The sequence below is a fragment of the Pollicipes pollicipes genome, unplaced genomic scaffold, assembly GCF_011947565.3.
Source record: "Pollicipes pollicipes isolate AB1234 unplaced genomic scaffold, Ppol_2.1 Scaffold_2555;HRSCAF=2994_pilon_pilon_pilon, whole genome shotgun sequence".
NCBI classification, from domain to species: Eukaryota; Metazoa; Arthropoda; class Thecostraca; order Pollicipedomorpha; family Pollicipedidae; genus Pollicipes; species Pollicipes pollicipes.
In genome coordinates this window covers 14098556-14170644 of record NW_023596136.1, presented here as the reverse complement: position 1 = coordinate 14170644, position 72089 = coordinate 14098556, and the positions used below count along the sequence as shown (strand labels likewise).

General features: G+C 50.3%; 2 protein-coding genes across 2 annotated transcripts in view; one reads left to right on the top strand and one right to left on the bottom strand.

Annotated features, from left to right (window-relative positions):
- Window positions 1-12653: 12653 nt before the first annotated feature.
- On the top strand, window positions 12654-55611 carry LOC119098379 (gamma-aminobutyric acid receptor subunit alpha-6). Its single transcript, XM_037221300.1, has 11 exons — window positions 12654-12782; window positions 36632-36699; window positions 37083-37190; window positions 38742-38857; window positions 39622-39704; window positions 40121-40258; window positions 42208-42222; window positions 43845-43997; window positions 52090-52177; window positions 52455-52590; window positions 55183-55611. Exons 1-11 carry the CDS (start codon window positions 12692-12694, stop codon window positions 55609-55611), a joined length of 1425 nt encoding a protein of 474 aa, XP_037077195.1. The 5' UTR covers window positions 12654-12691.
- Window positions 55612-57475: 1864 nt separating this feature from the next.
- LOC119098368 (protein expanded) overlaps window positions 57476-72089 on the bottom strand; it is a 61816-nt gene continuing 47202 nt past the window's right edge. The window contains exon 17 of the mRNA XM_037221290.1: window positions 57476-57547. Within this exon, the coding sequence (XP_037077185.1) occupies window positions 57476-57547 (72 nt within the window). The remainder of the gene's footprint in view (window positions 57548-72089) is intronic.

The following is a 72089-nucleotide window of genomic DNA, read 5'->3' as shown; positions in this document are numbered from 1 at the left end:
AGGTCGCAGCGCTCGGGGGACCGAGACAGCCTGCGTCAACCAAGAACTTTGAAACGTTTAATTTAAAGTCAAGAATGGTACGATCAGCGCTAGAAACCCAAACGCGCTCAGCTGGAGGGCTGATTTGCCGATAATCGACTCGACTTATCGATAAGTTATATTGGTTTATCTGAGAGATTATCTATGTCATATCACGCTACTTTAGATTTGTTAATGATGTCATGTCTTTTGCTGTGAATTTGCTTTGAAACGAGCCATTTAAGGTCAAGTAATTTTTGTACTTTAAGTGTTTTTTGTACTTTTACTTTTCATACATTACTTTTTGCATGGAGCCCTATGGCAAGCTAAATTTTCTGTAACGGATAACATCTGCGGCAAACCCTAATCCCAGCTAGTCGTACCGGGGTCTTGAGGGCTGATCAAAGTGGCGCAGACTTAAAACTAGCGCCACTAGTGCACGCTATTCTGCAGCCGTGTGCACCACTCGGCAGTACGGTGGCATTCACCAGTTTGCGCAGCTTGCGATGTATACAAAGAGTTTCACATATAGGCGATGTTTTGTTTCGCCTTTCTACGACTTCGTCGCGAGCCTATATGTTGTTAAACAGAGGTGTACGCAGGATTTTTGCAATTGGTGGATGGGGTAAACCAAACAAAAATATCGAGCGCCGCCGCAGTCGCGCGCAATTTTCTGCGTGTCGTGCTACAGCACTGCGTGCTATCAGTTTGTTCTGCGTATCTGCGTATCTACGTATCTGCGATGGAACCTTTACCAGTCGGCGTCCGAGTCGGCTACATATCAATGCATGCTATTAAACTGGCAATAGGTGAGGAGCATGCCCCCGGATGATACAATATGTGCCTGGTTCTGTATTTATATATAAAGCGTACTGCATAAGTGGCGTACCTCACTCGGGTACCCACTCTCACGGAAAATATCGGATGTTTTTGCACGGATACGCTCGCACTCCTGAGAGGCAGAGGATGGACACATCGCGCCGCACATTTGTGGTATAAGGGCTGCTTACTTGGCAGTCGTGAAGGTTTATCGAATTTTGATGCTGTATGATGACAAGCCGTAGCTTTGAAGTACAGTTCGTTGGTATATCTCCCACATGATTGCGTCACACAGCGGTTATCCAGGAATGGAACTGACACATGTGTGGTGTGTTCCAGAGTGTGAAAGGAGCATTGGCGAAGTGCTAATTGATGTTTGCCAAGAAATATGACTGTGAACACAGTTTCAAAACGTCGAATTTTCCCCATTATGACGTTGCTTTCTTGATAATGTTTACTCATTGCTTTCTCTCAAACTGAACATTGATTTTTCTTCAGCGGACGTCTCCTCGTAAGGAGAAGACATGCCGAGCTCAAGGCCTATCTCGCGTATGTCAACTTCAAACTCATGTCAAAGTGCTGGCAATGCAATTTTATAAGACGGCTATTCTGGCACCACGTCTGGTCAGCAGCTTATGTCTGTCCCGTCCCTCCAGTTACCGACGTGCTTGATGAGGGTTATTATGCAGTCCATATCCACTTGTAGGAATAGGCATTTTCTAGCCGTGCGTATGATACATTTGACGTAAAAATCTCCACAGGAAGTGAAGCATGTGCACACTATTCTCCAGTCTGCATGTGTCAGGTCATGACATTCAGCGTGGTGTGGCGCCTTGTCCTGGACCTTGGGCTATCTTCTAAAAACAATAGTCGAGACATATATTCTGTGCTCATACCAGACCGTCTTATAAAGATGTCTCCTGTGGACTACGCCAATTCTAGCCTCTCACAGAGCTGCAGTAGTTTCAGATTGACTCGAAAAAATGGGAGGTCATTCTCAGGTAAAACACTCGTCTTTGAATTTGTTTTCTAAAAAATGTGTATTATCGTTGACACCGCGAATGTAACTTAAGTGGCCAAAATCCGGCACCAAATCAGGTTTTGGTGCAGGCGGGTCAGCCTTATCGGCTGCGTCTCCCAATCGATTTTAGAAAGTGACATCCCTGGCCCTGTATTCACCACGGTGATATATTTGCCTATTTTATCTTCAGTCTGTTGTTCATCGGGAACCGTTTTCGTTTCCTGGCATACCAAGCCGCCAATGACAACACGCTCGGATAATGCCCAGGGCATAAAGTATCGTTGCAACGCATGGAAACCACGGTCAGCTCGCCTTTTGCTGATGCTCGAACCTGAACCACGCTCAGCTCGCCTTTTGCACATACCATGCCCGGACATGGCACCTGCTAATCAGGAGAGTGGTCAGCATGGTAGCGTATCGTGCTTACCCCACATTTGGTGGCCACTGGTGCCCAGGAAAACTCGCAGACACACGACCGTCGTAAAGTTTTACTGCCGACAGGGCACTGGAGGAGCTGTTGATTTGAAGAGGTCATCTAGAGGGTAATCAGACCGTAGGTTTGGGGCAACCAAGAGTCGGGTTTGTGGACTCATTGCAATCTGGCTGACGTACAGCACGGAATAATGCTGTGGGCCGGAGGGGTAGTGCCAGGTATAACCGACGGTCTACTTTACTTGAGTCTCGAGTATAACCGAGAGTCCATTTCACAGCAGTCCTGAGCTGCGGATTGCACGCGCCAAGCACCGGTGCTGCCACGCCCTGCTATACGAAATCGCCCCCGATTTCCGTTGTGGGAGGCACGTCCAATGTGTGCCGAACTCCGGAGCCGGGCGCACCCCCCCTCCCCCCTCCCCCTCCCCGCTGTCATCGCGGTCCGGCACGGGCATAACTGATCATTTGCTCCCAATAAACAGTGGCCGCCCGGAAATATCGCGCGTTATGACTGATGACTCTCGGTCTGCCGGAATAGATGATGGTGTGATCACATGGATGACGTGATGGTTCCCAGTGGCGGGAGGAGACCACGCCGCGTGACGTGACCCCCGCCCATACCGCAGACAGTGAGCGGGGGGGGGGGGGGAGGGGCTGCGGGCCCCCGAGACGGGCGGCGTCAAACGGTCCGCTCGCGCAGACGGCGGCGCATGCCCTGATGCCCCAGGCGGTGGAGGTGGAGAGCGACCGGGCGGTATGACAGCGGCGCATCCCCTGATGCCCCAGGCGGTGGAGAGCGACCGGGCGGTATGACAGCGGCGCATGCCCTGATGCCCAGGCGGTGGAGGTGGAGAGCGACCGGGCGGTATGACGGCTTTGTCGAACGCGGATTTGCTGCATGTTGCCCTGCTTTCACTTGCCCAAGTGCCACGGATCCCCAGAGCCAGAGCTATCAATAGCTCCTGTGCCGCACTTGTCATGTCCATTCCGCTTTTGGCATCTGGGTCTTTTCCATGTCGTTAGCTGCCCAATGTTCCGTGAAAACGCAAACAGGACCATGCTTCCACAAACAGCTCGTACCACTTGCCTGGAAGCTGGAAGTCAACAAAAATGATTTTACCTGACAGGCGTTGTCCGTGGTGGTGTTCTGCTCGATAACTGGACGTGTATCGAAACAATCGCTTTTTCACCGACACGCCCCCGCAATATAATATTTTGTGGGGCTACAGGTCTGTGGTGTTAAATCTTTAGCAGTCAAGGTCATAATAACTAGGATTCTACAAACCTGATTGTCAAAATAAAACTCGTAATCTGGAACAAACATGTGATGGAACTCATAAGCCACACCTTAATTCATTGTCCTTACATGCACGTTAAGTTATCACAAACATCACGAATGAATACAACCGGACCTGAGAAATCACTGTCAAATACGCGTGTTTGCTGTCCGTGCAAAAAGGTCATAGAACAATGTAACTAACTCTAAAAAACAGTCATGGCTACAAGTTGCCTAGCAACGGTTTCGAGTTGATCTGCTCTCAGCACAGACTTTATCAAGCCATGGACACCTCCAACCTTGGGATACCAGTTACATGTCCGCACCGACCAGATACCCACTTGTTAAATTTGGCTATCGCGACTTGATGCGTTGCGCACTCGGAGGTGCCCTGGTGCAAAGCAATGGACGCGTCTGGCAGGTGGGACGGACACTACTGGCTGCCGGCACGCTCGAAGGATCAGAAATCGAGGCTGTGACCATATTCACGGCCACAGACTGGCCACGGCACGCTCACGAACATCGGCTCCGAACTTTTCCGAGCGAACTACCGTCATGTACAAATCTCAATACGCTTAATGCGTGCAAGCCCACCTTTCGCTGCCTTCATGCTTTGAGGGGAATATTCCACATTCCTATGGGGTTTTGCACCACTGAACGAATAAACCAATGGTTGCCTTTGATTGTCCCCAAACTGATTGTCCCTGTCAAAGCAAAGGCACAGAGAATCTCGCTCAACACTCGCGAAAGAAATGCAATACTTGCGGTCGTGGATGACAAGCGAATAGTTGTCTCAGCAGCAAGGAACTCATTGGAGAAGCCCGGTAAAGCGCGCCTCCCGCAGACCACCTGCTGTCGTCACCTCTTCACTGAAAGCCTATATTGGGCCGCGCTGCCTGCATAACATGACACCGACTAGGACTGGACTGTCTCGCCACAACGGAGCTGGACTGCCCCCGCCACAACGGAACTGAACTGTCTCACCACGACGGAGCCTGACAGGTGCCACCAGTCGCGATGTTTAGGCCCACCAACGAGACGGGGCGGCTCAGGCCTCGCAAACACTGACCGACACGCAGTGGGGACGGGCCCGGTGAGATGAACGCGCCCGTCGTAGTGTGAGAGGCGGAATAATGGCTGCTATGTTTTTCACGTTCATGTAGCGAATCTCACAAACTAGACTTTGAACAGCACCCAATACAAATGTGTGTTAACCGTCGCCCTGATCCGCCGTTTTTTTCCGTCACGATCCACCGTTTTCCTCCGCCCTGATCCGCCGTTTTTCCGCCCTGGGTCCGCCGTTTTTTTTCCGTCGTGATCCGCCGTTTTCTCCGCACCGGTCCGCCGTTTTTTCCGCCCGGGTCCGTCGTTTTTTTTTCCGCCTGACTGGACTGATTGAAAGTCAACGCGATCGCGGGCCCTTTCGAAAGTAAGAAAGATAGAGCCTCACGGAAAATTCCGGTGGATTGCTCTCAACGAGATCTCACATTTTTTCAGCAAGTAGTATGTCTCTGGGTCATTAACTGACCACACTACGCCAGGTCAAAGGTCGGTTTTCCCTGAGATCAAAATTTTCAGATTTACATGTTGATGTTTGCAACCCTATAAATTTTTTTTTAAAAGTCATGAAACTTACATGGGGGTGTGACTCGCTTAATTATAATACCTTGATGCAAAGCTTCATGTATTTTGCGCAACACATCTATGGTATAGGGTCAGAGGTATGTTCAGGATTTCGTCAAGAGAGGGGGGGGGGGGGGACACGCAACATTGGACAGCCTCCTTGAGTTGGGACCCGACCCCAAAAATCCTCGAATTTCGGCCCATTTAATTTAAAGATTATTATGTGTGCTATGGGAACACAGACAACCATCTTACTATGCGCACCCGTAGAAAACAAAGCATCATACGTATGAACACACATGGATTGCGTTCACGTTCTCCAGATCATGAACGATCCTGTCATTTTGAGGCATGTATTTTGGGGAATAGACGGCAAAATAAGCTTAGATTGGCTGCTAAAATACCATCAAAAACAAGCACAACACTCCACTCCAAAGTTGGTCACGGCTAGCCGGCTCACGGCGGCCAGCCGGCTAGCGATCTGATCAAGTGATGGTTTATTATTAATGCACCGGTCTCGTGTTGACTATGTAAGGAATACATAATATCCTTACATTCAAAATGTGTTAAGAGCTTCATGCACAAGGGCAATGAATGTCTTAATTCAGAGGCCAATGGAAATCACTTATACGTCTTCGGCAGCGCGTGGAATTATCTCATGACATTGCACGTAAATCCGACTGCTGCTCTATGTCTAAGGCGCAAAGGGAAACCTTCAGCGTGTATGTCATGGACTCGCGTACATGAATCAATTTAGCCAGGCCCGTACCCACAGGCAGGCAAAACATCCTGCTGCTTGCCAGCACATTTGGGACTGTCAGCGAAAAGTAACCCCCTTCTAAACCCATCAGGAGAGCCCACGACCAAAGCGGAGGGCCCCGGAGTGATCAAGATTGCCCCAGCCGATTGACGTTTAGGCCTCCGTCAACAACGTGGGCCCTCCAATAAATGGGAAGACCCAACCCCTGAACGATCAGGAGTGTCCCGGCAGGTTAGCATATAGGGCCCATGCCAGAGTACAGGGCCTTCCGAGCAAAAAAAAAACAAAAACAAACAAAAAAAAACAACAAAAACCGTGATCAATGAACATGAATTTGAGCGAGCGACTGTCTTGGCAGATAAATGTACAGCGCCCCGACAACAGCGCCGGGTCCTCCCAGCAGATATGAAGTGCCGAAGACCATTGTGACGGGCCCCCTGTGCGATCAGCAGTGCCCGAGCAGGTTAACAGAAAGGTTCATGTACAGCGCCCCGACAACAGCGCCGGGTCCTCCGAGCAGATATGAAGTGCCAGAAGACCATTGTGACGGGCCCCTGTGCGATCAGCAGTGCCCGAGCAGGTTACAGAAAGGTTCAGGCCGCTGAGCATTGATTGCCTATGTAGATAGCTTACACACGGGCCCCAGCAATAATGCAGGGCCTTTTGATCAAGAGAACAGGAACCGAAGCCAACGTGAAGGCCCTCGAGTACCCGGCAGGTTAACCTGCTGATCGAACCGGGCAGGTTAACTTTGGGGACCGCGGCAATAGCGTAAAGAGCCTTTCCGACGAATGGGGAGAGTCTGTGGAGGGCTCCTGATCGATCAAGAGTGTCTCGGCAGGTTAACGTATAGGGCCCCGACAACAGCGTAGGAATCTGTGGAGGGCTCCTGATCGATCAAGAGTGCCTCGGTGGGTTAACGTATAGGGCCCCGACAGCAGCGTAGCAATCTCTGAGCAGATTCAGAGATCAAGGACAACATGGAAGCCTTACCGGTCGGCTTAACCCGGTAAGCGGGCATATAGTGCCCGCAGAAGCAGCGTAAGGCATCTGAACTGCGTAATGAGCTACACAATTGCACCAATCACCACTCTCACAGCCAGCAAAGAGACATTTTTTCGTCTCTTCATGAGACTTTCACTTTCGCTTCCGACTGTTCTCGGTCGCTTGAAGCCTAAAGACGTCCGATTTTGTTGCGCTTTGTGCTAAAAACACTGCGTCCGTTCGATCGGTTATGCGTCTCTGGAGCCTATTGGTTCCTTTGAGGTCCAAGGGAGCATGGTCCTGTGCCCTTCCGGATCTGCCACTGGGTAGGACACTGTAAACCGGGCAGTGTCGGCCCGTCGCGCGCGATCGGCAGATGCCGGTCTGATTGGTCGGTTTTCGCCCGCCGCCAGCGCCCGCCCGAGATCGCCACGCAGTGCCACTAAAGAATCATTGCTACTCGAAAACCAGCAAGCTAAAGACATGCTGGTAATATCGAACACGTGCAATCAATGCCCAGTAGGCTGAAGAAGATTTCATGACATGCCGGAGAGATATCCGCTAGAAACCTCGGGTGATGTCGCATCGAACTCTCCATCAGGGCGAGAGCTCAAGTCGTCGGGTGCGGCGTAAACAACTGGCATTGCCCAGCCGTTACGAGATGCCATAAAACAATGCGGCAAAAACGGAGAAACGAACAAAAACGCCCATCATATGTGCACCAAGCGGTGGCGTGCCGGCGCCAAGTTCGGAACTGGACCGATGCTGCAGGGTGGACCTTAAGCCTCGTAGTCAGATCGATCCAACTCCAGGGATCGATCCCGGCCGGCCGGCGGTCGATCCTTTAAATAGGCCGTCCAGGCAGGCTTATGCCATGATTCGCTGTCCCGACTCACGGTCGCCACCATCAGCTTTAATTGGTTATGCCGAACCGTGTTCACCCACGCTCGCAGCGTCGGTTGTGGCTTGGCACCATGTGGGGGCTTTCCTTGGGCCAGACTCCGCTGCTTGACGCGCTCTGTGCTCAGTTCTGCTTGATCTTGAAATCGACAAGCGACCCGAGAATGAGAGCATTAAAATGTCAGTGTCAGGGAATCCTATGAAAAGCGATGAGCCTGTAGTGAGGGTGATCTCTTAACACGCATCGATCGAATGAAAAGCACCAGTAATAGTGCCGATTTCCGGACCACAAAAAAGACGCTGCAGACGGCATCTATCCAAAATTCAAGCTGGCGTTCGTTATTCCGAAACCAAAATCGCATTGTTCGACGTGATTGTTAACCTTACAAAATGACCATATTAAAACTATTTTTGTTCCCGATGCTATCCCAAAATGCCTCCATTTCTCATCAAACCATCCTTAACACATCCCAAATATCGTGACTTTAACGTTCGTAATGCAATTGAAAAGAAGCTGTACTTGCCAAAGTGATAGTGTCCGGAATGGACAAAATCTGGAAGCTAGGCTTCAAAAAAGGGGAATTCAGGGCAACTAACAATAGCTTAATACAGACTGACAGCATTGAGCGCGGGCGGCTTTTAAGGCAGCAGCAAACAAAGGAAAGCACCAAAGTGTTAGCACGGGTTGTGCTCGTTATAACTTACAATAGCTAACCACCCAACAACAGACAAATGTTTAAGTTAAAAAACAATACAAGTTAGATCACTCCAACCATTTAAGGGACGTATTTAATAGCTAACTCCTGATATCTCACCGAAGGGGACAAGCCTCACACATTATCTGGTACAGGCGACACTAAAAAAAACAACTCATGAACAGTCAGGTGAGAGGCAGACCGGCGTGTGGGAAAGCTGCGCCATCTGTCAGCACAGATATCAGGCGCATGCTTTGGCAAATGAATGGATGGATGTAAACGAGCGAATGGATGTAAAGCAAGCAACGTGTTGTATGGTGATTACTGTAATGTGTGCAAATGTGTGCATTATGTCGGAGACGGGAGATACTTACATACTCGTTCGGCAAACCATTTGTCCATCATCAGGACAAAAACAAACATCGGAGGATGATTCCGTATCCATGCACTTAAGTTCGCGGGGCCATATAATGAAAGATGCAAAATTTGTTGACTTGGAGAGAATGTGGAAAAATGTGGCAAATAAATTGATCAGAGAAAAAGTTTGACCGATATTCTGGAAACATTGCACCTACAAGGAAAGTATACGAAATGTGTCGAGAAGTTCTCTAGACAGAGACCGTCCCACACCCACTGCTGCTGTGTCGATTACTTGTTTCATTGCAGGAAATGGAAAGATCTGTTTGTCCAGACTAATGCAGGTTTGAAGATAACTGAAACGTCCCGCTCCAAAGTGTTAGCATATATATATATATATATATATATATATATATATACATTGCTATAAGAAGGCGGCAAATTTATTCTATGTAAGTGTTGTTCAAGACCATGGCATACACCTAATGAACTTATTTGCACATACTCAAGTTTTCGTATTACTTCCCACCGTTGATCATTAAGGGTAAAAATATCATTCGACGATGTTTGGCATCTATCAATTAGCTTGACGTTTCACAATGACATATTCCATTCCCAAAGTCACACACAACAACAAGGACGAATATATGTTAACAAAAAACGCTTAGGTATAACCATGTTTAGTTTGATCATGAATTTTTATAAAATCTAAATGGGTTGGTGGACACTTTGGGAAGCTAATTATTCGAGACTAAGAAGACCAAATATTCAAACGGCAAAGCCCGTGCTGGAAATAAGTTGTAGCATCTACGGTGTTGACATCAATCATGCCTAAATGAGATCAAGGGTGACTGAGCGGTTGGCTTGTTTGTGGGGCTCTGAAGACGATGCTTAAATTGGGTCAGACCACAGAACATAAAGGCTTTGTCTGTTTGATGAGGATGCGACGATGGCAGTTTTATCTAACGAGGTCGTCTCGGGTGGTGTTCTGGCGGCGTTCTTGCCTCTTTTCTTGTTTTGGGGCACCGTCAGCCAAGTGCATGGTCGACCGTCTTGAGAGTGTGGCGGTAGTAACACCAACATGGTTTGGTTGTTTTGGGAGTCTGCACTCTCCCATGTCACAGAAACCCCTGTAAACCACGTTGGTACGTTTCAAAGGGTCAGGTTTGGTTGCGGGGTTATTTGTCATGATAAACTGGTTGGCTTCTGTTTTAAACATATTATAAGTGTTACCTTGTCATGCTGGCCAAACCATCCATGGCTTGAAGCTGTCAGATATCATTTTCTTGTGGACACGCTCGTCGGTCCTATAGCTTTCAGACATTTGATTCTGGTGGCATAGTTAGATCACATTGTGCTGATGTCGGACGTTATTTGTTTTCGTTTGATATCGTGGCATGAAGATGATAATTTGATGGTCGATAGCGTTGTTGGAGGACTTTGTTTTTTGCGAGGGCTTGTTTGATGCGCTGCAGTTCGCGTTCGTTTGAAAACCCGAGCAAGGGAAAATAACTCGTTAAATGTATGCGAAGGTCTCGAACAACACTTAGATAGCAGAAAATGTCTTGCACTGCCATACCAACATACATAATTATTGCGGTACAAACCCAGTCTGTACGCATTTTGTTATAGCCAGACGATAGTTTGATGCCGGCGCGTTCGGGCTGACGCCTCGCGACGTGCGCTGCGTGGCAATGGCCCCGGTCCTCGCGCGGCCACGGCCGCCCTCGGGAGGCAGCGACCCGCCGCACCATTCTGGCCGGGTGCTGCCACTGTGTACTCGGCACTCTGACTAGCCGCGACTGGCGAGAGCAGCAGTCAGGCAGAGAGCAGAGGCGGCAGCCTGCAGACGTGACGGGACTGCCTGCCTTTCCGGATCGAGGAAAGTGCCCCCCCCCCCTCCCCGCCGGCCGGTCACACACCACCGCTAGACTCTGCTGACGAGCCGGCCCGCCCCGCCGGCCGGTCACACACGATCACTAGTCTCCGCTGACGAGCCGGCAGCGCACCGGAACGCCGAGAAAAGGCGACACCGGGCTGCACGGCGCGTAGGCGAGGCTTGGAAAGAAATTATTGAAGCTGTCTTCATCGGTCACTTCTTGCTTTACATTTTTGTTTTACTACACACCCACACCCACACCCACACCACAACACACCACACGCACACACCACACACACACACACACACACACACACACACACACACACACACACACACACACACACACACACACACACACACACACACACACACACACACACACACACACATATATATATATATATATATATATATATATATATATATATAGAGTAATATGTTGCACTTCATAGCGTATTGTACACTCAAGTAAAACAGGGAGCTAAGTATGTCGATGACGTTATGCATTAGAAACACCAGTGCCGAGATAATCAAGAACCAAAATATGTAATGACCCCAGAAAAGGAGGCCACACCAGCCGACCTTAACAACCCAGAAATGAGATAACATCACTGTAAATTCTCTGCTGCATTAGCTGACCTGTACATACTCATCCCTTCCTGGCCACCAGAACCCATTGTGTCGTATCCAATCGAGACAATGCTCAGCGCACATAAGCATGCGCTAGATAATTAGACCCTGAACGTTGGTCTCCCTTATCCTAATTCCCTCCATTCTGCCCACCCATGTTATTCCGTGGCCACCACGCGAAAAGCATTGCCCGGCGGGCCGTTTTTTTGCGCAGCCATGCATGTCCGACACGCCGAGAAAGCGCACCGGCCGCCAGATGATGGGCCCAGCTGCGGCAGCAGCCAGGCCCAGGGCGGACCTGGCGGGCCGCCTCCACTGACGCCGCCAGGCGTCCGCCCCGGGTTGCGAACGATGCGTTGCACATCATACTTGGGATCGTTTATCTACGTGCGGTATAAGGGAGAATCCAGATTGCTGATTCAAATGGCTTGGATGCGAGCCAGCTCATTTATATCAATTACTGACGTGCTGTGGCATCTTTCCCTGTGCAACTTTCAGGTCATGAATAATACACATTGATGTAGCACCTTCTCTATTCCGCTTTCTCTCGTCCTCTTTTCGGAGCAAGCGATCAATTCCACTGTTTGGAAACTTGGGGCCTTCTCTGGCTACATGATTGTAACAATTTCCATCCTAAATCTAAAGCGAGATGAGCTTTAACTGACGCGGATATTCCAGTACAGATCTCGTTTAGGATCCGTGAACAGCTCTTCCATTCATCGGGTTATCGGTCAGCGCACATTTGGGTTTATCTCTAGGCGGCGTTGCACTCAGCCTCTCCTTCCAGCGTGGGCCAGCCGTTTCATCAGCTGCTAGCAACAAAGCGGCTGCAATTCCAGCCGTCGGGCGGTGGCGGCGGAGGCGCGCGCCCGACTCATTATCGCCCCGCTGACCGGCCGGCGTCGCCCGGCCTCCTCCGTCGCTTCCCGACGTTCGCGCCCCGGCCACTTCAGCTGGCGCTCGCTAGATGTCTCTAGCGTCGGCCGGCCGCGGTCGGCGCGGCACACCGCGTGCAGCCGGTCCGGCGGGGACAAGGCACGGCCCGCGCCGCACCCGCCGCCGCCCCTGGTCCGCGCGACGTCAGGTGATCTGCCGTCGCCTCGGCGGTCCGAGACTGACCGGGCGGCCCACATCGCGCGGCTCGGCCGCCCTCAGCCCCTCGGCGACCCCTGGGCGGTGCAGGTGACTTTCAAGTGAGCGGCGCTGGCGGCGGCCGATGGCCACCGTTCCGCGCGTCTGGGTGGCCGCCACGCTGCTGCTCATCCCCACATCGGCCGTGCAGGACACGCTCTTCATGCAGGAGCTGAGCACGAACGTCTCCCAGATCTTGAACGAGCTGATGAACGAGAACAAGTACGACCGTCGGATCCGGCCCGGCTTCGGCGGTAGCAGGCGCGCTGCGGCCGCCGAGCTGACGCACTTCGGGCCGAGCTGCCGGCCAGCTGTGACCGGGCAGGAGCCGCACCGCATTGTGACCCATCGCAGGAGCTGCACCGCTGCGGCGTGCCCCCCCGGTCCGCAGCACAGATGGGCTGATTAGTAATCGAGTCGTCATCCGGCAAATCAGATTCAGCACCGTCCCTTACGCCCAGGGTGGGAGCGAGTGAGGCATTGCCGACGGCGTGTTCGACTGGGACCGTATAGAAAGGCACGACCGTTTTCGGCCGTGCCGTCTCATATGGCTTACAAACCCCATGAGTGTCGGGCGTTTGAGGGTCGGTTGGTTTATTACTCACTGTGGCTTAATGTAACGGTGATTCTGGGTCCAGCACTCACACCAGCTTGCTCGAATGGCTTCACTTAGTGGCATGACCGCACGCAGTGCCCCAACTCATGCAGGTAGCACCATGCAGTGTGTTTAACTACGCAAAATAAATCCTCTGCGAGCGGAGTTCCAGCATATGCATAGCTAATCGCCTGTTACTGGAAACCTGCGCTCGCTGAACAAAAGATATAGCCTGAAGTATGCACAGCAGAACAGGCCCTCCTGTGACCTCCCCGTGTGCTGGTGTGTGCCTATTTGATAAGTGTTCATGGCTGAGCTCATCCACTGGCTTGACGGGCTTAGCCAGCTGTGAGAGCGTGACCGCGGGGACTTGTAGCTCAACCCCACGGAGATGGATCCGGGGCTGCGTACCCTGGCTGAAACAATGCACGGTTCAGATGAAGAATCTGTGGTTGTTTAACAGCAGGACTTTTATGAGTCCAGTCTGTTCTTGGCTTATCTTTCTCTACACGGGCGTTCCTTCATCTCTCACTGGGCGGGGTTGTCCCACAGGCCCCGACTACGATCTCGGAAACTCTGTTATGTATACATGCCGGAGCCAAGTGGAAAACGGCATGACTTATTCCGCATGCATCTGTTTCATATTAACGCTATTGAGCCTTAGTCCAGGTGATCAACGGCGGATCCAACAAACTAATGAGATGAAATAGATGAATTTAATCACATTTCCAGCCTTGAGAGCTATATGTGTTGTCACACAAGCGGAAACAGTTTTGCAAAACATTCAGTGCACTGAATCATACGCCGATTGTAGTGCATCAGAAGGCGCGACCCGTTACATTACGCGTCATGTTGTATTGTTCAAGCCTTAATGGAGTGAACTTAATCTAGCAGTTTCGTGAACATAAAAGTAAGATACAGCAAGATAAACGACCTGACTAGTGTTGGTCGAAGCGGGTGAAGTTTTCACTATTAAGACGTTAGGCATGTCTGATTACACCATTTAAGATGAAAAGCTATTTCGGTAAACAAATTTGGTCATGGGACCTTTTGACCTAATTTGACCTTCAGTGATCTAGCTTCGGTTATATACTCGCATCCCAATGCAGGGTGCAACGATAAAACAAATGAATGTGGGGAAATGCTTTGGAATATGGGTTCTGTGGTAATCCTACATTATCACACCCCTGAATGCAACATGCGAACGCCATGACCTCGGCATAGAGATGGCGCTAAGTAGCCGGTGAAAGAAAATATCTTTAAATTCTAACAGTCATTGTAAGTATGTTCACAACTCATCCGCTCAACATTTTGGCATCACGCGTATAAAACCCTTAAAATTGACATGCAATTATGTAAAGCATTATGCGTGAATATTTTGGAAGCGTTTTGCAACAACTACAATGGATGAACCTACCAATTATTCGTTCTGGAATCCATCCTCAAGCGTACATCGAACCTGCGTGCCCTATTCCCTGACTGACTTCATTGCATCACTTATTCAGCGTCACATTTGTTGGGTTCGTTTTGGCCTGCTGTTTGTAGGCATTACGAACAGATCGATGCGCATCGATAGCTTAAATTGGCCTCAACTGTTTCGGATATTTGGCGTTAGGTTTTCGTCTCGGTTGGCGATATTTTCCGATGAGTCCAGGTTCATTTGCCGGGATGTCTACGGCGAAGTCTCATTCTACGAGGCTCTTTCAATCTAGTAAGCCGGGGATCGGCGGCCAGTAGTCTTCCCAGCTCGTGGAGGGCTCAGGGCAGAGCCCAGTGTCACGGCCGCCATCGTGCAGGATTAGCACCTGAGCCAGCACGGCCGCCGCTTCGGCAAGGAGCCAGCGGGGCCGTAATTGCTGCAGCACGCGCGAGCTGACGGCTGGGCTCGTCCAGTGCGTGGGAATGCTCCGGCCATGAACTGATCCATGCACTGCATGTTTCGCACAGAATCGTGTTGAGCCATCTGTGCGATCTGGCACCAAGGCTGTCTGATATGAATTTCAGATTAGTGGTGTTATCGTGCATAACTACGGTTGCCTTTAAGCAACGACCGATCTGTCAGTGATTAGATGACCAAACGTTTCGGCAACAGGCGAAATATCAGATGTCCTCGTTCTCTTACATCACCGTAATCCGAAAAATTGGAAAGCATTGGAATGTCTTGAAAACAAGCCGTCTGCGGTTAGCTTAGCAAAGGAAGCGTGGAGACCGGCACGGAGAGACATAATTAACAAGCTATTTATGCAATGCAATCTGCAACTTTAACCCGGAACACTCGTCTATTATCAATGCCTGCGAACCTTGCATAACGCTTTGGGATCAAACCTGAAATCAATGCCTTTAGTTTATGAATTAATTATTTTAATTCAATCCGTTATTTATTTTTTTCTCATTTCTTTCAGAAAAAATCGATTTCATAGAAATAAATAAAATAATTACAAAAATAATAATTCCGTTAATTCAGTCCGTCCCGTTGGCTCAGTTGGTAAGCGCCTGTATTCCGATCCATCCACCCATGGCAGGGTGGGTTAGAGTCGCTTTAGGGCGTTCGCTATTTGCCCTTGGCAGGTATGGCCTGCGGCCGGTGGCAGCGGTCGCGCTAAAGGTCAGTTGACGTCAGAGGGCAGGACGGGCCGTGCCGAGCATTGCGGCACGTTAAGCTTTCGCCCCTAAATTCTGTCGTTGCCTGGAATTGCGCGATCGGATGGTGGGGGTCAGGGCTCGCACAACAAGCACTGCTTAGCGCGAGCGCTGATCCCAGAGATCCATCCATTCAAAGGGTTCGGATCAAATTTATAAAAAAGGAAAAAGCCATCTTTCCAAGTTGCTGAGCGGCATTATTTGGGTCCCTAATTCGGAGACGTGCAGAAGAAACGAAATACAAGCAGGCCACCCCATACTCAAAACGTATGATGACGTGAGCCTTCCGACATCTTGCGGTTGCCATCGAATGCATACACCAGTCACAGAGATGCAGGCAGTTAATATGTCGTCACGTTTTCCGAACACGCATGCCACCATATTGCTACAGATTGCTCTGATACCGGTCCCGACAATACGGTTCATCCAGACACGCGCCAAATGAACATTTTGGCGCCAGATATGTGGAATACATACCTGGCGTGTTGTCTCTGCAATGCCGAGAGGTCCCTGATCTGTCTCACGACGCCCCAATGTTTCATACCTTCGGCTTCCATAAATGATGACCGGATGGTGTAATGAACTACTTTGATGTATTTAATGAATACCCCACTTTGCTCAAACCTTCAGAGGATCCAAAGATCACAGCAATCTGGTTTTACAATAGTCAGAAGCATTCCAAGGTTAATTCAGCGGGCTAAGAATGGGTGCGATTTGGCAAAACAACATTGCGTCACTAAGACTACACAAATTCAACATTGAAATGAAGCGTCATTTTTGCTTGATAATATTACATTTTACTCAGATTATTCACCTCAAGTGGCGGTGCCAGTTCAGTTCTTTTAATTTGTCCCTGTACTTTCCAAAGATCAACTTCATTTGGGATGCCATGCGTACAGCGCATAGGCTTCCTTTTTGTCAACGACCAAGCAACTTTCGTTGGGTCACGTGGTGTAATACTAAATTTTGCAGCAGTGTAAAGACGCACAATTGCACCAAATCATATTGGTGTACCTAAGTGTCATACACACAGGGGCCACCTATGGGCATCCAGGAAACAATAGTTCATCAGCGCATCCGAATTCAAAAGTGTTGCAGCCGCTTCCCTGACCGGTACACCAAAAAGTGTCGCAGCCGCTTCCCTGACCAGTATACCAAAAAGCGTCGCAGCGGCTTCCCTGACCAGTACACCAAAAAGCGTCACAGCCGCTTCCCTGACCAGTACATCAAAAAGTGTCGCAGCCGCTTCCCTGACCAGTACACCAAAAAGTGTCGCAGCCGCTTCCCTGACCAGTACACCAAAAAGTGTCGCAGCCGCTTCGCTGACCAGTACACCAAAAAGCGTCGCAGCCGCTTCCCTGACCAGTACACCAAAAAGGTGGGTTTCCAGCTCTGTCACATGAACAGTGAAAGTCAGGTGTCCTGCGAGCGTTGCGGTTTAGAACTGAGGCGTTCGGTTTACAAGGGTAGGGAGTTCAACTTCGGTCCTTTGTTCTGCCGGGCCCATCAGGACAGGAAACACACGAGGGATCGTGACTGAGGTGAGACAGCTATCTTTTTGAGAGGGCGCCGCGCCGATCACGCTGCTGTTCGGACACACATCACTTTTCAGATACACCAAAGTGCAGGGAGCGAAGGGATGAGGTGGGAGGGTGAAGTCAGTTCCCATATTTGAAAAATGGGTACTCATTGACATTGAGTGGAAGAAGCAAACGTTTCTTGAACAAAACAAGAAGTAAGTGGATAAACCTTGCTTCTTGCATTGCTAGAAACGGGGCCCTGGTTCGCAAATTATGTTTCGGTCCGTATCCTGAGGATTGATCATTTCTCAGTGAAACTGTTTGCCATGTAAGTGACAACCTAATAGCATGCACATGTAATTTTCACGAAAAATTAAAGCTCGTTTATGTTTCTGCGAAGTTTCAGTGCATACAAACAATCTGACATTGAAATGTTTGTTTTCTTGCAAATTCATTAACCCTAAATGGCTAGGCCACGTCTAGTCAACTAATATAAAGTTTATTTGATGAAGCTAAATTATATATATACATACATATATATATATATATATATATATATATATATATATATATAGGCTTGCTTTTCAGTCCATGTCTTCGACTCGCCGAATTTCTAGGAGAATACCGCATCTGGCAAGTAACCGCGTCGACCGGTCTAAGCCGTTAGACGCTAGCTGCGTCATTCTCGTTTTCGCCGATGGTGTGTGGAGCAAGATGGATTGCGAGGTTCATTAGTTTTTTCAAGGATCATTCATCGTGGATCATGTTTATTCATTTGAACTCTGTAAGCGCTGCAAACCTATGACAAGAGACATGGCCAGGATATAGGAGTGCGTTTTCTCGCGTCTGCACCATGCATGTCACTGAATGTTTCTAAAAAAAAAATCGAAAAGCTTCGGCTGGAAGAGATCTGGAATGTTACCTACCCACATATGTATGATTTTGGTTATAGCCGTGCAGCCACAATGTTATCGTGACGAGTTCTGAAGCATGTTCTTCAATCCATGTAAACATTCAACTGGACGGTTCCTGATAAAAGTTTTCTCGTTAGAGAGCAAAACGTCCTGGAGACCTTGTAAAGGCACTTTGAAACCTTGGCATTATCAGTGGTAGTTTTTAATGAAACATGCATACATACACACAAACATGTATATACACACACACACACACACACGCACATACACACACATACATATATATATATATATATATATATATATATATATATATATATATATTTGTGTGTGTTTTTGTGGGGCGAAGCGAGCGGCGTCTGCGCCTGCGCCACCACATTAGTCGGTCTGGGGTGAGCACAAATATACACGAACATGTAATATTTGTATACACACGAAGGTATATATATATATATATATATATATATATATATATATATTCTTTCTCCAATAAGCCTTTTTCTCCCTCCCTCTCCCTCTCACTCAGTCTCTTGTTTCTTAGGCAGCGCGAACGGAAACTTTTTTAGTTCAAAGGAAGTTATTGCTGTACTTAAGTTTCCTCTGAAGCGCATTCACGTATCAAGCGCGCCATTTACAGAGTCATGCGACGATCAGCACATGGGAGCATTAAAACCAAACATCGACACTTCACCATCAACCCAAAACAAAATTGACATCTGCACGGTCTTGATATGATAGTGACAAAGATAATAGTCAGTGGCTGACACGCTTTGTCTGTCAGTCAGTGCGCCGTTGCTAGCAGCTTCTAGCCACAGAGGCCTCAAGGCCGGCCAATGTGTTGGTGCGGACGCAAGCGCCGCTCGTCCCTCTGCGCCCTGCCCATCTGGCACTCGACACTCTCTGCCCCTGCTCACCTGGCTGCCGGCACTCTGCACCCTGCCCACCTGACAGTCGACACTCTCTGGTCCCTGCTCACCTGGCAGCCGGCACTCTCTGCTCCCTGCCCACCTGACAGTCGACACTCTCTGGTCCCTGCCCACCTGGCAGCCGGCACTCTCTGCTCCCTGCCCACCTGACAGTCGACACTCTCTGGTCCCTGCGCACCTGGCAGCCGACACTCTCTGCTCCCTGCCCACCTGACAGTCGACACTCTCTGGTCCCTGCCCACCTGGCAGCCGACACTCTCTGCTCCCTGCCCGCCCGGCAGCCGACACTCTCTGCTCCCTGGCCACCTGACAGCCGAAACGCTCTGCTTCCCTGCTCACCTGGCAGCCAGCACTCTTTGCCCCCTGCTCATCTGGCAGTCGGCACTCTCTGCCCCCTGCTCACTCGGCAGTCGACACTCTACCCCTGCTCACTCGGCAGTCGACACTCTCTGCACCCTGCTCACTCGGCAGTCGACACTCTCTGTACCCTGCTCACTCGGCAGTCGACACTCTACCCCTGCTTACCTGGCAGCCTGCAATCGTCGGCCTCGCATGGCAAAACCGCCCTCGATAAAGCTGGGCCGCGGAGATGACTTTTGAAATGCATCGAATAACCTGTGCGGCGGCACCCGGATCGCCACGCTTGCCGTGCGCTTATGGCATCTCCAGATACGCACTGAGCGCCCTCATTCGTGAGTCCAAATCCTGACCGCACTGCCCCGGATCATAAGCACACAGCGCGACGACCCGGGTGCAGTCTTTGCCCGAGCCGCCGGTCGAGTGTCAACACCCCAGACAGACGTCGCGTGACGGTCGTGGCCTTTGATCCCGGCACAGGTCCGCGCCACCACGGCAGGAAGCGTGACCCCGACAATAGCACTGCGGCTGATGGGACGCCAACACACCGCTGGTGGCAGGCGGAGCGCGGAAGAAGGGGTTTGGCGCGAGCTTGATACCGGATTGAGAACGTGGTCGACCTCACGGACGGCGCGGGCTGGAGGTCCTCACAGACGGCGCTGGCTGGAGGTCCTCACTGACGGCGCTGGCTGGAGGTCCTCACAGACGGCGCTGGCTGGAGGTCCTCACAGACGGCGCGGGCTGGAGGTCCTCACAGACGGCGCTGGCTGGAGGTCCTCACAGACGGCGCTGGCTGGAGGTCCTCACTGACGGCGCTGGCTGGAGGTCCTCACAGACGGCGCTGGCTGGAGGTCCTCACGGACGGCGCAGGCTGGAGGTCCTCACAGACGGCGCTGGCTGGAGGTCCTCACAGACGGCGCGGGCTGGAGGTCCTCACAGACGGCGCGGGCTGGAGGTCCTCACTGACGGCGCTGGCTGGAGGTCCTCACAGACGGCGCGGGCTGGAGGTCCTCGCGGTTCAGGGTCAACCCAGGGGTATCCAGACTTAATACAACGCGAACAGGGTTGGTGACAGGTTTTGGGGAGAATTAAGGCCATGGGCACGGGTCATGGCTGAGACGCTTACAGAGCATCGGGTGGATCCACAAGAAATACAACAGAATGGTGTTTTGGTTCTTTCTTTGGGCATGAGCGGCTCTGCACGCACTATTTAAGTCAGCTGCTGTGTACGATTGTGCGGCATTGTACGACACGTAAAATCCTCCACGTTCTTATCCGACGAAAAGACGGAGGCAAAGTTATCCGTTGAAATGGACAACACAACTTGGATGGTTGGTTCAGGGTACACGTCACAAGCTGTGCTTAGCAGGTGCTCTGAACCCAAGGCCATTTTTGAGAAATTTAGAAAAATATATTTACCTAGTAGATTTTATTTGTGTCAGTATGGTATTGAAACGCTTTTATACTTTGGAATGTTTTCCTAGAAAAAGAATGGGCAACGTGGGTATAACTGATAAGGAAGGAGCCGCGGGTGGGCGTGGGTGTGACCTCTATCGGCGGCGGCTGGATTGCTTAGAGGACATCCCATCCGCGAAGTTCTTTAGCCTAGACCTACACTAATTGTGGCACGGCTGTGCCGACGGCCCATTCGATTCGTTTGGCACCCATGACACCCGGTCTCAACAGGCCGTGGAGCGAGCGGTGCCCGGCCGACCCCGCCCCCTCACACATGACCTGCCGTCGCCGGCTCTGAGCCGACACTTGAGTGGGTGATCAGCGCCGACCGGGCCGGCTGGCGGTCCGACGCCGGCCGTCTGTTTCGGCCGACAGTGGGCCGCGTAATGAGCGCCACCGTCCCGACTAAACACGCCGTCCGGTGACGTACGGCCTCGCGGTCGGCTGAGAGGGCGGCGAGCGCGGCCATTGAGGGCGACGCTCGGCGAGCCGCGGCTCGGGCCCTCTCATGGCGTCTCGCGGCGGGCCGGGCGCGCGCCCTGGTCCACACGATCGATGGCCGCTGGTCTCCCGCTCGCGCGCTCCCCGCCCGCCTCCCCGCCCGCCACCCCGGCCTCGCGCCGTGTCGCGACTCTGCGAGTCTAGAGTCGGAGTGCCGACTGACCGCAGGCTCGCCAGCCGCCGAGCCGAGCCGAGCCGAGTGACCTGGACCGGGGCGACCCGCCGCCGGACCACAGTTGTCTGTAGACAGCCGCCGAGCCCCAGCTCTGTGTAAAGCCTGAGATGATCCTAGGTAGAGGATGCGTCAATGCAAACAATGAGGACGTAATATTCTACTGTTCAATCTCGTCGTGAAGCGATGTGAATGCGGCTAAATCGTGCTCAAGATTGATCAGCTAATGCGTGATTGTGCAAACCTGAGTGTCATGCCTCAATTTTATGTATTGTGCACCACACAATTTAAAGAGGACATCTTGGCGTCAGTTTTGGCCCGCCAGGATCCAGTGACATGCTGGGTAACGGGTAAGATCCCTCAACTTTACACCATGCTGGTGGATGCTGTCTTGCAAACATTGTTTGTGTTGAGAAAACTAGAAAAACCAAAGCCCATGAATCACAGGAATTCCTCCGAATCTGCGCAGACACTGCAAACGTAAGTAGATAGAAATGATCGGTCACTGAAGCTGCCATCTTCCAACACCCGACTCATGGCACTACGCCGAGGACAGCTCGAAACGCGAGACTAAACCGTAAGGCTATTAAGGAAAGTCCGTGTCGAATAAAATACCAGGAAATTGATTACCCCGAACATCAGGCATTACGAACATTGTACGGAGCTTCACGAACATTTCAGCCATTCAGATAGAGGCATGAGAGGTTAGACAGGGGCCCACTCGAAGATGTTTATATATTCATCAGCCTTACCCACGTCCGTAAATCAGGCGCAAGTGTTCACTTTAGCCACGCAGAGAGTACAATGGTGCACCGAGGTTTTGTGTCAAACGCGGCACCATATCTTAGTTCGGAATATCAGTCAGCAAGCTGCTTACGCCATTGAATGTATGACAGTGCATTGCTGCATGACTTGTGTCAGACCAATCCTTTTTTAAATCAAACATACTCTTGCTTTAGACACATACGCATATGCCTCTTGATCTGCATCAAACAGCAGCTGAGTGCTCAGCCACCGTGAGCGTGCCCATTCTCACCGTGTCGGCGTCGCCAGCACCCGTCGCCCTTCGCGGGGGTGTGGCGGTGCCGGCGCCCGGCGCCTGGCCGGCCTCGGCTCCCGTTTCCGGCCAGGTGACACCGGATCCGGCCGGCAGCGCGGGCACTATATCGAGCGACGCTCCCGTGTCCGTGGCCGGCGCATTTGTCTTGATGTCGCGCATGGCAGCGAGCGGCGGGCCCGCTGAAATATGGCATGATGCCACCGCCGGCGGATCCCGCCGGTCCATCCGCGGCCGACGCGCGGCATGATGCCACCGCCGGCGGATCCCGCCGGTCCGTCTGTGGTCGCCGCGCGGACGCATTTCGCTTCAAAGTCCCGTGCCGGACGTAAGGAAGCTGTTGGAGTGTCAAGCCCAGGCGGCAGGAAAACTGGTTTAAGAAAGCTTTCGTATGCGGTGCAAGGAACGGTGCCTGGTGGCTCATTTCGAAACCCGGCGTCAATTTCCCCAATCAAAGCCAATTTCCCCGAGGATTTTCGAGGAGCACTGACTAAAAACTTCGTGTGGGAAGGTCTTGGTGACGTGCTGAAAATGCGACATGATTTGTTACAGTCTGGAAGCAGCGGGTGAGGAGCAGACAAAGCTTAAGCTACGGTAAAAACGATTCCTGGTCGAAATCACGCAACCACTGTCATGTAACTCTGTCTTCTAACCAATGATGGAGCTTGGAGACCTAAGCAAGCAGTTTGCTCGCACTTTCAGGACAATAAATCAAGTAAAATGCAGGTGAGAGTGGATGGAGCTCTCGAAATACCCTCATTCTTTAATCTGACGGCCTCAATTCATCACACGGACGCTTGCGCTAGCAGGCGGGGAGATATATCAATAGAAGACCTTTCCGCAGACGGGCAGACGGATGGGGTAGAGCATCGCGGTTTTCACTGAAACCACATCTACCATTGGGCCGGGTGCCGGCAGCACATGAAGTGAGTCGGTTTGGCACGCTGCTCAGTTTCATGGAATCTATATTTCTTAAAATAATAAAATTAAGTGGTGCGGCAGTTTGAGATCACACATGCAAGTCGAAAATCAGCGCATAACCATGAAAGAACCCAAAATGCTGTGCTCTCTCTCTCTCTCTCTCAATCTTTCCTCCCTTTCTGATTTGTTTTTGCAATTTGCTCCCTTTTCACTCTTTTCACTTCCAATCATTACTTTTTCTCTCCCTCACTGGTATTATATTACGTCTCCCAAAGGGTATGTTCTACATTTGATGGTAATAAAGCCAGCATCAGATATGACAAAGTAAGTTTACTTGGTTGTAGCAAATACGATTCGACGATACATTTTCTTGCCCTCGATCGCTGATGGCCAGTGGAATGACAGGATTTGAATGATGCTGTTTTGGCGTGATGAATGTCTGGGTGACCTTGAAATAGTCTGCACGAAAAAGTCTCTGCATCTTCACGGACGTATAGCTCAGAAACTAGAGGCGTTTCGGTCTTACGAAGAGCAGGCTGTGAACTGCACCGAATGATCTTTAATATGGGAATTTCAGTTTAAAATCCCACCCAAATATGGAGCACTCACATTAAGGCATGTTTGCTTTTTCGCATTGATTGTTTCCATGCCAAACATGCAGAGTTGGCTTGTCAAGAGCGTAACCCATTTTAATCTGGGGCCTCTCATTTGTGTGAACATGTAGGCCACGTTTTGCTCAATGACACATGGCAGCGCAGTAAAACACATCCCTAAGCCAGATAGCAGTCCACAGCCTGAGCCCAATCTTGCACTTGCATGACCAGGACCGAGACGACCAGGAAGCGTGCCAGGGGCGGCCATTTTTAATCGCGGTGATGCGTCGGTTCAGCTCCTGGGGGCCCGCAGTTCGGTCGGCCTCGGAATAGGTTTGGTCGTCATCATGTGCTGCTGGGCGCCGGACCGGACGGTGATTTCGCGCGGGACGGGCGGCCATGAAGCGACCACCGGCGGCCACCGGCGGCCACCGGGGGCCATGCACACGGGTGTGGCGGTGAAGCCGGAGGGCCTGGTCAGCGCCGGGCGGCGGGCGGGGACGTCGAAGCTGGTCAAGCGCGACTCCCCCCGTTATTGTGATGAGTGGAACGCATGTGCGTGAGGCGCTGAGGCAGTCGACCTTGCAGAGAAAATGCTGCTTCGATTCTTTACTACCTGCATCTGCAATGCTTATCTCGAGCTGATATGGGCATTTAAGGTGTTTAAACATTTAAAGCCACTGTCAGACGCATATTACATTTGCGGTGTGAGTGTTGTGCATCATGCTAACTTTGTAATGCAGGCCTATTAATTGTGTGAAGAACGTGCATCGTTATGCAAAACTGAGCTCGATTTTCATGGCGTGCAGTTGGGATACGTGCTGCTGAACGAGGCCGTCGCGTGCCAAACGGGTCCTTCATCCTGCACCGGGCGTTGTTGGCTCCCCGGCTAACGTTCTAATCAAACTCGGATCACATCGGCTGGCCGCGAGTAATCCTGCTGAACAAGGTCCCAGCCTGGCCAGCGGGCGCCGCCGAGCTGGGGCTGAACGCCACTCCACCCGCGGTCTACCGGCACGGGTGCCGGCCACCGCTCCATCCCGGTCTGTCGGCACTAGGGCTGAACGCCACTCTACCCCGGTCTCTCGGCACTAGGGCCGACTGCCACTCCACCCCGGTCTGTCGGCACTACGGCCGACCGCCACGCCACCCCCGGTCTGTCAGCACTAGGGCAGACCGCCACGCCACCCCCGACCTGTCGGCACTACGACTGACCGCCACGCCATCCCCGGTCTGTCGGCACTAGGTGCGCTGGCCTCTGGCTGTGCCGTGGACATGGTCGCCCTCCCCTCGCCCCGCGGCCCCGGGCGGCCGGCCTTTGTGACCGCCGCGTCATCAGCGCTGGAGCCTCTTTGTCCTGCTGAGGTCGCGCCGAACGGCGAGATTTACCGCCCGCGGCGTGGCGCGGGCCGCGGCCGGCCACGCGCCGCCCCCAGGTTTTTGTGGTGCGACCGCGGCCGAAGCGCCCAGCGGCCAGACGCGCGTGCGACGGCGAGTTTTGGGAGGCGGAAGTGTTCCCAGTGGCACGAAAAGGTGCCGCCTTCAGCCAATCGTGTCACTTTGTAAAGACAGGTTCAGGAAGACAGGTTTGGTCTGGGAGGCAGATCTGGTCTGGTAGAAAGGTCTGGAAAATTAAGTCCAGTGTTGACGGAAGTGCGCGCATATTTTTATGGATGGACATGCTCGAGCTGGGGCTTCCTGCAGCGCTCAGCGTCATGACTTGATTGGGATGTTCACACGTGATACCAACTTCCATGAGCGACATCGACCCAACAAAGTAAGGATGCGATCCGATCGTCGGCGTTTCTAGCTCGCGATGGCCGCCTGTTTCCCGGCGTCCACTCCTGTTTAATGGACAGAAACGCATTACCGCGGGCCTCACACAAAGCAACGCGGTGAATAATTCACGACGGTCGTAGGACGGCCTGCTGATGCGTGCGCCGGCTGGTGGCCACTTCCGTGACTCCGGCACACACGCCGCATCGCCACGTTGATCCGTCCCTGCGCCCGGCCCGAAAGCCAAACCATGCATACGTCATGGGCGGCGGGAGGCGACGTCAGCCAGGCTTCAGCCAGCCACCGCCACTCTAGCCCGCCACCCGCGGTGGTCATAGCATGGGAGCAGGGGGTTAGAGGAAGGCGATGTCAGCCAGGCCTCACCCAGCCACCGCCACTCTAGCCCGCCACCCGCGGTGGTCATAGCATGGGAACAGGGGGTTAGAGGAAGGCGACGTCAGCCAGGCTTCACTCAGCCACCGCCACTCTAGCCCGCCACCCGCGGTGGTCATGGCATGGCAGCAGGGGGTTAGAGGAAGGCGACGTCAGCCAGGCTTCACTCAGCCACCGCCACTCTAGCCCGCCACCCTGGTGGTCATACCATGGCAGCAGGGGGTTAGAGGAAGACGACGTCAGCCAGGCTTCACTCAGCCACCTCCACTCTAGCCCGCCACCCGCGGTGGTCATAGCATGGGAGCAGGGGGTTAGAGGAAGACGACGTCAGCCAGGCTTCACTGAGCCACCGCCACTCTAGCCCGCCACCCGCGGTGGTCATACCATGGCAGCAGGGGGTTAGAGGAAGCAGCAGGAAGTTATTATCCCGATTCGACTACATAGGACCGCTAGCTGACAATGCATGCCGAGTCACGTGACTAAATTACGCATGGGCTACGATGGTATCCACACAAATATGTCAATGTAAATATAAAAATATAGATGAAGTATCTCCAGTATATCAAGTAGTTTATTTTGTGTAATCTAAGGACGGACGGGCGTAATGTAGAAGCCAAAATGAAGAATTGACGAAGTTTGCCTCATCCTTAAAACACTATTCTGCCATGTATAGATCTATAATAAATAATTTACTATCTGAATCAAGGCATCCATTAGTCTTGCGGCATCTGAAATGAGACCCAATGGATCAATTCTGTGCGGAAATAACAGCGGTGACCGTTCCAGAAATGGCTCCGTCTCGTTTCTTCCCGCAAAAACAGCCCCTGGCGCGGCGGGGACGGCTCGTCCCGCTCCGTTCTGGGCTTCCGGCGCGAGCGGGGAGCGTCTCCGCCGCAGTCGCGACTCCGACCGACTCCCGCAGCCGACACCGGGACCTGTTCACGCGCCAGCGCCGGCGCGTGCGGGGACAAGGCTCGTGCCAGCGTAGCGTGATTGCTGAAGCACGGACGGCTGGAGGCTCGATTAATTGGTGGGTTGCCAACATCGACCCGTCGGCTCCCAAGGGATGTTTTATGAGGGTTGAACATTGTCTTAAACATGTGAATAGCAGCGACCGGCACACACTTAAATTCATGGGTTCCGAGTGTCCAGCAGGATCACATTAGTTCTTGCGTCGTTAACTAATATAATTTTATTCAGTGCGAGTCAGCAGGATTTAGTATCCACAGTGCCGGTATTACCAGCGATGTACGCCGCTCTAGCACCGCCAGCACTAATCGCCAGCTGAGGTGAGGTGAGGTGAGGTGAGGTTAGGTTAGGTTAGGTTAGATTAGGTTAGGTGAGGTGAGGTGAGGTGAGGTGAGGTGAGGTGAGGTACACTTAATACCAGCTGTCAGTACCGCGAGGTCAAAATTCCGCAGATCCAATTCGTTTGCAGAGGCAAGTGTTCACCATGAGCACCGCGACCGCACACCTCTGATTTCGGGTTTTGTCTGTTGACCTCTGGCCGCTGACCTTTGGTGGTTAAGGTGAAACTGCTGATTTTTGTCGTCCTCTGACTGTTGACCCCTGGCCACAAACCTGTGTCTGCTGATCTTTGTCTGTTGACCTCTGGCTGTTGACCCCTGGCCACAAACCCATGTCTGATGATCTTTGTCTGTTGACCCCTGACTGCTTGCCTCGGATAATCCCCTCTGATTGCCAGCGTCTGATCACTGACCTGTCTGATCGCGCCCACCCCCTGCTGTTGACCTGTTGAGTGTTGGCCCCTGCCTGTTTACCCCTGTCTCTTCACCTCGGACTGCTAAGCTCTAAGTAGTGGCTTTTGACTGTAAACCTCAGATTGCTTGCCTGTGACTTTCCAAGAACTAATTGATTACCTTTGACTTTTGATGAAATTACTGAAACCGGTACCGAAGTCATAGAAATGTTTATCGTATTCCGTTCGTGCCTGGTGAACGAAGCCCAACATACAGTGGTATAAAATCCACAGCATTGTCAATTGCTTCCCAACCAAAGAACGATGCAGGCTCCCCTTGTGTTGTTCGGTCTGCGCTGAAAGCTGCATTGATCCGAAAATGAACGCATTGAGAGGAATTGGCTGGTGCCGTGTATTCCAGGTAGTCATCCGCGCAAGGAGCAATTTTATCCAATACAGAGGCGCAAGAAAAACACTTCAGCTGTGTTGCTCTGCCTTCGCGACGCATCGTCGCATTACAAGTTTAAAAACGCCTCAGGCCCTGATGATTCCGCGCTAACAACAATATCTGACGGCATTGTGATCCTCTACGAAGCCCTCGGCCTGCACTTCACAGCTTCCGTCGCCACTGAAGTCAGTGGAGCGCCTGTGTGCGCCGCGGCGGCGGAGCCGGCTGCCGGCTCAGCACCGCTCCTCGTTGATCCATGCAAGGGCGAGCGCGTCGGCACGCGGCGACGCGTCGCTTCAGCGCTTCTTCCACCGCCGCCTGGTGCTGACTTCTCAGGACCGCCTCAGGCAGCGACCATCGGTGAAGCCCCGTGCTGCCGAACCTCCGTTCAGTCGATGCTCCGCATAGTTTGGATTCCACGCCCAGCGGACGCCGCTGAAGCCCTCATCACGAGTCCCAGTGTGTGTTTCTCAGCGAGCTGCGATGGATCCTTTTCCGAGGAGGGCTCCTTATCGATTGAAAATGGGTTTCTTTAGCGAGGACATAGCTGCTACCGTTAAAATTAACTGATACCGACGTAGCAGAACAAGGGGGGCTTGAAATTGGTATTATGTGAATGAAGACTCGCAACATCGCGGCGCGAAGCATTCTATAAAGCCTGTAACGTAACACCGTTGGACAAAATACTGCACCGCAACGCCAGTATGCACGATACTGCGCCGCAGTGTCGTTTTACATAATACTGCAGCACAACACTGTGCTGCCGAAGCCCGCGCAGTCACGCTGCTTCGAAACACTGCGTCATTACGCCATCTTCTGGGATGCTGCGCCGCAACACTGTGATAACGGAAACTGCAGCGGAGCCGCATTGTGCAGGATGCTGTGCCGCAGCACCGGTCTGGGAGATGCTGCACCGCCGTGCTTGCATGTAGATGCCCGCTTCTTATACGAGTATGCCAATGCCAACACTGCATTCATTTCGGATCAGAGTAATTGTCGGATCAGAGTAAATCGGTAACAATAAAGATACGCTGTGGAGCAGGAGATATCTCAACTTTCTTTGCGGAAACTCTATTAGTAATGACACAAGCCTGGCAACACACTTTTACTAGATAAATCAGCAAGCCATGCTGCTCCCTGCTCATGGATTTCACAAGACCAGCTGATACGCAAGACGACATCTTACACTTGTTAGTCTCGCCCTATCGAACCATTTTTACATCCTCGCCCAACGAGAGGGCGGGGGGGAGGGGGGGGGACGCATCCCCTTGTTTACTTTTGAACTCACAGAAAGGCAAAGCAGTGGATTGAAAAACAGCATGTTGCTCGTTGCCTAAAGTGTCTGAATCTATCTGCGTTTGTCAAAGTCAAGAGGGCAACCTCCCACGTCACGATAGCCAGTCAGCGGACAAGTCGACGTACGCGGGTGTCTTGACACCCACTGGGGACAGTACGTCATGCAGAGGCATGTCAGCGCCCCCAATTCTGAATTCAATATTAATTTTCGGATTGGGCTTCTTTCAATTAGCCAAGATTGTGCCGAAACTCAAAATAATGAAAAACTCCACACACAATTTTGAGACTAACCCTAAAAACCAATGACTTGTTCCTGGCCTTTAGTTTTAATCGTTTGGTAAAGTCTGCATACGGCTTTGACATTATTGCAGCTTAAAAATAAAGTGTCCGTTGTCTTAAGTGGCCGATCGGGTCTTAGTCATGCTGTTCCTATTGTCTGGATAGGCTCTAATGCACAGCGCTCCTATGATATATTTTCAAAAATATTTGACTGGGGAAAAATGGACGCATTATCTCTCAAACGATGGTGACTTTTAATGGTGCTGCAGCGAGTGCGGGTTTTCGTTCGCTGTACGCGCACGTCTTCCACGGTGGGCTGTGTGATGACTGCGGCGCGCTGTTTAAATACGTTCCAACGCCATGGCTTAGCGGCCGCGGCAATATTGACACTGAATAAACACATGGAAAATCACATATTTGTCGGGTCAGAATCAGGGCCAGCACAACAAGCCGAGCTTGGTTGTGTTTGATATAGATGCGAAACATATCTAAATGTATTAATGAGTTGGCCGGTCACGGAAAGAAACCAGAGTGTATCTCAACGCTGTGGCTGTGTCGTCTCAGGGGGCCGCTGATTGGGTGTAAGGAAGGAGGAGGAGGAGGAGGAGGGGAGAGAGAGAGAGAGAGAGAGAGAGAGAGAGAGAGAGAGAGAGAGAGAGAGAGAGAGAGAGAGAGAGAGAGAGAGAGAGAGAGAGAGAGAGAGAGAGAGAGAGAGAGAGAGAGAGAGAGAGAGAGAGAGAGAGAGAGAGAGAGAGAGAGAGAGAGAGAGAGAGAGAGAGAGAGAGAGAGAGAGAGAGAGAGAGAGAGAGAGAGAGAGAGAGAGAGAGAGAGAGAGAGAGGAGAGAGAGAGAGAGAGAGAGAGAGAGAGAGAGAGAGAGAGAGAGAGAGAGAGAGAGAGAGAGAGAGAGAGAGAGAGAGAGAGAGAGGAGAGAGAGAGAGAGAGAGAGAGAGAGAGAGAGAGAGAGAGAGAGAGAGAGAGAGAGAGAGAGGAGAGAGAGAGAGAGAGAGAGAGAGGAGAGAGAGAGAGAGAGAGAGAGAGAGAGAGAGAGAGAGAGAGAGAGAGAGAGAGAGAGAGAGAGAGAGAGCACCGCACACCTTATCTAGTCGCATTTTTCCCGCCACTGCTGTTTGGCGAACAAATGACAGCCTCTGCTTTCATATGGAAATGACGTTTCGAACCGATCGGAGTAGATTTTTGTCTGAGATTACCAACAGCTGGGGTGAGAAAAAGTGTTCCTTCTCAACGAAGACTCTCGTGCAAGGAGGATATTTCCGTACCTAGGGAAGAGAAAACTTGAGCTGAGGTCGTCAAGTGTGCAGGAGTTGGCATGTACCTCAGCTAAGCCAAGTCAGAGCTCAAAGAGCGGTACTTACAGTGACATGCTTAAATAATAACCGGTACGCTTTTAAGCCGCGTACGGTTGCATTTATGTTCTTAAAATACATCAGGAGGCAGTTTTTGCCATCCATCCGTCGGCTTGCGCGAGATCAATCTGGACCGAACCACTCCTGCAGCCCAAACAAGGTCATACAGCGGATATGGGGAGCCGCGCCATCCCGCTGGCGCCGTTGGGCGTAACGATCTACACAAACCCGCTTTAACGAAATTTAGAACATGTGGAACACCTTTCGGCATCGCTCGATGTTTATTTCCATGACGCTGTCGTCGGGGTTCTCGAACTGAATATGACTATGGAAACCCGAGGCGTTGGGTTTGTAGTACGCACGCTGTGCACCATGCGTTAGTTTTTTTGCTTTGCAATGACCCGTCCTCTACCAAGTCGGGAACGTTGGCTTTCCAATTCCTTTTTTACCGCTCACGCTGCCCTCTAGGTAATGTGGGCTCCATCGAAACAACCGCCCTTGCTGCAAGAATTCCACGCTTATCCATTCAACCATGAACAGGAAGAGCAGAGAACAGAGAACAGAGATTCAATCATCAACCAGCCATCTACATATTGGGCTGGAAGGCTCTAGCAAGTCCACATCTTGTAGGTATATAGTGGTGACATCTTCGCTCATGATCGGGTTCACTGTGCTCGCGTTACACCCAGTTCTTGTGACAGTTGGGCGGTGGGCTCAGGGGGGTCCCAGGTAATTAGCTCAGTACCCTTAAGACTGTTTCAAAGTCATTATAGTTTTTCCGATCCGAACACTTCTTGGATAGGTTGTCAACTGATCCTACATGTATACGTTTACTTGATTGGCTGTCTTAACCTTAAAATGTCATTTGGAGTTAAGTGGAGTCAAAATGACTCAGCTGGTCATGAAATAAAATTGCCCTTCCTTGGCTCGTCGGTTTTTATCGTACAACATTCGTACAACATCCAGGCAGAGACTTAGATTCTAGATACCTTTAAACTACAGGTGTACTAATTAAACTAATTTGTAGTCATCTCTCCGTCATGCCATGATAATGCCACGTTGTTTTCAAATCTCTTGGTATCTGGGGGCATTTTGAATCCTTTCACTTCATCGCAAACAAGACAAACAATTCTTGTTTATTCACATTGGTATGACCAAATTCCCAAATATCCGTTTAACGTTTATTCTCTATACGAACTAAGTACATTAGGTACAAACCAAACAAAAATTCGCGTTTTACGTCCTGTGCATAGAAACGCTTTTTATGAGATGTTTTGATTTCTGGAGAAGCACATAATGTGTATTTTTATGAAACTGAACCTATATTCCTGCAATTCACTAGATAGAGCCGATCAGTTGGTATGTAGCTGCAGGTGGGCCGATTCAAAACTCAGCGGACTCCGGTTGATTCAGGGAATATTTCAGGGATTATTATATTATATTATTTATTTATATTTCAGGGATATCAGGGATTCAGGGAGTTCAGGGAATGCCGGATAACTGAGCTTATCTGTCACAGGGTTCAGTAGATGTCGGATCCGCTTCGAGCTCAGCTGGATCGCGGCTCAGGAGGTGCTGGTCACGGCTCAGGAGGTGCCAGGTCTCTAAACTGAGCTCATTTATCTGAAAACTCATGAGCATCTCGCGGGCGATGGTGGTAACGAGTAGCACATGAAACTTGCCAACGCCGGGAAAGACCAAACCTGCATGGGCTATATTATGGTTATTTCTAGGCTATGGTTGGTAAGTTATGACATGGTTTTGTTGAGAAAAACGTCAAAGATGCGTGGACTAGCCTTACCTATCTACCCGGTCTATCCTTACTTTTAACAGCCTGCACGAAGTGAGATGGAAAGTAATGTATGCAAGTAGCGGGCTCAAGGATGGTTTTGTCATACGTGGCGCCAGGAGACCAGGACAGCAGCGCGTGACGTCGCGTGACCGGTTCGTCGTCCGACCTCAAATAACTTTGCCTATGAATTGCTTTTGGCCGCAAGAAAATGTCATTTGTCTGCAGAAAAAACGAGGGATAGACGCCCAATATATTCGCCTTGAAGCATGCGTTTACTGCCGTCGACGGTGGACTGGTCCAAAAGATGGGCTTCAGCTCGGATTTGAGCAGTTCATGCACGTAAGAAATTCACTGTGGTTCAGGCACATCTGTAGATTTGATAACCATGATGCCACCGAAACGCGATCGCGAGAGCTCCGTCTCCTCCTGGCGTCGGGATAAGAGCCGAGCATAGGCTCGTGTCTTATTGAATCACGGTTAGTGGGGTGTCTCCGGGAATGCTGGCCGGCCTGGTGATGGTGCGAAGCTGCAAGGTCTGGCCAGCGCCGGGACGACGGGATGGAAGATTGGACGCCTCCCAAAGTGCCGCAGCTCGGTTTTTGTCGTGGCCCGTGCCATCTGTCGTTAATTGTCCCGGGCTAGAATGGTCGAGCGAGATCGAGTGAACTGTCAGATTGTGTTTTCGGGACCAAGATGGATGCGAAAATAGAATGGTCGAGCAGGACGGATGCCAAGAATAACAGAACGAACAAAAGATGCAGATTGCGAGACGACGATTACAGCATGGGGAACAGCGTGGACCGAATTCTTGCCAAGACTGAGGCTGGACTGCTGAAGTGACGATAGGTGTCAGCAGATGATGATGCTAAGGCGAAGACATTTTGTTGATCTGAGCCGGGCCATCTTGGTGCAGTTTATCTGGTTTCGTCGGTATTTGGCTTGGGTTTCGGATGCTTTGATTTATGTTATAACTTTGACACTAAAGACCGAGACAAAATCAACCGGTTGGATTGGTATTCCGTTTAACTATTTTTCAGTGTCAAATTTCCATTTCGTGGCAGAAGGGAAACCGAAATACGATGCATTACATATGTGTGACAATGACAATACAATATCTACAGAATGCAAACCACATACACACTATCTGCGTCGTCCTAACCAGCTCTGAATCTCCTCCACTAACAAAAACTAAAATGTTTAAACGATAACATTGCCTCTCACGGTGGCCTCGCGCACAGCACTAGGTCATGGTATTTACATGTAGATACTGAGAGACGCTACTTATGACAGAAAACGCGAAAGACTACGAAATTTGAAACTAAATGAAATACGCACGAGAAGCACACACGTCCAGACAGAAACCATTAATGATATAGAAGAGCGCAGTATGATTATCGATATGCAAGCTGATGACGCATAAGGTAGCGTTTATAATTGGAGTATCACACGACCTACAGTTTAAGTTTAGGATGTACCTCGAACATTGTCTTATCGTTACCTGCACTACACTCGCATGGCAACTTAGTAGAACGGCTTTTAGGGACACAAGGGTTTGATTTGAATATAAGGAGCCTGAGATAATTCGTTTATCCATACCTTGTCATCCATGATTTCTTCTGATACGAATTTCCACCCAGCTAACGTAACGCCAGCCACGCAGCTAACGTTACGCCAGCAATGGACGACGCAACGGCATCACGAATGGGCTACAGAACCTCCGCACGGCAACCCGCCGGACGCCGGCACTGCCGCGGACATGTTTGGGCACGCTCCCATCAAAGTATGACCTTTCATCCGCCGGACACGAACTTTGCGATGCGCGCCGACTTCAGAAATGGAACATTTTGACGGCGTTGGAAAACTTTGCCGGCCGCAGGGCCGTATAAGTTGGCCGAGTGTCCCGGCGTGGCGAGCCGCTAACTTACCTGTGGATGGTGCCCGCCTCCCAAGAGAATGCGACGAAGCTTATGAGCAGGCCCCAGCTCCACACACCACGAAACGTCGAGGTTTGACCAGACCACGCCGCCGGCATGACGGTCAGCCGGGGGACGTCAAACTCGCTGAAGCCCAGCGAGCCAGAGCGCGGCGTCCTTTGTCGAGGTCGTGACGAACGACACGCAGCAACAACTGATACTGCTATCCTCTCCAATGAGGTCGATTGGCAAATAAGAGTGTCGGGCCAGCGAATGACGGTCCGCGGCGTTCGGGTCCCACAGCTTTCCTCGACGGCTTTATTGGGTCGCTGACTAAATAAAGGCTATTGTCGCCTCTCATTGTTCCGCCGGGCCAGTCAGTAGTTATTTTCGATGCTGTGAATAGGGCTGGAGATGGGTGAACCCATATTTAATAAAATAGTACTGGTTCCTTGGTCTTTGCCGGATATTTTGGACTCCAAAAAGGCGCTGGTCTCTGTGGATATGAACATAAGTATCTTCCCGTGGCTTCGGGACCACCATGCCAGCCGTGACTGGCAGCGGTCACGGCTCGCGCCAACAGTGACAGATCATCGAGGGATCTGTGCACGCAATGCACCGCATTTACGGTTAGTCCTCATGGAGGGTGCTCACGTATCACATGAACAGCCAGCGTAACCCTGTAATGCTGGATACTCCAGCTGAATTAAAGGAAACGTAATCATAGGTTTGCTTTCGATGACGTCAGAGCCACGGAGTCATGGAGCGAGAAGACCCGTCGAAGCAGCAATGCCGCACGTGAGGAATTGAGCACAGATGTGAGCTCACGGTTAGAAGATTCCTTGTTTTATTTGTAATATTTATGTTTAAGATCCTGCTAGCAAGTTTTTGGCGCTTGGGCCTTCTAAATCTAATCTTAAAGTCGATAGCTGTTGAATGCTGGTGCTCAAAGCTTCACCTCGGGAGTTGGACTGAGAGCGACCTCCGATGATCTGCGGCCAGAATATACGGTCTTTTTGCAAGCTAGGTTAATGTCGCTCACTTCCGCTTCCCATTCATACCCATTCCCGCTTTAAGAAGGATAATCCATGAATGCTTTTCATTCGTTATACTTTATATATATATATATATATATATATATATATATATATATATATATTGTGCAGATGAAAGTTCTTTAGTTTGGCTAGGGAAAAGGTTTAGTGGGATACTTCTTTGATTTTTACAGTGGCTTAATGATGGGCAGCATTGAACGAAACCCTGCCTACTGTGCTTATGGTTATTCACTAAAAACACTTTCTTCCTCGCCAGACTCAATCGGCAAAATTAAAGTACATCGCAGCCGTTACTGCGTTTGCTTGCTATGAGCAAATATGGCATTTGCGCGTGTTCATTGGCTTCGTTTTTTTCTCGGGCTTAGCCTCGCATGCACTGACGTGCATACAGCAGCGTTTAGTGATGTGGCATGCTGACAATTAGTATGCTTTTCAGGCGCCCCAACGGAAATCAGAGTCAACCTGGTCATCAAATCCCTGGGACCAATATCGGAGAAAGACGAGGTACGTCACTCACCGTCATCTCGTGAGCACTCGTGGAAGGTGACGGAAGTCTGGCAGTTAGCACATTTGCAGAGCCCGCAGACATTTGCATGTTAAATTTGTGGTCCGTATCCGTTCCAACAGCATTGCGTTCGTCTCACTGGGGTTGCGTCATATTTTGATTCATGAAGAAGGCAGGTTTGAAGGCCACCAAAAACGTTTAAGGCTAGCTGCGATCTTGTTCACAAAAGCACTTAAAACTCGTTCTGTTATTCGTAACATATCAAGACCTCCGAATGTCACAACACGAAAATGCTCAAAGTGTCACCTTACAATATCTGCATAGCAAACTGTCGTAATCTTAAGTGTATGAGCGGAAATACGTGTGCCTCTCATGTTCCCAGGAGTTTATTTTGGACTGCTACTTTCGTCAGATGTGGGTTGACAGGAGACTGCGCTTCAACGGCACGGAGGTACCTGTTCTCTCCATGAACTGGCTATTTCTAGAAAAGGTCAGTGCCTTCAGCATGATTTCGTTCCGTTTTGTTTCGTTTGGCTAAGCAGTAGTTGTTGTGTGGAGCTTGTTGTGTGTACTCTAACACCACCATCCAACCGTGAAATTCATCTTGACGGCAGCATTAAGTGTCACCACTGTAACGAGCCGCAATGCTGGGCACGGCCTACCTAGCCATCTGACCTCATCTGACCTCGAAGGCCGCTGCTGCCGGCCGCAGGCAATTTCAGTCAGAGGCAAATTGCAAGCGAGTGTAGGGACTTGAAACCTCAAGCCAATGCGGGTGGGATGGAAGGTAGGTGCCCACTGAGTCCATTCCCATTGGCTACGCAAACGGACATTTGGTAATTACCTCTTTACAAATCGCGGGGTAAGTACGCAGCTGTTCAAAACAGGTAAGATAGAATATGCACTTTCAATACAGCTCAGCCAAGCACCGCCAAGAGTGTCTCACCAACAAGCGTAGCACAGTGTTTTTTACCCACTGCTGTCTCAAGGTCCCATTTGCCAGATCGGAAAAATGTAAAAGTGACAGATATTTCCGTTCAATCTCCGGCAGGAAACATGAAGTTGGCCTGAATCACGAGATGGCTAATGGTGCAGGCACGCAAAACATCTGATAAATCTCCCAAATTTGCAGCGACTTCAAGCCCTCTAGCTCACGTAATGACGGTCATGAAGCTTTGTGACTGGTACAAAACAAAAAGATTGTTCTTGAGCGTCATAATCATGATAATTTTATTAAAGGTGAAAAATCGAGATAAGCCAAGTCCAAGCTCAAGTCTTATAAAGATCAGGTCAGCACAATGAGTATTAGTTCTAGGTCCCTCTCTCACGTGATCGATATTAGTTACTGGTTTCGCAAATGCGTTAGTTGTCACGACCTTTTTGTCACGAGTGGTGAACACAACTTCATGTGGTTGGACACTTATAAGTTGACCCCACATGACGTTTACTGGTGTCCTGTTGTGACCCCGTCCTGCACGGCTGACCCTGAGTGACGTCCCGTCAAATAAGTCGATGGATTATATCACAAAACCAGGCACATGAAATACATTCTTGGATTGCTGCTTGCGGGCAATCAAAGATCATTGTGTTGCAAGTCTTCACTGATGACGGTTTGATTCCGTGATCTCAAACAGCGTTGATTTTTCTCGCGGATACGTCAAAGTAATGATCCGAAGGGTGTCGGTAACTGTGTGGTCTTCAGTGAAACAGTTCACAAGTCAATTTGGAAACTTGGTGAGGGTTAATTACAATCCTCGGGGTTAAAGATAACCCTGGTTTGCTGGTTCAGAAAGACTGGGGTCAACATAAAAACTGTCGCCTTATGATTTGACTATCCTGATGACCCTAATGACCCGCCGAGTTAACGTCCCTGACCCCAATGACACGCCCTATCGTTCGCCCGTCCCTCGGGTTGTATACAAAGCGAGGCGAGCCCTGAGTCATTCATCACCGACCGCAAGTCAGCTAATGGGCGACCTACCAGCGGCTGGCTGCTTTGTCTGCTAGGCTATGTGTAACTGAATGACAAGCCTTCTTTCAGGTGTGGAAACCAGACACGTACTTCCTGAATGGCAAGAAATCATACCTTCACAAGATTACTGTCCCCAACAAATTCCTTCGCATCAAGCAAAATGGTGAATTGACGTACTCTATGAGGTGAGCCGCGCTTTATGTACGTTTATGTCTATGTCTATGTCTAAGTGATGACTCCGTCTAAATCTGAGTCTACGGTCACGCAGTTCGGCCACAGCTGCGGGCCAAGGGTTCCCTGCCCTTCTGTTCCCAGCGGACTGTTTAAGCGTTTTGCCACGGCAGATGGCAAATTCGAAAGACATTCAGTGTCGCTCTGAGGGAACCAAGGTATTGGGATGGTTTGTGTGCACACGGATTGGAACATCAGTCAGCTCTTTCTTTCTCGCTTGGACCTATTGCACATGTGGGTTTAATGTCATTGCTTTAATATATACGATGCAATATTTTATTTTACTTTACACGATGTTTTCAGATAACGGCATCTTCGTGTCGCAGTCCGTTATGATCAGTCGAATATTGTGGATGTCGTGAGAGTCTTTAATTTTTACATCACATGTATTCTCCAAAAATGGCAAGATGGGGGATGTGTTTAGTTAAACACTCGAAAATCGATCCCTGGAGCGTAATTATTATCAAATACAAACTTCCTAGCTCGCCAATGAAAATCAATCCATCAGTTGGAAAGAAAAGACAAAAGCATGGTGCGGCAAAAAATGTTTTACATCAACCTATCAACATTCATTTGTTAAATACGGCTATCCTAGATCACGTGGCTGTTTATTTATCTTCGGGTGAAAAAGCCTCGTCAGACGTGTATTCCCAGTCGCACCAGCCTTACATACCAAAGAAGTAGATTTGTTATTGCTTCCTCCATTGATGTATTTCAGGCTGACCATAAAGGCATCTTGCCCGATGCATCTGAAGAAGTTTCCACTCGACAGTCAGCTCTGCCCACTGGAAATAGGATCATGTAAGAGCATCCGTCGATCTAGCAATCTGGGTGGCCTCTCAATGGTTTACTTTGAATATTTTGGAGCAATACGAATCCTTGCTATCGTGCTGCCTGGCATCGCCATGTTTTGTGCATCGCTTTTTAATGTTTAATTTTCATAGGTTCTTAGATCACCACAAATGACTGTCCTGGTGTTAATCGTTTTTCTTGTTTTGCACACTGCGGCAGGAATTCCAGGGGCACTTACAAGTCATAACAACTGGTGTGCTAGAGTGTGGGACAATAACACCCATAAGTGCTGAATGCATAGGGGCTGGTGCCTTGTTACCCTTTGCCTAATGAATTGTGCAACGTAGCCCCTTTACGCAACTGAAGGATCACTATAGGAAGCTCTGCACTTCACGGGCCAAAACGCGTGACGATGGTTGCCGCAGACGGGTACAGCACCAGTGACGTCACTTACATCTGGGACACGGCTGGGCCAGTGTCACTCAACAAGGGAGTCAGCCTGGCGCAGTACGAGGTGCAGAACATCACCACCTTTGAGAGTTTGAAGCGGACACGGCGCAGAGGTCAGTTGGAGGTCACTGGCCAGTCCTGGTGGCCAGTTGTGTTTAAAAGAGAAAGAACGTGCTGTGTCCGTGACACACGAGTAGTTTTCATCTATCAACACTGCGGTGAGCAACTCCTGGGCTTAAAAGCATTGACCGTCCGTATACACTCCTCAAAACGGAGGGCGATTACGCATCGGGCTTATGCATCCTCCATGTCCCCCCAAAAATCCTGGAAGCTGGCGTAAAACCGCGGCCAGGGTTCCAAAATGATGTGCGGCGATGTCCAGAACGCCGCTGGTGACGCCCACCCGGCCACCACGGCCCATACACTAGCATTACGTCACGACGGCACGGTCTACGCTGGCGTTGCCGGCGTGCGTGCAAACATTGCGCTCTTTCCAGCCGGCTGGCGCCTTTATCAGCAGCATCACGACGGTTAATTGAGCTACCAATACATTGTTTATTTCAAGCTCTACCGATTGCCGGGAGCAAGCAGTGGGAAGTGAACACTGGTCAGTTAAAATGTACATTACGTTGCGCATCTCGTGATGCTCTTTGTCATATGCCGGAGATAAGAAAATGTTCACTAATGAGATCATGATGTACACCAATGATCGCAAAACGGTGCAGGGAGTCTAATAACTTGCATCGAAACGCCAATTCGGCTTATCGGCCCTGTGGTTGAAACGGTCGGATGGTCCTCGCCGAATGGCCGATCCAGGATTTCATTAACGGGCATGGTCATTGCAACACCACCTAGAATGGTCGTCTCTTGAAATTGAAGATTTGGGGCTATTTGTCGTGCCCCTGGAATGGGGTGCCTTTTGAAAATACGGGTTATGATGTATCGAAAGGAAGGACTTTTCTGTGCTCCTTCGCTAGAGCGGCCTGTCCAATGTTTCTTCAGGCTGGAAAGCAAAATGACGGTGGTACCCCTGGATTTTGGTGTCCCTTGAGAATCTAAGTTTCAAGGCCCTTTAAATGGCTTGCCTGTGTTTGGTATATCTAGAAAGTTAATATTAAGATGCCCCAAAGTGAATATTTTGTTGCCCACTCACTGGATACGCAAATCGGAATTTCGTCAATGAAGAGGCATTATAGCATACGCACATAGTATTCTACCGCACAGTGTAGCACCGGTGCCCCCTTGAATTTGTTGCCCCTTGGGAATGCAAGTTTGGGCCTCTCTATGGTGCATTCTGGAATTGTGTGTCTCTTGTAAACAAAGACTACAACAATTCCCCGAAACTCTTGTAAACAAAGACTACAACAGTTCTCCGAAATGGGGGTATCTTATTGCTTCTCAGAATGCACCGATTCCGAATTTTATCAATGAACATGGCACGGACATTGGACTTTTGGGCATCTCGAAAAAGAAGATCTGGGCCACTTTTGGTGCACAAGTAATTTGGTCACTTTTGGAAATAAAAGTTACGTGATTCCAAAATCAAGGTTTTGACATATCTTTACCATGAAGCTTTAAGCTATCTCATAGGGTTCAAGTCATAACTCTATATGAGTTTCTTTGTAAATTTTTGTATGCTTGCACTCGCAACCCTCTAGGTCTGGAAGTGCGCGTACGCCTGGTGCATATAACCATCCCCAAGATTTTTGGAAGGCGTATAAGCTCGGTGAGTGGCTTCCCCTCCATTTTTGCGTGTTCATAAACCCGATGTGTAACCACCCTTCGTTTTGGAGGATGTATACGCACAGCCTGGCTTTAGGTATTTTGGTCTATGGGGCCGCCTTGCAGCTCTTTGTATCCTTATTGCCAATTTGCAAAGTCCAAAACATTTTGAATGCCTACGGTGTGATAACATGGGTTCCAGGTTCCATTATAGGACTGAACCTGCGGGATTATCCATACGGTGTGTATTTATAATGCAATCGTGTTTGAAAAGACGATTTATGGCATTGTTCTGGCGATCGCCAATGTATTGTTCCTGACCGACTTGTTTTATTTTCAGAACATAGGTTTGACGGTAGGAGTACACGGTTCACTGTGTCAGCACTACTTGGCTCGCACGATTTCGTTGCTTGGCCTCCTATGCATTGCACACTCTCTAGACGCATTTCTTTAATATGGTGTCATGGCCACATTCCTCGATGGGTATATGATCAGAGCATGACCTGGCAAATGCGTGTGCTACAATGCATATCCTCTCGATGGAACACGCCCTTTAAAATTCCCTTCTTTGTGTTCATGCAAGAGTTTCCACTATCTTAGCACTGCATAACGAAATGTTCGATGTTAACACAACGTAGTAATTGTATCAGCTATTTCCTCATATTTTTTAGCTATCAAATTTATGATTCCACGTGCATGGAGTGTGAGCTTCAATGCCATGGTGTGGCAGCCCAGCACTCGTTGACGCGACAGCGTCGAGCCGGAGCAGGCTGAAAAGCAAGCAGCACAGCGCTCGGAGGGAATCTAGCGAGTGCTTACAATATGTTTTTCACTACCTATGCACTTGCACTTTGCACTTTGCATTTGCTAGAAGCAACTATGTTTCGACCCTCGCAAAGATGCATGCTTGTCCATATGTGGTATGTGCATTGCTGGCTTTTGGGCTGAGTTTCGTCTCTCTAGCGGAGCAATTCAGCACCACATGCAGAGCTCGTTATTGTCACGGAGCGCGCCATCGGGCTGACGCGTGTTCAGATCAATACCCATGCACCTTGGCTCAGGCTCATTCAACTGCTGGCTGCAATGTCAATGATTTTGAACTTTGATTTTCTAAACAGCTATAAGAATGGAAAGGGTTTGTAAATTTGCTTTCAACTTCCGTTTGTTTCCACCATTTGTTACAAAGCTAACGAGTTTTGCAGGGCCAATGAGGCATGCAGCATAACATAGCACGAGGAACATACATTGCTATTTAAATTGGGCTACCCGCACTCTCGTCCTCTACACGCTGTGCGTCTGCAGCAGCAGCAGCTCTTACAACAAAGCCATCACGTTGTGCCGAAGAGGTAAAGTACACAATGGGAAGATGATCGTGAAGAAGAAAATGGCTGATGCATCACCCATGACAAAGAACGGCCAGCTCTCTACTGCCTCATAAAGGAATGGACATCAACTACAAATCACGCCAAATGGCACAAATGGCCATGGACGCGTTTTACAACGCCCGAATGAGTAATTCTCCCTTCTCTGTATCCGGGACCGGCTCGAATGAGCGCTGGCCGCCAGACCCAGTGACGTCATATGTCGGATTGTTAACTCCGTAGCGATTTACTGAGGTATTTCGTGAATCAGGATGGGTTGTGACGAACAAGAGGTGCCGGCTTTTTCTTCAATTCAACATGGTGTCTGGCCTGCATGTGATTAAACATTCCCAGTGAATCTATGGCATATGCATTTTTGTCGTAATATGGTCGCGAGGCCACAGTTGAGTAGCTAATTTCCATATAAATCGCTCAAAAGATTTCAGGCGCCAAAAATGATACCGTTCACAGACCGTCTGCATAATGCGCCTTAACATTTAACCTTTATGCATGCAGCCACCAACGGTGGGCACGTTCACCTGCTAGCAAACCGCGAGAGCTAGCGCGCCTGCCTGCCGAGACGGCTCTGGTCAGGTCTGTTCGTTGATATCCTCAGAGGAGATCTCCACGCTGGTGGTACACTTCCAACTGAAGCGCCTCACGGGCTACTTCCTGCTGCAAGTGTACATCCCCTGTGTGCTGATCGTCAGCTGCTCCTGGGTCAGCTTCTGGATCACCAAGCGTGACGTGCCGGGCCGAGTCAACCTCGGTGAGTTCAGCCGCGTCCACTCGCAACAGCCAATGTTTTATGGTGGCTGCACGTCCGCTGCTACGATCCCTCCAGCGCGTCCGGCGCCGGTCGTGTGCTCGGCTTAGTGCCGGGAAGCCCGCGAGTCAGCAGCGCTCAGTCGGCATGTTCAGAACGCTCGTTGCTTGTCTATGTAGTTCGTTGAACCTCTTTTCTTAAACTTGTTTTTTTCGCGCTGCTTCCCACTGTCTGGTTGTCTGCCTCTCTGTCTGGTTGTCCGCCTCTCTGTCTGTCTGTCGGTCTGCTTGTCTGTCTGTTTTTCTCTTGTCCGCCCCGCTCTCTTGCCCTCTCCCCTCTGTCTTTCTCTTTATTCCTCTGCCTCTCTCTCTCTCTCTCTTCCCTTCTCTGCCGGCCTCTTTGCCTATTTTTTCTATTTTCTTTTCTCTCTCTCTCTCTCTCTCTCTCTCTCTCTCTCTCTCTCTCTCTCTCTCTCTCTCTCTCTCTCTCTCTCTCTCTCTCTCTCTCTCTCTCTCTCTCTCTCTCTCTCTCTCTCTCTCGCCGTCTCTGTCCGTCTCACCCTCTCTCCCTCCCATTATCTCTCTTTCTCTCTTACTCTCCATACTCCATGCTTCACGTTCCACGTCCCGTGTTTCATATTGGTTAATTAAGTCCAGACGCTCAACAATTCGTGAATCATGTCGATGGCTGCACGGCTTCAAAGTGAACACGTGAATCGAACGGACTACAGTGGCCAAAACCAGTCGCTGGTTAGCGACGGCGCCGGGGCCCGACAGCACTCGCTGAGACTCCAACAGCGCAGCAGAGTTATGTGTTAGGAGGTCTCGCGCGTCGCTCTAAGTGTCCACTTGCATTCTTGGGTAGCAGCGCTGCTGTTAGGAACATCCAGTAAGTTTGCTGACGATCGAAGCTGGTTCATTTCGCGCCGAGCCTCACGCCAAAGGCAGCGCACGCTTGTTATAACCTGGCGACCAGTCCGTTCACATCGGCTCGCTCGGGACAACAGCAGGGTACTCCGGGGCTATAGAACGCCGCCCGGAACATGCCCGTCGCTGTTCATCGGGGCCCCAAGTCGTGTTTGCACTCACTCAAGGTCCGGCCGCGCCACCACTCTGCTCGTGCCAGCTTCACTGATAACGCCCGGCAAAACGAGATTAAGAGTCCGATGAGGGCGGCGCCTCTAATTGAAACACGCCATTTGGTATTGATTGCTGGCCGGCAGTGTGTGGTCGAACAATTCGGCCGGTCGGGCGGGCACGTTTGAGGGGGTCGGTGGATGGACTGGGCTGGGCCGCCGGCGGCGCCGGCGGCAGAATTTTAGGGGATGTTCGAGCGGCCGCCACAAGGCCCAAACGTCTCACATTTCCATCGGTCGATGCGTTGCATCTCCGATGTCTTCTCAATGCTCTTCTTGGAATTCCTTGCGGAAGATTATGGGGATATTTGAGAGCGATTATTGCCGATCTGGTGAGTAGGTACACATGATAACATTTCACTTGTTAGGCGCTCGATTCTTCGGCACGCGTTATTGAGTCGTTGCGGATCTAACGACTCTATAGGATCCTGACTAGATCAGACGCCATGCTATTGGATTTTCGTGCTGAACAGTCTTGGTAATCAGTGGCTACGTTGTACGGAATGCAAACCCAGTTGCTTCTCACAACAGAGTGTGTGTGTAGGATGCAATCGTAATGCGCCAAGTCATCACGACATCGCCTTCCTGACTGGCTGGCTAACTTGACCGGACCGCTGATGCTGCCGAGACAGACTACCTGCTACTGCCGAGGCCCGGACCTGCTGATGCCTTCCTGGCTGAGAGATACGGGTGAGGATTCGTCTGCGCCGTGCCTACCTTGGACTACATGGCGACTGCGGCGCGAATGCTGCCAGACTTCGCAGAGGCAGCAGCCAGCGGTGAGTGCTGCCAGAATCCGCAGGGGTCGCAGCCAGCGGTGCAAGTTCTGCCAGACTCCGCAGAGACCGCAGTCAGCGATGCCAAACTCCGCAGAGGCGGCAGCCAGCGATGCAAGTTCTGCCAGACTCCGCAGAGGCCGCAGCCAGCGATGCAAGTTCTGCCGGACTCCGCAGAGGCGGCAGCCAGCGATGCAAGTTCTGCCAGACTCCGCAGAGGCCGCAGCCAGCGATGCAAGCTCTGCCAGACTCCGCAGAGGCGGCAGCCAGCGATGCAAGCTCTGCCAGACTCCGCAGAGGCGGCAGCCGGCGATGCAAGTTCTGCCAGACTCCGCAGAGGCGGCAGCCAGCTGCAGCGTCCCGAGCGGCCTATACATGGACCGTTAGGAACGCTGAGGCTGCTGCCGTGCTTTTTCACTGTCCAGTCACGCATTGGCATTGGTACTGATGGTTAGATTATGAAATGAATGATGCGTCACTGCTGGCGTTTCATAATGGGTTTCATTATGTGTGAGTTATCTTATGTGCGGAGAGTCTCTGGCATGATGGTAGACATTTCAATACAAGCGCACATAGCCAAATGTACGTCACTGATTATATGTTATGCATCTTAAACAAGTCAAAATGAACAACGATGTTGATTGCTGCTCGTTGAACGTTGTACACTGATCATATTTGATGCATCTCAAGCAAATCAAGCTGAACAACGTTATTGATTTTTGTTCGTTGAACGTTGTTCATTTTGGCATGCTTCGGACGTTCAAAATAGAATCATTGGCATGTAGTTGATCATGTTTTTCCCTATCATTATGCTTCACTTACCTCAAATGTCCGTGTTCGCGGGCTGGAGCAGTATTTCTTAAACGACGCTGATTGCTCCGTGCTCTAAAGGCCACCGCAGTAGCCTACATTTCAGGGAGAAGATGGTGGTGCCTACTATGGTGGCATTGTCTGAGAGCTAAATTGTATTATGAGTTCGGAGTTCTTATGTTGAATTATCGACCTTCAGTGACCAGGATGTATTTGTAAACGACTTTATAGTGCAGACGTTGGTTGTATGGGCAGTACTCGACGTTTCAACCTTAGCTTATTTGATCATGCTGGAAAACTGGAAGCTGAAGGACGAGCGTCTCCGCCCGACAATATGCACCAGATCTCCCGTTATCAAGCTTCGCCCCGTTTGCATCGCAGAGGTTCCTTGCGCGACCTCCAGCTTTGCGTTTAGCGCCTGTTGCCACGCCCAGTTACCTTACGCGGCGCCTCGGTGGCGCTTTTCCAACGACGCTGAACAGCCGACTTCTGTTAGAAGAAAATAATTATGCCTAGAATATAACTCCTCCCATGAGAATTCTTGCGAGCGTGTAGCGACGTAATGCTCTCAAAAGGTTTTGCTGGTGAGGCGCGTTCATTTTTCCCTGTTATCAGGACTCTTTTTGTAACGGTCGGTTACGTAAAGAATTAAAAACAAACACAAGCATGTTACCCAATCGTACAGTTGATGCAGCAAAATCAGTTTTCGTCTTGTTGGTGCTTGACAAGTCCGCTCGAAACCAAAGATTTAATGGGCAAAGCTGCGGAAAGGGCTACTCTGGGGCTTGCACCGACGATTGAAGGAAGTGTTCGACAATTGCATGGGCTTTTAAACTAAGATACACATTTTAGAGACCCTCATTCAGAAAAAAACAACGATCATAAGCTGTGTTTATAATTAAGAGAAGTTTACTTGTGTGCTATCTTTCCTTGATGTTACATTTATTTGTGAGTTAGATGAACGGTCTTGAAATGGATAGCGACTTGCTTTGAGAGGAACGTCAGTACTGTCGGGCCTTGGAAAAGTCGCACGGCGAAATACTGTTCTAACTGATTTTTACGGACATGGTCAAAGGCTGCCTAATTCACCTAATAACAATCTTAATTATGCCCCGATACAATATTTGACATGCAAATGAGCATATCCCAATGCCTTGATTGACTGCATGGTCTCCCAAAGGCGACTGTGGCCAGCCGCTTAGATTAAGGCATCATCCGATGCTGATAATAACCCCATATACCATCATCTGGCTCATCTTACACCAGGTCGCAGCCAGGGAGGGGAGGGCGTCTTTCCCCTTCCTAGGCCTGGGTTTTTTCGTTTTATTCACCATAGATGGCTTTTGATAAAAAGTTAAAAATCTGTGTGATGCGCTCTCATCGCGCTTCCTCCCCCACCCCCTTAGGAAAATGTTGGCTGCACCCCTGTTCCATAAAGGAGAAGTCGTCTTGCTAGTGCTAGATACACTGACGTTGCCATCACTCCAAAAACACCCACTGTCAAAGTCCCCAAGGTCATCGCGTGTGTCTGCCAAACAAACAGCCCGGGGGTGTGACAGCCCGAACACGCAACCACGACATCGGCACCGCTATAATACATGTCAGGTCATTAGACCACTCGGCCACAATCGTCAGACACGAACGCTGCGCCGACTGGTCAGCGGTGCGAGTGTACAGCTCCGGCTCGTACGCCCTGGCTGAGCAGTGCGCGGTCTTGGCCTGCGCGTCCGTCTGCCGAGACACGTCCTGTGGCGGGCTAGACATCAGCCTGAGACACGTACTGTGGCGGGCTAGACATCAGCCTGAGACACGTACTGTGGCGGGCTAGACATCAGCCTGAGACACGTACTGTGGCGAGATAGACATCAGCCTGAGACACACAGTGTAGCGGACTAGACATCAGCCTGAGGCACATACTGTGGTGGACTAGACATCAGCCTGAGACACATGCCGTGGTGGGTTAAATATCAGCTTGAGACACATGCTGTGGTGGGCTAGACATCAACCTGAGACACATGCTGTGGTGGGTTAAATATCAGACTGGGACTCATGCCGTGTTGGGTTAGACATCACCCTGAGACACATACTGTGGCAGGCTAGATATCAGCCTGAGACACATACCGTGGCGGGCAAGACATCAGCCTGAGACACATACTGTGGTGGGCTAGTCATCAGGCTGAGATACATACTGTGGCGGGCTAGACATCAGGTTGAGACACATATTGTGGCGGGCCAGACATCAGCGACGGCCGTCTGGTACATCTGTCGCAGGCGGTCTCTCCGGGCGCGGCTGGACAGCGCAGGCTGGTTAAACAAAAATTGTCGCAGAAAAAATTACACGCTGAAATTTTCTACGCGTTTATCTGGAAAAAGACCTTTCGGTGGGCTTAGGCTTTGACCAGCGCGGCTGGGCAAGCCCTGTTGGCACAGTCTGGACGGTAAACTCGCACCGCGCGTCGAGCAGGAGGCAGCGATGGATGAGGAAAGCGCCAGCAGCTGGCGCCGGCCGGCCAGCCGCTGCCGTCCCCCGGGGCCTGCCTTGAGACCCACTCTGTTCTCCGAGCCCACAGGTGTGCGCCGCCTCCGTGGCGACGGAGAGCGCATACCGCTCCGAGGCGTGCTCTACGTTCAAGTTGAACGGGGTCAGAGGGTATGTTGTGACAGAGCGAGGCGCCTGTGACACTCTCGGCAAAAACAGAAGCCGAGGCTGCGGCGCGGGCCGCCTGTCCATCACACTGAGTAACTGATGGTGATTGGTCAGTCACAAAAGGCAATGGCAGCCAATGCGAGGGCCTGCCTCCCGATCCACCCATCCGTAGCGGGCTGAGTTCGAGACGCTTCAGTTGTTCGCTACTTGATCTTAGCAGGTATGGTCTGCGGTCGGTGGCAGCGGCCGCACTAGGGGTTAGGTGACGGCAGAGGGCAGAACAGACCGTGCCGAGCATTGCGGCACGTTAAACTTTTGTCACCATATTCTGCCCTTCACTTGGAATGGCACGATCGGATGGCAGGGGTCAGGACTCATGCAACAAGCGCTGCTGAGCATGAGAACTGGTTCCAGAAATCCATTCATCAAAACGGTCTTATTAAACATCTTGGATTATCGAAATGGACAGAGCCTTACCCAGTGTGTACTGCACGGTCACTGGTCGGTGTCTGTCATTGTTCGTTGTTTTTCACGACCACCAATCAGAGCGTGCCACGTGGCATGCTGAGAGTGCTCGTCATGGTGCATTCGAATCCTTGTTTGCGGTGAGAAGAGACGGTACGGCCAAGGGTCATCGGAAGCAAAGTCAACGATATGAGCTCCGTGTTAGCTTCGCCACGGACCAGGACACGAAGTGATGGTTGCGATGTTTTTATCCAGGAGGCGGTGCTTTATAGAGCCCCCGATTTTGACTTGTACCTGAAAGCTTCTGTGTGTATTGTGGAATGGCTAATTGGAACAGCTTACTCATACCCTGTTTCATGCACGGTAAACTATTTGGACCTTTGAGATGGCACACCCTGCTATCAGCACGCCTTGCACGCTAAGACCAAGATGTTATTTCAAGAATCCTAAGGTAACTCTGTGCTTTTAGAAGGGAGGGTGGGCCTCAGGGAAACCCCGTGGCTCGGGGCTCGTCTTTGTGGCACTCCAAGAGGCTCATTGCCACTGAAAGGCGACCTAAGTTTAATTTGAAGATCTTCTAGCTCAAAGTCGCATGAAAGTTGTGAAGTGTCAGTGTGGATCCTTCGCATGACTCATGATTTGTCGCTATCCGGAGCGCTGGATGGTGCCTACATTCAATTATCCAACTATTTAAGGATGACTAACTCACCCATAAACGTCAAAGTTGCCGTGCATTTCAAAGCGCTTCTAATAGTTGCACATGAATCACGTGGTGATGGAGATTCACGGCAGAGCTGCGCCGACTTCAGCCAAACTGAAGGAACTGGACGGAATACTTCAACATCTTGGGTCATGTTGACATTGTGCAAGTCCTGACATTTACTGCGTGCTGGCCTGCACTACTCCCACTAGTACATCGCGTCTTTTAAAACTGAGCAAGGTTATGCAGTTTGTAAACGCCTGATGATGCAGGGGACAGTGCCCCGTTGTCAACGAATTTGTGGTACCATGGTCTTGCACAGCCGTCAACGGTAATGAGGTTACCAAAATAATTGTGAACTGCTAGGAACGCTTAAAGTGTTGTGTAAGGACAGATGGAACAATTATTCGAAGTGCTGTCCGCAGAAACGTTTTTGCGTGCAGCGTCTTGACAAGCTATTTCTCCAATAATGGTCAGGTGTTACATGAACCTGAGAATAACCTAAGGATGTTTGTTGTGTAGCTACGAACAAGGCCATCGGCTGAACGTGTTTCAATATTAAATTATCGAAAATTGTGTTTTAAAATATACAACATTAGCAGTTTAAAACCGCTTTCTACGCGGACTCCGAAAACGGAAACGATTCCAGATTCATTCACCTCGTTTCTTAGAACTACTAGGCCTTGGCGGGCTTAGAGCCAGCAAATCCTATTAAAAACAAAGATGAAAGTACTCCGATGTTTAACATCAGTACATCCCCGTCCGTCTAACTCTTTGAAGGTAGACATTCCAAAGCACTGATCGCCTCTATCCATAAGAGTATGAAAAGGCAGCAGGCTCTATTCATTTAGACATCAGTCTAGACAATAGACATTAGACATAGTCTCTGGTGTTTCTGCTGTTTCCTTCTTCTTCTTCCCTTCCGTTGTCAAAACCTATGAGGCTCAAGCCTGCACTTGAAGGTTCCTGATGTGTTTGCATGCAACCTATGTCAGGCATGCTTTGATGCTTCGTTCTATCCAGTGTCATGCTCTGTGAAGGATGACTTCTTCGTTCCGCTTTGACTGATGTCATTACAATCTGGCAATTGCCTATGCTGCCACGTCAGACCTGTCTGCTTCGCTCAGGATGGTTGCCTGTCGATGCCACTGAATTCTGACTGGCAGTGGACGACGCGTTTTCCCTTTGCACGGTATTGCGCAACTGAGATATTGTCGCATGCGTGGCTCTCTGTATAACTCAGAAGTGACCTCAGGTAGCTTCGTTGAGGTTCATCGTAGTGGTGCGTGGCTTCAGAACGCTACATGATATGCGTGACTTCTCATCTGTAGTGAGATGGCAGAAATAGACAGACAACCACGCGCGGCGAAACAGGCCGACTTGTACCTCTCCCAAAAGTAACACACGTGGACCAGTGCACCAAACGTACAGAAATGTAATGTTATTCTCAGCCTTAAGGCCTGCACACAATACCGGCATTTGACTGGAGGATCGTATCGATCCATTGTCCTGCTCCGACTGCCAGCCTGTTTGATGTCTTACATGCGCGTGCTCTTCGACAGGGGTAACTACAGTGCTAACTATGACTACATTGGGATTTGGCAGCAGGAGCAACTGGCCCAGAGTCAGTTATGCTACCGCACTTGACTGGTTAGTGGGAAGAACTTCTATTTCGTAATGCCCATTGCTGGCAATGTCAAACAATACCATTTTACGAAACAACAATGTCATTCATCATTGGCCACGCGCTGGCCTTTACAACCTGGTTATAGTAATAAGAATAACGTCACTGAGATGCCTGCCCAGATATTGTGATGTTATAATCGTGTATGGCTGACGGCTAGAAGTCAACTAGGGAGTGAAATCTGAGCCAATGTAGTCGATTTTTAAGGATCGACTGTAATAACCCCATTTTGGACTTTTTCAGGTGGGTTATTATGTGTTTTGCCTTCGTGTTTGCATCTATGGTGGAGTTTGCTACGATCAACTTCATCGAGAAACGGCTCAAAGATAAGAAGAATAGTCTAGAGGAACTGAAGCGGCTCTACACAGAGCGGCACAAGGTACGCGAACATTGCGGCAAGCATCATAGTTATCCTCGTTAGTGCTTAGTGGCCAATATTTATAAGCGCGATTAATTTAGTTAGGGTTGCGTGTGCTGACTGGGCTCATTACCCTGTTTTTGGTTGGGTCATCTAATTTATTTGCCTCATTGGCCGCGAACATATTGCTACCGATCCGCGAGCATAGCACTTCTTATACGCGACCATACCACTATCGGTGCACGACCATATCGCTTCTGATGAACGACCATATCACTGATGGTGCACGACCATATGTTGATATTGATGCGCGACCATATCCTTACCGATGCACAGCCATATTACTCCTGATGCACCGAACATATCACTAACGGTGCACGACCAGATGCGTGATCTCATCACCACCGATACCCGACCTTACCAGCACCGGTACGCGAAGGTGTTTCATGTTCTAACATTGTAACACTTGCCATAACATTACCTTCACAGTGTTGGCTCAAATGAAGCCAACTGAGCGTAAAGCTGCCGGAGGTAATTTACAAATACTGCTTGAAGCTTTTTTCAATGGATGGCCTCGTTAGTGATCTTTAAAAGAATGCCAGTTTGGAATAAGCAAATTTTCGGAAGAATAGGCGTTTTTGGCAAAGCTGCCTGCCACCGTATGGCCTGTTGTCAAGACAATGTGTCCAGTACAGGTGTTTTAACTTTTTGCCATGCATAGGAATTTTAAAAAAGTGGTTGCCTGCTGTACTATATAACCTTAGACTCACGTCTGAAGGCATTAATTCTGCATTGAACTCTTTCAATATTCTCTGCAATTCTTCAATCTTTCGGACAACGCGCATGGAAATCGCAGCAGATTTTTAGGAATTTTTGCAAGGGACCGAATCAAATTAACATAAGCACCAGTCGGTAGCTACACATGCGCACTGAATTTATACCTGTCCGTAATTGCTGAACGTCCAGTTGTCGCATACGAGCGTATCATTCGTACGAGCACTGTGAGCGTCTGCGATATGGACGCAGAGCCGATGTGGTTCTTGACAAGTACTTAGCACTGTGTTTGATGTAAGAGCAGCTACTTGTAAAATGGACTTGATGCCGTAGAACTTGCAAAATATTCCTATGCCTGTCTAGCACGAAACGAACGAGATCGTTCAAAAGTCATGCAGTTGCGCACGCCACTCGAAACTTCTCGGTTGAAGCCGCCTGACCTTCGTGTGGTTTCGCAACTCCACATCTGGACGGTTATGTCAAAATATATTTGATACACGCTTGGATGGAGGGTCAAATTGCCCCCCCCCCTCTCCGAAGGTTTTTCCTGAATGGTTTCAGAACGGCGCGGCGTATCCGCACTAAATTTTACATAGCTGTAGAAATTTAAATAGCGGATCGTTTGGAATCAAAAATTTACATATCCCTCGTAAGGTCACCGACCTATGGTAGGTCAAAGTCAGGCCATGGTTTCAGCGAAGTCAATTTGATGAGAATGGTTCAATCTGATGCAACCACGGAGTGTTAGACGAATCCACACATCTCTGAGATGCTTTCCTAGGTAACGCAACAATTGAATGAGCAAATTACATTGACCAAAGTTCAGGTATGAAGGTCAGACCAAGCTTAAAACCAACTTGCTTTATTACTCTAGGGCTTGCTGTATGGGACAGTATCTGGCGCTCATTTCAAATTTATTGATAAGAGGAACCCCATTAGTGATCTTCCATGGACTTCCTAAAGATCAGAATAGGTAATTGACCTAAAATGGCCCAGTTCAACATTTTGTTTTTAGGAACATACTGCCTAGCGCAATCTTTGTCGCTTATTCAAATGTAAAACTCAGATCAGCCTTGTATGATTCCGGTCACCGTGACCTTCAAAAAGTCAAACAAGGTCACTGAATTTAAATGAGTATGTGGCCTTTTGCTTAGAAACAGGTATCAAGGTTTTGGGGGCACTTTGGAAACCAACCTATAATTTTACTTTGTTTGGCCCTATTTGACCCGAAGGTCACGACCTAGGAACCTCAAACTCTGACCTAAGTGAGTTCACATGCAGATCAACACTCCCTACCAATTTGGTATCCCTAGCCCTCTTAGTTGGAGATATCTCAGGGTGGGAGGGGGGTCAAATTGACCCCCTCACCCGAGCGAAGGGTATCCAGCCGGCCGCCCGGACGTGTGTTAAGGAAGTCAGTTTCTGTACCACTTCTCTGTCGGGCTTTACGTAATTCAGAACACGTGACGTGGAGGTATAGTCTCGCAACGGAATTAACACTAGTAATTTCAGCTATGCGTAACATTTCAATGCTACACTACTTCAAACTCGAGTCTGCACGAAGACCGCTATTGTTTGAACCTCCCCTCTTGTCAGCAGCGGGTGATGGGCCCCTGGGTGCGAGTCCATGGACCTGATGCCACTCGCCCCTGCCGGTAGCGGATGATGGGCTTCCTGGGTGCGAGTCCGTGGACGTGATGACGTCGCCCCTGCCGGCAGCGGATGATGGGCCCCCTGGGTGCGAGTCCATGGACATGATGCCACTCGCCTCTGCCGGCAGCGGCGATGGGCTTCCTGGGTGCGAGTCCGTGGACCTGATGACACCGCCCCTGCCGGCAGCGGATGATGGGCTTGCTGGGCCAGGCCTCGTGCGACTCCGGCGACCAGACATCGCTCTCGGCCCAGTCCGCCGAGGCCGACGACATGGTGGCCGCCCAGATGGAGTTCTCAGAGTTTGCCGGCGCCGCGCCGCAGCCGCTTGCAGAGCCCACCACCGACTCGCTCATGCCCACCCTCTTCGGCAAGAAGAAGGCCAAGTCGAGCTTCGACTACGTCATGGCCAAGCTGGAGCGGCTGACGGAGAAGGACCTGCAGGACCGGTTCTCGGTGGTCGACATCTATGCGCGGATCGCCTTCCCGCTGCTGTTTGGCGCGCTCAATGCCGTCTACTGGGTGCTCTACTTGTACTATATCTCCGACGAGCTGGACGCCGACGTGTTCGCGCTCGCCGGCCTGGTCGTAGGCAAAAGTCAACAGACTGCGGTCTAGCCTCGAAGCGCGGTGCGCGCGCGGTGCCGGTCCCGCCACGGATCAGGGTCAGCCGACTTCAGCCCAGTCGGGCGCCGCGGCTCGCGTCCTCCCTCATCCGGTCACGTGCGCCGGCCAGCTGACCTGGCCCCGCCTCCAGTTGGCGTCGGACGGATAGTTCCATGCAGCAGCCGGTAGTCTCGGCTGCCGGTGCTTGTTGATCTAGTCACGTGCATCGCCGCGGAGCCGGCGGCGTCGTAGGGCGCGGTCGGCAGTTGCAGCTAGTAGGGCGCGGGGGCGCGGTCGGCCAGTTGCAGCTAGTAGACAGCCCCGAACTACCCGCCCACTGATGGGCAAGTGGCGTTCTGCAGTTTTAGGGGTTGTAGAGGAACATTGGTGATAAGTGTAAGTTATTTGTCTGGGATCCACACTGTACGGGAATGCGGTGGAGGTTTGCATCTCTTCATGGGACCGCGCCCCGTCCCCCCTTCCCCATTGTGTTGCTGCTGTCCCCCTTTGTGAGCTCCAAAGGTCCCTACACGTTGCTAACAATCCTAGAAAATAGCAGTTCGGCTATGCGCTTTCAAAAATCAGGCCAGCCTCTCGATCAATGTTATGTGACATCCTCCACTGCACCACAAGGGTTATGGTTATAACGCATGGAATGCCATTACCAGCTTGCTTTTATAGACAATGTTTCATGACAAGGAAGAGGAAAATTACCTGAATAATTATGTAGCATCGTTACGTAGTGATCGACGCCTTTAAAAGCGTACGTGTGAGCAGAATACCCTCAGCAGGTTCACTATACGATCAAAATGGTTGCAAAACAACAGGCACCTTCATATTTCAACTTGTGTATTTTAAGTGCACGGCCCTTGCATTTTTGTTTCTTGTCGTCGGTCCTCGCGCGTAGCTGCCGTCTTTTGGTACATTATTTTGATGGGAAATTTGATAAGGAGCACGATTCAATGACTTGAATGACCTCTGACGACAGGCCCTCTAAACGTAATCTAAGCCCCAGATTGCGGGAGGCCTCTGGTAGCATTGATTTAATGCGTCCCCACTTGCCTTGCGCGCACCTCACAGCCCGAATCGGTCGGTCCGACTTGTACGAAAAATAAAGGATGCAACTATGATCTGCTCTAGTCCCGCACCTTTGCCTAACTATGATCTGCTCTAGTCCCGCACCTTTGCCTAACCATGATGTTGTTTATACTTACCCTCCATGCGTTAAGCAAAGAGGTTCTTCCTAACCCTCGCCTATTCTAAAAAGCATGCTGGTCGTGCAATAACGCACCTCCTGAAGTGTTCTGCCCATTTCTGACTTCGTCTGCGTTGTTCTTTGTAGGAGGTCGCGCCATAAGAGCTATACTTGCCTGTGATATATCGCAAACTGGGCCTAGATAGTTCAGTACTGATGGCTACGATGTGAGGAACATGAGGGTGCACATGCATGTGATATCGCTAAATACGACCCCTGGAGCTGTGTAAACCGTAGCGGCTACCTTTGTGCGCGTAATCGTATGGGAAACCTTAGCAAAGCTTCCCGTGTGGGGGGAAGTTTTCGCACCGTTAACCAGAACGTTACAGAGCTGGAATGGTGTGATCGTAGAGGGATGATGTTAACAACATCCGTAGGTCAAGCCTACACGTTATATACGATTGCATGCTTTGACGCAAGCTCGGCGATTTCTCCTGATGCTTCGCGTCAAGCTTGAGAAAATTCGCATTAATCGCTGTCGACTTCACATATAAACCTCGCTGCCCACAGCAAGCACCAACGTGCCAGGTCTACATAGACCTGCTATTTACTGTACGTTTTCTCTCCTGATAAATCTCTTGCGCTCCTCCCCCACTATTCTCGTCTCATCCTACAAATCACCTAATTTTGGTACGTCGTACGGCCATCCAGCCAGAAACGGATCGGAGGCGCCCCCTGGCCGGCCTGGTGACCCTGGCCAGACGGGGTACATACGTCACCGCCAGCCAGCGGGACGCGCCGGGCCCTGGCCGCCACCGCCGACCGCATTCCACCGCGAGCGTCTGTTGGGACGGCTATTGAATGCCGACTGCAATGGATGGTCAGTTGCCGGGAGTGGAGGCCGGCCGGGCGGAGCGGCAGCGGCGGCAGCGCCGACGGCGAGGTGAACCACGCCATGCCGTCAGCACCGACAGCGGGGTGAACCGCGCTGTGTCGTCAGCGCCCACAGCGGGCTAAACCGCACCCCGTCGTCAGCGCCGACAGCGGGGTGAACCGCGCTCTGTCGTCAGCGCCGACAGCGGGGTGAACCGCGCTGTGTCGTCAGCGCCGACAGCAGAGTGAACTGCACCCTGTCGTCAGCGCCGACAGCGGGGTGAACCGCACCCCGTCGTCAGCGCCGACAGCGGGGTGAACCACGCTCTGTCGTCAGCGCCGACAGAGGAGTGAACCGCACCCTGTCGTCAGCGCCGACGGCGGGGTGAACCGCACCCCGTCGTCAGCACGCCCGCAGCACTGTCAACCCGCCTTAATAGACCGTCTGCGCTGCGCTGTGCGGCATCATTTGCTTTGGGGCAGTCTGGTCAAAAGTTGTCAGCTCAATCGGAAGACGGCTGGGTAAGAATGCGGTGTACAGTATCTGATGCAGTAGGAAATACTGTAAGACATTTAATACGGTACCTCAGAGCATTGCCTGACTATGACTTCATAACAGGTGTCCAGCAGGGTGAGAACTGTGTTTACCTGGTTGATGGCATCTTTTTGAGGTTTCATGATGTTTGACTTATTCATTGTACATCACGGCTTTGGCCGAATCACTATTCGCGTACTTACGTTGGTCTGCTAGTGAGATATAATACAAATACATGTCGTGTAGAGTTTTTCTTGGCCCTTGTCTGTGTTTGGCGTTTGATTTTTCCATAGCCTGTAACAGATCTGATTGTTCCGATAGTCTGTAGGGATTGGACATTTCTTTGCCTCACCAAGCAACCTGTCCATATTTGTGGGCCGTTTCACCAGCACTAGCGCTGCAGGACACGAACTATCGGCGTGAAAGCACAAGTTCACATTTCGGGTATATTCTGGCATGTAGATACGTTTAATGTAAATATTTTATATAGACGTGAAATGCAAGATCAAAATAAACGATACCTGACCCGTGTTTGTGTTTGCCTTTTACAGAGCAAAAGGAGCACGCCATAATTTTTGCGAGAAGCAATATAAATGTCGCACCGACTCTTGGGACACCTTTGTGGGCTCCATATGCTATGCACGGTAGAATATTTGTAGAGTGATGCCAAAGAGAGTCAAGAAGCAAATATTGACGGCGTTACCAAGCCCAAAAGCCCAAGCGTTTCTCACACGTGTCTGCAGTACAGGGGTGTAGTTTCCTTTTGAATTTAGGGAGCTGCAGTCCCCAAACTAGCTGCCCAGCACACCTAACTTTGAAGAGAAAGTGGGCCAAATTGGGTCAAAAACCAGTTTGCTGGCGTATTATGATGGAGGGTTTCGTCAGTTTTCACCTTTCAGCCACCTCAACTAGTTTTGAGAAACCACGCCCCTGCTGCAACCCTGTATCTGGAGTCAAATAGCATTTCGAATCTTTTCCAGTGTTATGTCAGGCATCCTACCAAGAACTAAACGCAAACGAACATGAAACACATGCAAAGCTTATACAATTTTCCTGAGGTACGCTCTTCTTATGTCTCAAATTGTGTCGCAAACAGGGAGTCTTAGAATAATGGGTGCGTTACCAAAATTCTCCAGGAGCTAACGAAATCAATCTTCAAGGCTCAGAAACGTGTATTATCACCCGCTCTTACTGTCACTACCATCGGTACTATACACCATGTTATTGTTTGGAAATCGATGTGTCTGGCTTATCCAGCACCAAGACAAATACTAAGCCCCACAGAATGGCATACGGAATGTCAAAAATGTCTTCCGCGTGCAAACAGTGCATACAAATGAAGGTCGCTCTAAACAAATCAGCAAAGCAACAGTGGGCATAATGGTCCGCAAATAGGGACCAGATGGAAAAGTTGTTGATAAGTGATTGAAGCTGTACCACTCGCGTAATTTTGACTGTGCGCATTTCCTATGGCATTCCTGGTTGCACTGACCAAAGCAATATCCAAGACGTTGACTATGAATTTCATCCTCCAAATATTGAGCTAAAAAGTACCGGTACGCTACAGAAATAGCAGTATGTGCAGAATAAAGCTTGGAACGTCAGCATGCAGCAGTTCCCATCAGTGACGATAATCTCGATGACGACCGATCCGGGTTCAGTCATCTCGTCATCTCACAGAAAAGAAACATGGGTGGTCGCGTCCATCCCACACAGCGAGCTGGAGTTCAACACGCCACACAGTTATACGCAATGCACTTACAAGGCAGTGCAATCGCGCGGGAATGTTGCTTTTTTCCAACTACAACAGTACTGTGGTTACTTAAAAAGGTAGGAAACCCCTTTGTGGGGAGGTGGTGTATTACCTAGCTCAAGCCACCGATTTATAAATGTATATCCAACGCGTAGTCCATACGTTGACTGGTGCGCGGACGGATGATCGAACCAAAAGTGCATAATGGCAACAAGAGCTTAGGCCCGGCTTCACTGGAGCGCGGTATCCTCATGGCGGCGGTCGAGCAAGTCTTTCCTGATGATGCACGGGGTGTGGTGGAGCACGCGCCGCGGATGTGGCGCGCCACACACTGTTGTCGAGTCGAGGTGAAAGTTTAAATGCTTATGAAATGCTGATGCAACACAGGACGCAAACACGTCAAGCGGAGCACATGAATGCAACGATAATGAACTGTATAGTGACGTCTCGGACGACAAATGTGTGTAACGAAATCACCGATAGCTTCTGATTCGGCGACGGGGACAAGTGGGGGCGTAATGTGGGAAAAGGGAGGAGCGAAGAACTTCATGAAGTGGATATAACTGAACTGGGCCATCGATACTTAGGCAACGTGGCACCAAAGAGTAGAGGAACAATGATGCAGCACTTGGCGTTCGGTTCTGATGGAACTGTGATTAATACCGGGCATAAACACTATAGAAGCAGAAGGGCTCTTGGCAAGCCACTTGAGCAGTCGATATGTGACATCTTTACCAGCCAGCTCACCCCATAGCATGTTTTCAAAGCTGATGGTAATGAAAATTTTTGTGGAACGAGCAAAGCTAAAGCTGATGGTGAAACTAGTGGTCCAACTGCGCGTTATATCCGACTGACAAAACCATCCTAACACAAATGGGTGCGCCGCCGTAGTTCCGTTTCAAATCAGACTCCGGCCAGGTTCCTGCAATGAGTGCGCCGCCGTTGTTCCGATTCAAATCAGACTTCGGTCAGGTACCTGCAATCTCGAATGATGCCAGGCAGATCATGAGCAAAGACTGTCTGTACCGATTACATGAAGAAAGATGAGTGACACTTGCTAATCAATTCATGTAAGCGCATCAGCCGATAACGCAAACCCATGCCAGAAACGTTTCGTGGTCTTTGATCTAAATCCGCACGCATCCCGGGTGATTTCGCCACAGGGTTTACGATGAAAATGCCGGATGGGGCGAAACAACTTTTTGTAATCGCGCTGCCCCGACACGCACTGATAAATAATCGAATCAGTACCCGAGATTTGCTTTGGTGAAATATTTTTGAGCGCATGCTATATATATATATATATATATATATATATATATATAGCATGCGCTCAATATGGTGAAATATTAATGAGAACATGCTAGTAACAATGCCCACCGATACGCAGCAGGAGGTAAGGAAGGCGGCTGTGGAGCAGATCGAGAGGTGCCGAAGCAGTGCTGAGGGTGGACGAAGGACAGTGGAAGAGACTGAGGTCTCATCGTTCGTCGTCCCGGAGCAGTAACCTTGCGGCAAGTCTGTGCAGCAACCTCATAAAAGGCAGACGATGCAGTTATGTCCGAACAGCACCTAAACCCGCGGCTGTGCGGTTACAAAATGAGGTAAGCAGCAATGAGTCCGAGGGAATAAGGTGGCATTCCTTGCCACTGGCGTGGCGTCGAACAGTGGGTAAAGGAGGCAGCATAAGCGTCTGAGAACAAAATCGGACACAGCCCAGCGCCCGATGTCATTCTAGAAAAATCTCGATCGTGGTCCGACTAGCCGATGCTGCAGACGAAGTGACAGTTCGTTAGATGGCCTGTCATCAATAACTGTTGGCGTTCAAGCTGCTAGACCGTTGTGTTGTGCACAATTTTCAGGTTAAGTCTTCAAAGACCACAGTTTCAAACCTTTCAAATTCCCCTTTAATTCAAGGAAAAATGCAGACACCACCAGTTCTTTGTACATGATGGGAGCTTAGTTGCAACACTACTAAAGGCGACAATCTCATCATCAGCCTCCAAAGCAAAACCTGCCAGCTGCCAGCCCATCATAACCAAAACATCGCAATCATAGGTCGCGTGTGCACTCGCCCCCTCTCTCTTCTTCTCTTCCCGTACCTTTACGTAGACTTGGGTACGTCCTGCATAATAATTGTATAAATAGAAGCACCTAGACACTTATGAATAAGTTGCCGGCGTCCCCAAGGCTATACAACGCGTGCCTCCCAATTGCTGTCGAAAAAAAGCAAATTCGATTTAATGAGTTGTTACGTGCCACCAAAGGTGAAGCTCACGAAAACTGCATCGCATTGAAACGTGCTCGTTTTGTCCAAAGGCACTCATGCGGCGGCTCGAGATAAATTTGATGACGCTTTTCCTACGTTTTGGAACGACATGTGCCTGTTTTCTTATAGTAAAATCCGCATACAAAATCTTTATAACATTTCAACATGTCAAATTGCCCCTATGTACATACCCTGCCGTAAGACTGGAGCCTCATGTGTCTTTCAAGCATATTTTGTCCTAGTAGGTTTTCTACGTTTGTCCGAAGTATGCAATATAGGCGTTGCCATGCCTTTGATTTCACTAAATACATTGTTGGCCCCCACCCTGATTCGCCGTTTTTATAACGCGGACTGATAGGAGAAGTAGGGTCGACTCGATTCCCACCCATGAACTTTTTCAACGAAAATCCTGCTTGGTGATAAGTTTTGGCTTGCTAGGTCAATAACAAACTCCATTATGACAAGTATATGGTAAAATTGTCCCCAAATGAACTTTTGCAGCTTTACATGTTCAAATGTACGAGATGCCTGGTAACAACACACGATAAACAGAATATGACTTGTACAATGCTTAGTAAAATGGCGTGTAAATTTATGCAGTTAATGTGTTTCGAACATATATTTATTCTGCATGGCTCCGTTAATGTAATCACGTCGGCCCGCCGCTGGCGCCCGTTGGAGTCGTCGGTTCCGCCCGCCGCTGGCGCTCGTTGGAGTCGTCGGTTCCGCCCGCCGCTGGCGCTCGTTGGAGTCGTCGGTTGCCGCCCGCCGCTGGCGCCCGTTGGAGTCGTCGGTTGCCGCCCGCCACTGGCGCCCGTTGGAGTCGTCGGTTGCCGCCCGCCGCTGGCGCTCGCTGGAGTCGTCGGTTCCGCCCGCCGCCTGCGCCGGCCGTAGATCGCCGAACATCGTTCCAAGAAAACCGCCAATGCTCCGACGAAAGAAACGCTATGGCCACGTGGTCGGTGCCACAACACGTGCAATCGATGCCCCATAGGCTGCTGATAATTTGGGTGCTATTGCTTGCCATGCCGAAGAGGTATCTTTAGAAAACATTAGGGAGTGCCTCGACCTCCCCCCCCCCCCACCCCCATCCCTCCATCAGGGCGAGGCTCAAGAGGTCATTTGGCTTGGCAAAATTGTCACCATGTCTCTGTGGTTCCCAAGCCCAGAAACCGGCTTGGCCTCATCATGTGATAGCACGGAGCTGAGGGTGAAGTGTTCCTTCTCCAATCAAACTCAAACTCCCAGAATGCAACGAAACTGGCGCGGTAATGGACAATGCCCTTACATGCATCAGGAATTACCGGAAAGATGGGTAATGGGGTCAGAAGCTTACATTTGACGGACGTGGTTTTCACAAAAGTACTTCAGAGATGGATGAATGGATAAAACTTAAAAGGAGGGTATTTACTACCTACCGTGTTAACGATCAACAACACACAAACATGCATTGTCACACAGTGAGCATGATTCCGGTTACACGGCTGTTGGCTTGGTACATTTGTAACGTTCCTGTATGACCAATCATCCCTTTCCATAGCGATTCAAGCTATGAAGTTGGCCTGTCGCCAATCTTCCTCAGAATTCCACATGTTTGCAAAGATAAATCTACAAGTACCGCTGTAAGCATTCAACGCCGTATAAATAAAGACCTGGGTAGCTTCCTACAAAGCTACAAATTTGATACCGGCTTCTCTATTAGACTCCAGCTGGCACCACTCCCTTTGGCTTAACCGAGCAATGCAAATTCACACTGTTTATTTGGTCAAACAAAGCACGTGGCTTTACATTGCTGGCACGAGCAATGCCGCTGGGAGACGGGGCTGATCCACGCCGAGCTGCAAATGACACCCGCCAAAGTGAAGTGCCGGTTTAATGCGGTGCAGCTGGGGTCGGACTACGGAAAACCCGCCGAGAGAGTGAGGCGTGTCGTCGGATCGAACTGCAGAATGCCTGCTTCTGAGCATGTTTCGAGTTCTGTGCCCGGCAGATACCAGGGGGTCGCAAAATGATGGCAGGATTCGTCTGGCGTTTTGACAGTTGAGCTTCTATTGGTGTATGCATGTGGCCCGCAGGGGAAACAGGAGAGATCGGTCTAATTTTCACTGCTTTCGGGATTTGTATTATTCTAGACATGTTTGATCTAGGAACACGTGGCTCATGTCAACGTGATGTGTTCTGTGAAATGGCTATCAAGCCGTTCAACGAACTCTTCATCCCTCCAACGCAACTGTTGGATTTCAAGATGGCGGAGAAGGTGTAATCGCTGCCCCAAACGGCAGCGATTGGCAGATGCCCCAGCCGGTGCCGGTTTAATTCTAGCCAGTTCCGGCTAATCGCATCCAGCTGTTATAGGAAACATGTTCTCATGGGCTGATTTACTCGCGTTTTAATCGCTTATTTGGCAGAGCTCGGTCTTTAATCGATTATTTGACAGAATGTATCGAATTTGATATCACTACGCCTCGGCAACGCAATAGGGCTATGAACGGTCTAGGGCTGATTGGTCAATTTTCATCCTTTTTCATCACGGTGGCAGCCACGTAACTACTTGAAAACGTGGGTGTTGCCTATTTTGTGACTGGGGGGACTGCTCCACCAGTGAATTAATATTTTAAATCAAGGCTATGAAATTGCTGGCTTACAAAATCAGTTATACCGTTGAAGCCTTCAAGCATTTCTAGGAAGCGTCGTCCCTGCGCAAAGGCCCTCGAAAATTTGATCGAAAAATAGATATAAAAACGTGCTTCTCCCTGCATATAACTAATTTTATTCTCAAAATTGGGGGCTTTGACATTGCCAACTGAATAGGAAAATACAGCCCTGACCAGAGGATGCATTTTCTTGTCTAGGAAGCTTCCAAATTCAGCACAACTATTTTGAAAAGTAGAAAGTGAGCAGGGAAAGTGGGCGAACGAATGCGGTTTTACAGGTGCGACCAACCACGAGCTCATCTGGTTTCTTTGTTGGGCTGTTTGCTTGAAATGCATGAATTTTTCTCGATCACCAGAACGCTCAACTAGCTCAAACAGCTCAACAGAACCGTTCGGTGATTATGCAGTGCTTACACCCAGGGTAATATCCCATGTAGATGCTATACTATATGCTATATATATACTATACTATATACTCCATGTAGAACGAAGCTCAGTACATAAATTATACTGTAATGCCAGAAATATACTTGATGCACAATATGGACTGAGCGTTAGCTTACACTTGACATTTGGCTGTCTGGAACTAAAAATGGAGTGGCGCAGATACCACAATAGTGAATGTCTAAAATTTGAATGAATGTCATGCCAATGCTGGCAAGAAACTCTCAAGGAATGATGTACTGCATTACGCTGATAGCGTGTATCACTTGTTAGGAAACAATTCAGCATATTCGAAAGGAAACTGGTAAAACCCTCTTGAACGGATTGGTTTCGAACGCGCAACCTTCGATTTATGAATCCTGCACCTTAACGACGAGTCCACTGAGACCGTGCATTGCGCTTCAAAAGTCGAAACAATCATAGCGCGCCGCACTTGAAAACTTTGGCTCCGTACGCCGTGAGAGTTGGGCTCCTCTGAATAAACAACAAAGTGGTCAATGGATCAGCGCAAGATAAAAAACTTCTTTCTTATAAAGGCTGTTTTATCAAAACTAACGTGACGGCATTGGGCATGCGGGTCTGCCAACAGCAACCCTTTGGCACGTGAACCATATTATCTAGTAGGACAACCAGGCGATGGAGCGGTTGTGCTGCCAACGTACTTTGATGGGGCTGCCTTGGCTTTTTATGCTGATTTATTGATGTTGACCACAGTAAAATCCCCTAATAAGTTCGTATTTGATGCTTAGAATGCTAATTGATCTAGCAAATGTGTGTACCATTTTGTGGATGGGTAATCTGACGCTGTAGCCCGCGGCGTGTGAGGCCAAAGCCGCGAATGTATTCTTAAAGAAGGAATGCTTACTTATATTTGTATTTATAACTCGTTTTTGGATGACGTCCAAGCCCTTCGAATGAATGGATTTTGGGAATTAGAGCTCGTGCTACGCGGTGATTGTTGAGTGAGCGCTGACCATACCACACCATCTGATAGTGAATCTCCGGATGAACGTCAGGGTTTGGCTGCTCAAGTTAAACGTTCGTCAGCGTTTAGCACGGCCCGTCCTGTCCACTGAAGTCATCTGACCTTTAGCGTGGCGGGTAAAACCGGCCGCACGCCAATCCGGTCGGGGGTAATTAGCGAGCGCCTGAAGCGACTCGAACCCACCCCGCCAAGGTCGAGTGGGTGGGAAGGCAGGTGCTTTAACCAGCCGAGCTTATGGGACGGGTGTTGCAATGAGAACGGACGGACAAGGTGTTCAACGTCAACAAATCAATCCTGCGAGTTTGTCTTATCCTAAGCACTGTATAACTCTATACAGGTTCTGTCAAGCTGCTGTTCGGTGCGGTACGTATCGAACTGAGCTGAAGTAAAGTGCGGAGATCTCCTGCATTTGAAATCATGAAATAAGCAAATGAAATCAGTCACTTTGTCAGATCAGTGACACGCTTGTTTTGACTATTGCATTTGGCTCTTGCCGACGGTGCCTGGGATAACGACACAGGTGTCGGCTGCAGGCGTGGGCCATGGCCAGGGCCATGCGGTGGCGAGCGCTACCACGAGCCCTGCGTGAATATCAGATGGAGCGTGCTCCGCGCCTAGTTTCACATTACCGCGCCAACATGGCGTCTACGTGTCGCGTTTCTTGTCCGGTACTTCCCAGATCCCGTCCACGCTACCGAACCATGGCGTGCCGAGTTAAATAAGGCACCCAAGCGGCATCACATCGCTGATAAGGTAATTCAGGCCATGGAACACCCCAGTCACAGCACATCGATGCGTGGCAGGGCATGGGCTTGTCCTCAGCACTCAGGTAATTGGCATATTTGTCCGGTGTTGTTGGACAGAGCCAGCCAGCCATTTCTCTGAGTTGTGACGGCTGCACCACCGACGGTCTAGACGCAGGCCTGAAACATTCAGAGGGCTTTTAGCCGGGCGATTTATATTGAGAACACCGGACTTTCTTAATGGCGGCAATATCCGAAATGCCAGGGAGTGCTCCAAACGTCGAGGCGCCAGCCGCGTGAAGCATCTGACAGCGACATCCGGCGGCGGCAGCAGCCGTGAGGCCGCCACAGAGCGGAGCAAGCCGCGCCGTTCACTTCTCTCCTGCCTGCGGCTCTCTGCGCGCCGCCGGTCGGCGATCGGGCGCTGTGACGGAACACTGCGACGGACGCTGAAGGAGACCACAGTGGGCATCGAGCTGAAATTGCCGTCTGTGTTGTATACCAAAGGCACATAAAAACTCCGTGTACGAGCCCGGAACTTCTAAGCGTTATTCTGTGAAGTATCACACACTGGGTGCCATGATTAGTCAGTACTTCCCTCCTAAACGAACATGTAGCTGTGTCAGAAAGTGCGGCCAAGAACCTTTCTTCTTCGTGTTTATTCCACGGCCGCAGAAGGCGATCTCAACCCGCGTCCTTGAAACACTCTGTAGCCATCAAACAATGCCATCGACGCCCGGCCTCTGTGGCCCCAGCTGTCAAAGGCAGCCTCCAATGTCTTGGCTATCGTCATTACTGTAAATTGGATGAGGTGCGCCTTTCTTCTCTCCTTGGCGGGAAAGCTGGGAGAGAACGGCGGCGCGTTGGGCGGCAACTTAATTAGCTCTATCCGGTTTGGTGACGTCGGCATGCCTACAGGGAAGACTAGCTATCGACTGTCGATACCGGGAACGGCAAATGCGCACGCCGTCCGCACGTTATTTTCCTTCCCTATCCCACGGGACTTCACCCGGGGCCGGGGGAGGAGTGGCGCCGCGACGAAGCGCATGGACATTGTCCAGCACGTCAACAAGCCATCCGCGGGGCATTCTCCAGCGGACGGGCTGGCGGCCGGCTGATCTTCGTTAGTGCTGAACAGTCATCCTCCAGGAATTGGTTCGGCTCCAAGTCCATTGCGAAACTATGATCAGAGTCCGAAAAAATAGATGAGACGCAGCGGCGAATAAAGGGAAAATGATGTACATCAGAAGTAGATGTCATTACGGCGCACTTCCGGACAACGAGAGCAGGTCAGGTCGTTAGGCACCTCGTCACCACATCGATGGCCAGGACGTTCTTGTCGTCCCGACAACACGTCTTTGACAATCAGAGTCTGTGCTGCGTGGGTTGTCCGGCGCAGGCGCGGCGGTCGACGCGGCGGGAAGCACGCCGGCAGGGACCGATACTCATCATCGGCGGGACGGACGCCGGCGGGGACCGATACCCATCATCATCGTCCGCTCATCACCATCACTCTGGGCGGTCAGCACTGTTTACCAATCGGAACACGGCGGTTCCGGATAAGTCCACGCTCCGGTAAGGCTTTGTTTGATGCGGACACCGCATGTCACGCGTGATTAGCGGAGGGCGGATCTTGCCTGAAGTACCCAATGACACTCGCTCTTACTCATGCCTGCGGACCAGTGTGGGCATGTCGAAGCGTAAATGGCGCGAGGGCCTGACTGTTTTTCTTTATACCACACCAATTCTCAGCTATCTCTGGTCAGAAGCGCAGTTCACTGGTCTCCCGGCAGTCCCCCCCCCCGCCCTGATGCACGATGCCCCCCACCCTCAGCGCTTGCTGGTTTTAGTCAACCTGAGCCTTTCGGGTCAGGATGTACCCTTTATGGAGCTAACCGGGACTGACGGCAATCGGCAAGAGCTCGATGTCGTCTAAACTGGTGGGACGGATGAGGAAGGCAGCGGTGTACCTTAGCATAAGTTAGCAATCCCTCAGTTAAATAACCCACGCAAACGATGTTCCATCACGGACCGGTGGCCGCAGAGCTTTGCTATGCCAGTCAATACCGGCCATTCGCACGCGCCATCGTGTGGACCGATGGTGCTTGTGACCATTCGCGCACGCCACCGTGTGGACGGATTGTGTTTGCGGCCATTCGCACGCGCCATCGTGTGGACCGATGGTGTTCGCGATCATTTGCGCGCGCCATCGTGCGAACCGACGGTGTTCATGTCCATTGCATGCTCGGGTGCCGTTTGGAAGCGTGCATATTATGCAAGATGGATGAGCAATATGAACGATGTTTGGAGCGTTGTCCTCGACTGGAAGCGCCCAGCTGCAGACAGCCGCCGTAAACTATGGTGCAAGTTCGCCCGTTGGAGTCGGTGGCTCATCAGGTAAGCTCTTTAAGACCTGGACCACCCTGTACTTAGTGAATGCATGAAGAGTCCCGGGCCCCTGTAGGGTTATAGTCACGCTAGGTCAATCGCACGTTTTGCTGCGTTGGCGGTCCTCAGGCTTGACAAAGACGCTCCTAAAAGCCAGGGCGATTCGAAGCGGTGACCTTAGAAGGGGAGCTGTATGGTCCTACCTCGCACACTATGCTAGAGGCTACCAGAGGCTCGGAGGAGACCGGTTATGTCATTTGTAAATCGGAGGCAACGATATTTGTAGGCAGAAAGCCAGGATTTACGATCATTATAAAGAGGTAAGCCGTCAGCACTGCTCTAGACAGGCATGGTGGGTTACAATATCGACCTAACGTTTGGTGTCCGTCACGAAGTTCTTCCAAACAGCACAACTGTGATGCTGTATGGTGCGCCCAATGTACCAGAGCACAGTAACCAAAGTTTAATCTGGTCAAGTATGTGAAAAGTTTTGCGATTGGGCATTTTGCAATCGTGCTCAAACGTCAAGTTACTCCTCGTTTACGAGAAAAACCTCTCAGTGAATGCGACTGTTAGTTAGCGATGCTTCCGAATGACTCGTGCAATGTTCTGGGAATCCTTTCTACACGGTCCCGCCTGGGTTGTTGGATCTATTCCAAGAAAACACATGCAGCGATTTGATGAAATAAAGACTTGTGTCTGGAAAACGCAAGACGAGGAACTCTGATAGGCTGGCAGCGGACAATGCATGCCAAGGATCCGACAATGATCACCTACGACGAGGAACTCTGATAGGCTGGCAGCGGACAATGCATGCCAAGGATCCGACAATGATCACCTACGGTGTCCGCTATGTGCTGATACGTTTGCCCATGCGGGTTGGCACATACTCATCGTCTTGACCGCGACTTCGCCTCCTCACTCGGTCTGACGAGAACAAGACCAGTGACAGGACTGAGCGGCACAGAGAGAGCTGAGTGGTACGTGAGAGGACTGAGCGGCACGGGAGAGAGCTGAGTGGTGCGCGACAGTACTGAGCGGCGCGGGAGAGCACGGAGTAATACGTGAGAGAGCTGGGTGGTAGGTGAGAGAGCTGGGTAGTACGTAGCAAGACTGAGCGGCACGGGAGAGAGCTGAGTGGTACGCGACAGGACTGAACGGCACGTGAGAGCACGAAGTGGTACGTAAGAGAGCTGGGTGGTACGCGACAGGACTGAGCGAAACGTGAGAGCACAGAGTGGTACATGAGAGAGCTGGGTGATAGGTGAGAGAGCTGAGTGGTACGTGACAAGACTGAGCGGTACGTGAGAGGGCTGAACGGTAAATCAGAGAGCTGAGTGGTGCGTGGCAGGACTAAGCGGTACCTGAGAGAGCAGACCGGCACGTGACAGAACGGCACGTGAGAGAGCTGAGCGACACGTAACAGGGCTGAGCGATAAATCAGAGAGCTGAGCGACACGTAACAGGGCTGAGCGATAAATCAGAGAGCTGAGCGACACGTAACAGGGCTGAGCGAAAAATCAGAGAGCTGAGCGACACGTAACAGGGCTGAGCGATAAATCAGAGAGCTGAGCGACACGTAACAGGGCTGAGCGATAAATCAGAGAGCTGAGCGACACGTAGCAGAGCTGAGCGGCACACATCACCTCCGGACAATAATTCGTTTTAGGGGCTGAAATTTAAGAGGGATAATGAAAACGACACATGTGCCCTAAGCATGGCTGGATGCTCTGTTTTAACGTAACTCGTCGGTTTTCTGGCTACGACCAAACTTCATGTAACACAAATCTATCATATTCTTTTGTATACTCTGACCTTTTCTTATGGTAAAATTAAAAGGAAATTTCGAAAGCATTGCATCAGTATCTCTAGGTTGCATAGGGCAGCCTGAGCAATTTTCACCTTGGAACAGATTCGGTTAGCACGAAACGAACGCTGCCCATACATTTACTTGTGCTTTGAGGATACCTTTTCTCACGGAAGACGTACGTCGTAAGACTCAACGCCACACTTGGGCCATAGTCTGAATATCGATAGCGAGACAGCCAACATATTTTTTTCTTATTTCTAATTCAACCTCATTTTTTGAAGTAGAAAGGAAACTTCGTGCCCATCATGTGAACGCAGGTCTCAGGACAACTTATCGCGACGCAATACTGGCCTTACCTGACGTCAGTTTACGGAGATCTTTTCATGAACGAAGTCATTATGGGTGCGAACAGTTTGTCGTGGAAGTGTTTGCGTTTCGTTAGGCTTTGCGAAAACCGTGGCCAAACGGAACAGGCCCGAGAGATGCCCACTTTCCTGTTAATCAATAAGTCACCTAAGTGAAGTCTAGGTGCGCTGATGGATGTTGAACCATATTGTGAGCTCCATATGATACACTCCGACCGATGCTCAATCGCTCTTGTCGCTCTTCTTAATGCCCAGCACCGTTCATCAGCCAGTGTACCGCCTTCGCGCCAATGCCACACGCGGTTATATAACAATCATGTCATGTGCGATGGCGTTGCCAACTTGTCTCTTCGCCGCTTTGTGATTTCGACCCACGACCAGATTCGAGGTTTATACGTACATGACATTTTCTTTCACCTGCGACTTTTTATATGAGCTGTTGCATTCTCTTGGCCTCTGCCTTACTGCCAGTGCGT

Coding starts and splice junctions, on each gene's coding strand:
- LOC119098379 (XM_037221300.1), top strand. CDS start 12,692: ATGCAGGAGCTGAGCACGAACGTCTCCCAGATCTTGAACGAGCTGATG. Junction 37,191..38,741: donor ACTGGCTATTTCTAGAAAAG/GTCAGTGCCTTC, acceptor GCCTTCTTTCAG/GTGTGGAAACCAGACACGTA. Junction 52,591..55,182: donor TCTACACAGAGCGGCACAAG/GTACGCGAACAT, acceptor CCCTGCCGGCAG/CGGATGATGGGCTTGCTGGG.